General features: G+C 40.7%; 5 protein-coding genes across 12 annotated transcripts in view; all 5 read left to right on the forward strand.

Annotated features, from left to right (window-relative positions):
• Positions 1–8,128, forward strand: part of nav1a (neuron navigator 1a) — a 109,254-nt gene extending 101,126 nt beyond the window's left edge. Inside the window, 6 exon segments of the mRNA XM_043224092.1 lie at positions 55–209; positions 683–754; positions 877–1,073; positions 1,200–1,318; positions 3,446–3,655; positions 3,744–8,128. Coding sequence (XP_043080027.1) covers positions 55–209; positions 683–754; positions 877–1,073; positions 1,200–1,318; positions 3,446–3,655; positions 3,744–3,827 — 837 coding nt within the window. The 3' untranslated portion in view covers positions 3,828–8,128.
• Positions 8,129–12,698: 4,570 nt separating this feature from the next.
• LOC122329177 (Fc receptor-like protein 3) lies at positions 12,699–19,500 on the forward strand. Its single transcript, XM_043225374.1, has 7 exons — positions 12,699–12,761; positions 13,941–14,072; positions 14,250–14,382; positions 14,767–14,808; positions 14,917–15,177; positions 15,378–15,656; positions 19,346–19,500. The coding sequence occupies exons 3-7, from the start codon at positions 14,352–14,354 to the stop codon at positions 19,498–19,500; spliced, it is 768 nt and encodes a 255-aa protein (XP_043081309.1). The 5' UTR covers positions 12,699–12,761; positions 13,941–14,072; positions 14,250–14,351.
• On the forward strand, positions 19,466–30,954 carry LOC122328783 (titin). The gene is made up of 16 exons (XM_043224720.1): positions 19,466–19,622; positions 23,302–23,580; positions 23,685–23,975; positions 24,134–24,412; positions 24,517–24,807; positions 25,420–25,698; positions 26,024–26,290; positions 26,377–26,667; positions 27,459–27,713; positions 28,743–29,006; positions 29,248–29,349; positions 29,474–29,530; positions 29,678–29,731; positions 29,896–29,964; positions 30,196–30,243; positions 30,774–30,954. The coding sequence occupies exons 2-16, from the start codon at positions 23,406–23,408 to the stop codon at positions 30,779–30,781; spliced, it is 2,730 nt and encodes a 909-aa protein (XP_043080655.1). The 5' UTR covers positions 19,466–19,622; positions 23,302–23,405; the 3' UTR covers positions 30,782–30,954.
• A 9-nt stretch (positions 30,955–30,963) lies between these two features.
• mybpha (myosin binding protein Ha) lies at positions 30,964–51,469 on the forward strand. Of its 7 annotated transcripts, none has more exons than XM_043224721.1 (14): positions 30,965–32,123; positions 33,851–33,895; positions 34,105–34,176; positions 35,334–35,465; positions 36,239–36,406; positions 39,313–39,401; positions 39,482–39,677; positions 39,871–40,010; positions 42,097–42,256; positions 45,688–45,857; positions 48,182–48,368; positions 48,699–48,744; positions 50,957–51,000; positions 51,209–51,469. In XM_043224721.1, the coding sequence occupies exons 1-12, from the start codon at positions 31,922–31,924 to the stop codon at positions 48,731–48,733; spliced, it is 1,596 nt and encodes a 531-aa protein (XP_043080656.1). In that variant the 5' UTR covers positions 30,965–31,921; the 3' UTR covers positions 48,734–48,744; positions 50,957–51,000; positions 51,209–51,469. The 7 variants fall into 7 exon arrangements, with proteins under 7 accessions (XP_043080662.1, XP_043080656.1, XP_043080657.1 ...); XM_043224723.1 differs by having other exon boundaries at positions 30,966–32,123; positions 45,721–45,857; XM_043224728.1 differs by lacking the exon at positions 30,965–32,123 and adding an exon at positions 33,165–33,658.
• Positions 51,470–54,548: 3,079 nt separating this feature from the next.
• Positions 54,549–70,724, forward strand: part of LOC122328782 (Fc receptor-like protein 3) — a 16,195-nt gene continuing 19 nt past the window's right edge. The window contains exons 1-18 of one of the 2 annotated variants that reach the window (XM_043224718.1): positions 54,549–54,664; positions 54,932–55,003; positions 55,105–55,146; positions 55,255–55,515; positions 55,670–55,933; positions 57,148–57,426; positions 58,988–59,242; positions 59,331–59,606; positions 59,794–60,048; positions 60,341–60,619; positions 61,000–61,254; positions 65,611–65,874; positions 66,138–66,239; positions 68,121–68,177; positions 68,317–68,370; positions 68,561–68,629; positions 69,051–69,098; positions 70,306–70,724. The exon at positions 70,306–70,724 is cut by the window's right edge and continues 19 nt beyond it. In XM_043224718.1, coding sequence (XP_043080653.1) covers positions 54,973–55,003; positions 55,105–55,146; positions 55,255–55,515; positions 55,670–55,933; positions 57,148–57,426; positions 58,988–59,242; positions 59,331–59,606; positions 59,794–60,048; positions 60,341–60,619; positions 61,000–61,254; positions 65,611–65,874; positions 66,138–66,239; positions 68,121–68,177; positions 68,317–68,370; positions 68,561–68,629; positions 69,051–69,098; positions 70,306–70,313 — 2,799 coding nt within the window. In that variant the 5' untranslated portion in view covers positions 54,549–54,664; positions 54,932–54,972 and the 3' untranslated portion in view covers positions 70,314–70,724. The remainder of the gene's footprint in view (positions 54,665–54,931; positions 55,004–55,104; positions 55,147–55,254; positions 55,516–55,669; positions 55,934–57,147; positions 57,427–58,987; positions 59,243–59,330; positions 59,607–59,793; positions 60,049–60,340; positions 60,620–60,999; positions 61,255–65,610; positions 65,875–66,137; positions 66,240–68,120; positions 68,178–68,316; positions 68,371–68,560; positions 68,630–69,050; positions 69,099–70,305) is intronic. The other variant, XM_043224719.1, reaches the window with a different exon arrangement.

Consider the following 70,724-nt stretch of genomic DNA (forward strand, 5'->3'; position numbering starts at 1 on the left):
TGGTTTGGTGTGACCAGCTGCTGTAAAGCCTCACTTTGCTCTTGTCTCTCTCAGGACCTCCAGCTGTACCTGTCTAATCTGGCCAATCAGATTGACCGAGATTGTGGCACTGAGGACATTCCACTGGTCATAGTCTTGGACGATATCAGTGAAGCGTCTTCCATCACCGACCTGGTCAATAGTGCACTGACCTGCAAATATCACAAATGGTGAGAAAGCTCCTATGCCAATCATATCGTATTATATGTTGTGTCACTTCAAAAAAGTCACAATCAGATTTTAAGGTAAAATAATATGTACATTATTAATATGTAAAATTATGCAACTTTAATATTAAGATTTATTTAAGAAAATTTCTGCCCAAAGTCTCATTTATGTAATGTGAAACATAATGCAAATCACATTTAAATTAAAACCTGGATAAATTACAAGAAATTATATTTGGTAACATTTTATTTTACAGTTACAACTATTAGTTGCTCATTACCGTGCATATTAGTGTTAAATTAAGCACATATTGATTTATTCTACATGACCTTATTTTACAACCCTAAACCTACCCAATACTCAAACTTAACTAAAATTAAGAATTTATTGAGGGAAAAGTCATAGTTAATAGTTAACAAGTGTTATTTATTCTGAAGTGTTACCTTATATTTTATACCTTGGTTATTTGTTTCAGTCCTTACATCATTGGAACCACCAATCAGTCTGTTAAGATGTCATCCAACCATGGCCTGCATCTCAGCTTCAGGTAAATTCCTCATTTCTATAGCACTGTTTCATTCCAGTTTGTAGATTGTGCTAAAACAACATAAAATCTGAAAAATCCCATATCAATATTCCAACTATTAATAACTTTCTGTCTGCCTGAAGAATGGTCACCTTCTCCAACAACGTGGAGCCTGCAAATGGTTTCCTGGTGCGTTACTTGCACAGGAAGTTGATTGAAACGGAGGATGAAAGCACAGTTCACAGCGCTGAGGTGTTGAAGGTTCTGGACTGGGTGCCTAAACTCTGGTATCATCTCCATGCCTTCCTGGAGAAACACAGCACATCAGACTTCCTCATAGGTACAGATATTTAGAACAACATAAAGCAGTATTGAACAGTGCTCTTCAGAAGAAAAATATTAATCAGCCGTTCGAAGGTTGGATTATAACCTGCAGTAACTTATGTTTATGCTGCTGTCTTTGCAGGTCCCTGCTTCTTCTTGTCTTGTCCAGTATCATTAGGAGAGTTTCAGTCCTGGTTTATTGACCTCTGGAACCAGTCCATTATTCCTTATCTTCAGGAGGGAGCTAAGGATGGTGCGAAGGTAAGATGCTCGTAGGCATCTGATTACTGAAGCAGGGATGTCTAACCCTGCTCGTGGACGGCCACTAGGGTTGTAGCGATTTACGTATTGTGTATCGTATGATTCATGAGTCATTTTCCAAATAATAGTGATCATCCATATCCCTTTTCAATGGAGACTTGAGTGAACAGAGCATGTGCGTGTCATTATTTAGTCGTTTAGAACGCACTTGTCAAAGGGAGCGATATAATTTCCTCATTATCTTTAGCTGGAATGTTCCCATGACAACGAACACAGTTCAGCAATGTCGATGTTTTAATGTAAATTAATAAATGTCTTTTTATTGTTGTTAGCATAAATGTTGCAAATTAACATACATTTTATATTTGTAATGTTTTTAAATGTCTGTATGAAATGTCATTTTATACAATGCATCCGTCTCGAATCTAACGTTAACGAATCTGCTGATACACACCTGCTGTGTTCGTTGTCATGGGAACATCCCAGCTGAAGGTAATGAGGAAATTACATCGCTCATTTTGACAAGTGCTTTCCAAACGACTAAATAATGACACGCACATGCTCTGCTCACTCAAGCCTCCACTAACAAGGGGATAGGGATGAGGACTTTGATGATTTGGAAAATGACCATGAATCGTACGATACACGATATGCGAATCATTACACCCCTAATGGCCACCATCCAGCAGAGTACAGCTACAACAGTAACTAAGCACTTCAGGCTCTTCTGGATCACTAGAAACTGTATGTGTTTTGGAGCTAGATTATGTACTAATAATGTAGTCCTCCTCATAAGTGGCCAAATTGAAACACACTTTATAAGGAGTAACTCTCTTGATGGTTACTATTGTGCACCATACAAAAAGTGCAAAGAGACTACACTTAGTTGATTTCAACAGCTTCTAAGCTCACAACTTTTTTATCCATCTACATCTTGGTTTTCTAAGATTTCTCTGTCTTTACTGAGATCATGTCCTTGGTGAAAATACTGTTTAAACTACTTTGCAGGTCAAGCACTATGGGACTAGTTTTTGGGTGTATTTAACAAATTGGCTCACATCAGGATTTTGCCATGTCATTCAGAACTCTGATTGGATGTTTACTTCAACGAAGGAGTCCATGCATGAGAACTAACGCAAAAAAGAGATGAAAGTGTAATGTAGTGTGCTGTAATGTTACGTTGTCTTACCTGGGAATTGTATTTTTTTATGTATTTTCAACAACATAAGCTGTTTGGTTTCTCCTTTGAATGAAGAAAAGCGGCTGATATAGACAGTGAACTCCTTACATTTAGGTGTAGTCTGTGCAGTGTGTTCAAAGCACAGCTTGGTCCAGACGTAGATATGTAGGGCTGGGAATCAGTTTCAAAAAGATTTGTTGCTAAAGCATTGGGGAACTGACTCGTCATTCAGAGCCTTTTTCAGTTTAATAAAGCTTATCTATGGATGCTTTTAAAATGTAAGGCTGCGTCCTATGAAGGCTGCAGAAAGAAAATGAGTGAAATCATCTGAAAATAGTATTTTTAAAAAAACTGTTATATCAGGGAATCATAATTCTAAAAGAAAACTTTACAAGCACATATCAGTAGTCAAGAGCACATCTAACAGCTGATCTTTACACATTTATTTGAGACAATTCATGTCTTGTACAGTTTATGGGATAAACACAGGTCCCCGCCGAGCTGTGGGCTATGATTAATTTCACAGGCAAAGCAGAAAAATTTTAATTTATATATTGATATTTTTTTGCAAATAAAGCTTCTTAATATGAGAAGGATACTTTCTACAACCTTCATATCCTGCAGTCATGGCGTGATTAGGTTCCTTCAATCTAAAAAAACAAGAATAGAAAAAGAACTAAAAACAACGCTGAGGAATCATTCTTGGAATCAAATCTTATAAATTTCAGAACTGAAACTGGAATCTGACTTGATTCTAAAACTTCCGTAATCGAATAGCCTTTTGGATGTGAAGCGACAAAACATCATTATGTCTTGGTTGTAATCGGCTTGGTATGTCATGGCCTTTACATTTTGGCCAAAATGAGGCAAGAGCTCATCTGTTACAAAAAGAGTTGCATTTTGTCCCTTGTCCCTTGAAGCTCAAGATCTGCATTGATATATCTCAGGTCCATGGTCAGAAAGCAGCATGGGAGGATCCGGTGGAGTGGGTGAGGGATACGCTGCCCTGGCCTTCAGCTCAACAGGACCAGGCCAAACTCTTTCACCTCCCTCCACCAACCACCGGCCCCAATTCTACTCCTGCGCAGCAGCCCAGTGAAGACAAGGACACACCCAACAAAGACATGTCTCTGTCCACAATGGAGTCCGATCCATTGGTGAGTGACTAGCTCAACTACGCCTAAATCTTTGTCAACAAGTCTGCATGTGTTGTGACAAGTTGTCCTTGTTTTGTCCCTCATTCAGATGGCGATGCTGCTGAAACTCCAGGAATCTGCCAACTACATCGAATCACCCGAACGGGACATTTCTGGCAACCCCACTTTCTAGGCTGAGCTAAAAGACTCGAGAGCTTACTAATGGCTAGTGCTGTTACAAAACACTGTTCTGTACAGCTAATTTGCACCTCCCGTCTCCTTTGAAAGGCTTCTGAGTCGAGAAGAGGAACTCCATGTCACGGCAGACAAAGCTCTAAGTCTGAGAGAATCTTTTTTGCACTGTCTTAACCAGTCCTTCCTTTGCTTATTTAACCTGCAAGTGGCATGGCAATACTTGCAACTATGGGTTGTGAAGAATGGACGATTGTGAAGATGAAATGTTCTTGTCTACCATACTGGGAGCAATATATGCTCCACGGTTATTTTATATTACTTTTGCTTTGAGTAATATCTGACCACATGGACCAAAAATCTATTTATTCTTGTTTGCAAAAGTACCAACACTCCATCCTCAAGATCAAGTCGCCTGAACCCTGTACTCAAAGGTGCGGTTACATTTAGACCAACTCGCATGGATGCAAAACGTAATGTACAAGATGGTGCTTAGAATTCAGCCTTAAATGATGTCCCTCCATATATCATAAAATCAGTTCCATAGCAATCAGAATATTACCTCACGGTTTGCATAGTGATGCAGTTTTAAGGTGCAGTACAAACCCATAACCAGGTTCATTCATTCCTTTCAAACACGCAGACATCAGACAGATGTAGACTGTAGATCTCTGAGAGCATGCACTTTGAGTTGTAACTCAATCAAGAGCACTGACTGGTTGTTCAAGATTTGTAGGTTGTTTGCTCCAATGGTGAGTTGAAGCAGCAAAATTACCAGAATTTGAGGCGACATGAGCAATAGAGACTGTTGGCGATGGATGAATTTCAATTATATGCAAATGTATACCAATGGGAGAAAAAATAATGAAGCTCATGTGACATTGTTGAAAAAAGTTGCTGGATTAAGGTGGCACTTGGAGAAGCAACAAAGCTGGGAATGACTGTAGTAGGGTTCATGTGATCTACCGCCTGATACAGTCAGAGGGCGACATCAGGCGAATAAATAACTGTCAGTTATAACAAAGGTGCTGTTACCGGTGCACAGTATGCAACACCTTATTTTCAGTAATCGTTTATGTGCGTCCAGTGTTTTTGACCTGAAAGTACAGATATACTTCATTTTCCATGTTTTGCTCTATCTCAAACACACCATTGAGCATTCAAGCCCTTCTAAGTAAACTTGAGTGTTGTGACCCTGAGCATGTCGTAGTGGGCCTTCAAGCTGTCGAACCTCTTGAGGAATCACTGCTGTCCATGCACAAGTCCATGACATTCAGAGGCAAAAAAGGGGAGCACACGGATGTTGTGCATAGACAAGAATTGCATAAAAATGGACAGTGCGAGCCGCAGCAGAACATGGACGAGGGAAGTATACTTTCAGCTTTAGTTCCAGTACTCAAGGTGCTCATAGATCAAGGCTTTGCTCTCACTGACATACCGAACTTAATTTACTTGGCTTTGTGCTGATGTAGCAACAAATGTAGGCCCTGCTTCCACCTGGTATTAATGTGGTTGAAATTCATCTCTTGTGATCTCTTTTTTGGATTTTGTTGTTATTTTGGGACACTCAGCATCTCTTTTTCAAGAGTGCCAAGTGAGACAAACAAATACTATTGAATGAAGGAAACCATTGTGCAAAGTTTATGAACAGGAATGAAAGCAAATGAAAAAGATACAGATTGCAGATTATTTTGGTGTCTCGAAACAATCAAGTGTTAGTTGAGCGGGTGATAAAAAAATTATGATTCAAGTTCTGAGCTTATCCAGGACAAACAAGGATTCCTATTATTAATGTGATGTGGTCACATGCATTTTTGACTACCTCTGTATGGGATTTTAGTGATCCCATCGCAGTTTTAGACCATGTTTACGCCTGCATTTAGTGCCTAACATTTATGATCGGAACACCAAAAATTAATACAAGGTGGAAACAAGGCTGTAAATATCCTGGAAACTGGCTCCACTGCCTGAACAAATGATGCCAATTTGAGCTCCTGCCGAATAAGATGTAGTTCAATTTTGGTTTTGAAAACAATTCAGGATCGTTTGCAGTGTGAACAAAGCCAAACTGCTTTAAACAATTTTATTATGTCTGGAGGATATTTAGTAATTTATGTTTGCCCTTTGTTATGTCTAGAGCTTCGAAGCTAAATCGCATCAGTGTCAGCTCACGATTTTACACGCACTTATGTCCTTCGGTCTTCTGTAACAATGTAGCCAGTTTTAGAAATAATGTAATGGAATTTTTTATTTCTCGTCATTTTAAGTCACAGGACGGCCCCACATCGGGGTCTTTTACAAACTCTCAAATCATTCCAGTAACAGTTGGAACAGAAAATCTTGCGACTCAACACACCCTAAAAAAATACAAATGGTGGATCGTAACTTATGAATGCATTTGCTATTGGCTGATTAGAGGTGCTCCTGGACTGTATGTGCATGAAAGCTTTAACTGAGGAAAATTCTAGCTAAAAAAGGCACCTTATCATGAGACATGAGGATGTGTTGGCAACCAGTCCACAATAGCAAAGTGATCTTTTTCATAAAGTACCAAATTGAAACTGAATTTTACATGCACTAACCAGTTAGCACTATAGCAATGTCAGATGAAATGCAATCTGAGAATGTAAATTGGATCAAAACTTCAGTTTGCCAACACACCTAGTGCTCTTGATGATGCTTGCTGACTTTTGTGCTCGTGTTTACGTGTCCTGTTACCGTCAGACGTAGCTTTCCAAATGAATAACCAGAGCATTTTTTAAAGGTCTTTTTTGTATGTTTTCTTTTTTACTAAAGGATCCGAGTCTGACATTTGTAAATAGATTTTCAAAAAAAAAAAAAGTTACCAAAAAAATGCAAACAAAAAAGGTCTATGGTAGAAGAAACAGAGCAAGGATAAAATATAACAACTACTGTATAAACTGAATGTGTCTGGTTAGATATTATACATTACAGCGAGGATCGCAGTCATCTCTCACTTATCGCCTTTCCTGTAGAGGCAAGTTAACTGCCACAAAGTAACTAGATCATGTTGCCTATGTACGTTGTTCAATATAAAAGTGTCCTCTGTATTCTCTTCCGGATCGTACAAGGTATTGACTGGCTTTTTACGATTGAGTTGGCCATAACAACCCATAAAAAAACAGTAAAAAAAAAAAAAGTGGCAGCGGTGCTTCAAATCACACAAGTACCTCAAAATCTGTCTTAACAGCTCATCGTATGATCATGAACTTCCCTTAATTGCTTAAGGATAGTTTGAGGCTTTGGGGAAGATTCCCCAGTGTTTGTCATGAAAATGTGCCTAATATAAGCCAACTCGTTGGACATTGCAATACCTAAACTACTATGTTTTGCAAGGGATTGTTTGCTGTGGAGGATAAGAATGCGAGCGAACGTGTTATCCTTTTCTACGCTAGCTTATATAATAACTTTGAGATTTGAGCTCGCCGGTAGTCTCGTTTCCAGATGTGCTGGAAGTCGAGGCTGCTTTGCCAGCTAGCACAAACTAAAGCCATTTCCCACCGTCTCTTCTCGTCTCACAGATATATTTGCCATCCTAGTACAGTGTGCTTTATCATATCTGCTGTCTTGCATATGAACTGATACAGTTTGGACACGCTAAAATGGAGTGTCTACGTTTTAATTAATTTATTCATTATTTTAACTGTGTTACGACTAACAACGCTGAATGTTCAAGCAGGCACAATAATAATACAAAACCTGTGCTTTGTAAACTTGTGTTTTTTCCCCACTTGTTTTAGATTAAACGGGTTTAATATTGTTTAATCGAAACCGATTGATTTGTCACTATGCAGCGTTGGAATAACATTGTAGAGTTGAGTTTTTAGTACCAATGACAGATAACAATGGTTTATGTAATAAGCTAATGTGCAGGTTTGATGGTGTTTTTAATGTTGATGTGTATCGCCATTGTTTGTCTGGAAAAACACGTTGGACCTATCTGTCCCACTGGGATTTTAAACAAAACTATGTTTTTCTTCCTCTTCTTCTTCCTCTTCTTTTCTTGCTTTCTTTAAGAAATCTTTCTATTTTGTATAGAACATTGCAATTGTAAACATTGTAAATAGTAAACTCATCTGCGACCACAATCACAGTAAAATATGAAAAGATACGGCCCTATGATGAGACACCTTTTCTTATTGTTGGTTATTATTTTATTTTATTTTTTATTTTTTGGCAAACTGTCTGCTGGAAAGGGGTTATTATAGGCATGTGCTGATCTGAGAGAATTTCTTCCATCAAATATTCACTCATGTTTCCAATAAACCCGTGCCATCCCTACACTGGTCATGCGCATTTATCAAACAATTTTTTTAATGCTGTTTGACAATTATTACATAAATATAACAGAAAATGACAGCTAATCACCAAACTTCTCAACTTAGGCTTTTTTTTGTTTGTTTCCCTCTACTTTCTGAATTTTGTAACAGCAGATTGGACCACACTTTGCATTAGCAATTTTAGGCAAAAGAGGGCACCAAATTTAAATAAAAGACATTAAAAAGTGATATGAAATTTATAAAAAATTAAATACTAAAATGATTCCATTGCATAAGTATTCATACCCTTAGAGTGAGGTGAACATGTGGCAAATTTAATTGAATGGGTATGATTTGTAAAGGCACACACATTAATAAAAGGTCTATCAGCTGAAAATGCATATCAGAGCAAAAATCTGTGGAAGCTTAATGGAAGAAGTTTGATCCTTGATCTAGCCTCCTGACCAAACTGTGGAAGTGATGGAGAAGAGCTTTAGTTAGAGGAGTGACCAAGAACCTGACGGTCACTCTAGAAGAGCTTCATGATCATAAGTGGAGATAGAAGAAATCTACAGAAGAACAGAAGATCACCGCAACACTTCATTAATTGGGCTTTATGGCAGTGTGATAAGACTCAATCCTCTCCTCAGTTAAGACACATTGGAATTTGCAAAAAAGCACCTAAAGGATCCTCAGGCTCTGAGACATAAGAGTCTCTGGTCTGATGAACCTCGATTCTAAGCATCATGTTTGAAGGAAACCAGTTCTGCTCATCACCTGCAGAGTACCATCTCAAAAGTGAAGTGTGCTGGAGACAGCCTCATGCTGTGGGGAGGTTTTTCAGCCGCGGGGACTGAGAGACTCATCAGAGTAGAAGGAACACTCAGTAAAATATAGAGATACTTTTAAAGGAAACCCAGTCCAGAAACTCAGACTGGGCAGAAGGTTCACCTTCCAACAGGACAATGACCCTAAACACAGCAAGAGTGGCTTATAGACAACTCTTTCAAAGTCCTTGAGTGGTCCAGACACAGAGTGGGATTGAACCCAAACAAATATTCCTGGAGAAACCTCAACATGTGCATCTGAAAAGAAGAGTGGCAGATCATTGACAAAGTGCTGATGAGCAAAGCCCATCAAACAAAAAAGACTTGAGAATGTAAAGATACTTCAGCTAAATATTCATCTTAATATAAGTTTAATATTCAGTTAAATACTAGTATGCAAAGTACAATTTTTTTTTTTTTTTTTTTTTAATTTACAAAACAAATACATTTTTGCTGTACAGTTATGGTGTAAGAAGTGTAGAAGTAGAAAAAAAAAGTAATTTAAAGCAGTTTAACATAAGGCAGCAACATAACAAAATGTGAAAAAAATGGAGTGTGAATACTTTCGCTAGGCACTGTAGCTTTCATGAAGGTTTCACTGCTTCACCACTCTGTGAAAGGCATGAGCATCATCACGTCTGAATGACAGTAAATGTTTCCAACAACAAACAGAAGACAAACTGACACATTAACCTCAGTGACTATTTTTAGTCCTTAAATAGATTTATTCTTGGTCCATTTGCAACATGCAAATATACCAAACTTGCATATTTAATGTCACGTGTAATACTCTTCAACAGACAAAATACAACAACCTGACGTTGGGAACCCACATAAAACGACCTGGTGACTGTGCATCTGCAAATGAGTTTCTAACGTGCGACTGTGGCCTTGTAGAGAGCCGTGAACGGAAAGCAACACATCACCACGACCTCAGATAAAAACACACTGCTGGACAACACCTTGACACTTCATGCTGGGTTTCCAAGCAAGAAAGATTTGTGTTTGTTTAACATACACGCAACACCTAAACCTATAGGAGCTGTAAAAACTAAGAAAAATACAGGTTTATACCATCTTTTTAATTTGACAACACGTTTCACAAAGTATTTTAAATTTACATTAACAATTAAATGAATTAACAATTTTATAACTTGCATGCAGTCATATACTGTGTCAAGCATGTTATTTAGTGACCTTGATGCTGATGCCCTGTCTTGGAAGGCCTTTTCCTAAAGAAGACTGGGAAAAGAAGCACTCTGCAAAACCTTGAGTGTTAAAAGTGTATAGAGCGGCTGGGAATGTCACCTGAAGCCATACCTGAATGTTTTGCTTTTTCAACCAGACTGAGTTTAAACTACCAAGACATAAGAAATGACTTATGTCTTGGGAGTTCGATTTCTCAAGAAAACCATCACCCATTTTTTGGGTGAACTGTTCCTTTAAGTGAGACAGGCTGTGTTGAAAGGACTTTTTTATTGTATTTAAAAATAAGAAAGTCATATACACCTAACAGGCCTTAAAAAGTAACCAAATCATAAGTTAATTTGAATTTTGGGTTGAACTATCCCTTTGTCACGTCTTTGGATCCTTTGTTGTTGTTTTGGTCTTGTGCCATGTGCTCTGTGTTCCCTACCTTTGTTCGTGTTAATTGTGTCATTGTCTTCACCTGTGTCTAGTTAAGTTAGTGATTTCCTTGTGTATTTAAGTCCTGTGTGTTTGTGTTCAGTTTGTCCGAGCGTCGAGGTTAATACGTGTGGTTTTTGTTCTGTTTGTCTGCCTGCCTGCATATTATTGTTTTGTCTGTTTGAGGAGGATTAAAGCTGTTTAGGTTCAGTTATTTTAGTTGAGTGCTCCTTCACGCTAAACCACACCGTGACACCCTTTAAACTGCTAAATATAAGTAGTTTTATTTTTTTTTTCGGAGTGTTTTGGATCCAGTCTGCAATCTCGTGTTATTCAGTTTTAAAGTCATATTAGACAAATTCGCTTTAAAAGTGTATGTATTTCCTCGTCGTTCATGTAAAAGGATTTTTACCAGACATTGTATTTCATTTCAAATTCAAAAATTGTAATTTTACATTTAATTTACTTTGTCACTGACTTCATTTGTTGATTCATAAGACAAGCATTTGTTTCTATATTAGTAAGTAAGGGGCAAACACTGAACCCTAAGTCTATTTCTCTGTCACTGTTAAACATAAAATGAATTACTTGAAAATGACTTAACCAGGTTCCACGTTTAAGGACAGGTTCAAATATGTAATGTGTGGCTTTAGCTGGTGCTTTCCACAAACATACTAACAGCACTGATGACAAGATGCACCATTAGTCATAGACAACTGATAGTGTGCTATTTAACGGATATTACAGAATGTTTCAGACGTGAGCTTTGCATCAGCTTCCTGTCAGTGTAACTACAGCGACACAGCAGCGGCAGACTCGTATTCACACTGGACAGCGGCACAGCAGTGGCCCCAAAAATTTTACAAATACAGCTATAAAATAATTTGAAAAAATTGCTTAGTTATAAAGTTTTAAGTCTTAAAGTTTAGAAACATGGAGATTTGCATGTTAACGCAGGGATTTGTGTGTAAATGTTAAACAACAAAAACAGCTCCAAATGTGTTGTTTTGATAGGCAACATGCTGTTTAGTCACATTTATGATTCGTTTTTCTTTGTGACACTCCAGTGGTTGGTACTAGAGCTCTTGGCCTGAGTTTTGAAGCATAGTTTCTTGTTAGTAAGACAAATGAGCTTAAATAGATATGCCTTTGGGCAAAATAAGCAAGCTAACATGCAATACAATGTCTATATTCCATCCATCCATCCATCCATTCGCTACCGCTTATCCGGGGGTGAGTCGCGGGGACAACAGTCTAAGCAGGGACGCCCAGACTTCCCTCTCCCCAGACACATCCTCCAGCTCTTCTGGGGGAACACATAGGCGCTCACAGGCCAGCCGAGAGACATAGTCGCTCCAGCGTGTCCTAGGTCTTCCCCGGGGCCTCCTCCTCCTCCGGTTGGGGGACAAATGAGCTTAAATAGATATGCCTTTGGGCAAAATTAGCAAGCTAACATGCAATACAATCTCTATATTCCATTCTATCTAAATGTAAATGCATTTAAAGCTATGTATTTTTGTGCTTCCTCAATAAAAGCTATTTCTGAGGAGTGCGCATGTGCATTAAAAACTAGGGGGAACCCGACCATGGCATGAGAGGGAAATAACAAATAAAAAAAAAACTTGCCTCAGTCAGGCTGCAGTTCCTCTTTTGCCGGACGAAGCAACATGCTGTGGTTTACATCACATGGAGAATGAGTCAGTATGCAGCTCTAGCAGTTTAAGGCATCATCTACAGTGCATAACATCATCAAAAGATTTAGAGAAACTAAAGGCACAAGGTCTTAGTTGACCTTAGTTGCACAAGAAGACAAGAAGACCTTACACAAGAAGACCTTAATTGGCTGCACGTGGTCTTCGGGCCCTCAGGCCACACAGCATCACTCATCAACATGATTCTGTCACTAACATACTAAATGGACCCAGAAATATTTCCAAAAACCGCTGTCTTTAAACACAATCCACCGAGCCATCTGCAGATCACTAAAGCTCTTTCACGCAAAAAGAGACACAGTCTAAATGCTACAATGCAAGTCTGAATGCTACAATATCTTGGTGAAAGAGAGCAGCTAGCAGACAGTCGGTTAGCAAGTGTGTCTGTTTCCTGACCTGGGCCCTAGTTAGAGAAGTACCAACCCTAAGCCTATGTCATATTTCTAGAGAGAAGAGGGGAGGAAGGAAGGAAGACGATCATCTAATTCAGGTCAGTTCTGCCTCAAACATTTGTGTGACTTTGACATTTAGCTCTGTATCTCTTTACCACGGAAAGCAGGGAGGGGATCAGAGCACACTGCAATGTCCGACATCGTACTTGCAAGTTACACGCATTATTGTTAGTGAAAGTTAGACATCACTAGCAGCAGTGTGCATAACAATCTTATAGTATTTGCCTTTAGCCTTAGCCCACACTTTTGCACTGGCTCTCAGGAACCAACAGACCAGTAGAAACGCTAAGTGTTTCTTACTGTAATGTAAGAACTACAGTAGGAGTTGCTGGTTGACATTAAACGCTGGGCTAAAACCACCAGAAATTTTTTTGCTGACAACTACTCGGAAGACAGCAAACTACCACCCTGTTCAAAACAACAGCATATGCTAGTTAGATGTTTTGAAGCATAGCAGCTGGTTTGAGCTGGTTAAAGGTGGTCCTTAGTTGGTCATGAGCTGCAGTTTAGGCTGGTCCTCAGCAGGAGCTAGTTTCTTAGGACCAGCAGACGATGTTCTCTTATTTTAAACCATCTCAAACCAGCTGCCATCCTTCAAATAACCAGCATACGTGATCCACGCTTTCAAAATGAGCCGGGAATATCAGGCAAATCGTCAGCTACAGGCAAAAAACAAAGTGAAATCTAAATGATTATTGGTAGAATTTGAAGTTTTCAAAAAAACTACTTAACTAAAGGAATTAAAAATCAGACAAAAAAGAAAATGACTCTGACTCGACATATAATGTAAGCCGCATTCGTAGAGTAAGCTCAGAAAGGAATCGGCGAATGAGAGTGAAGCAATACTAAGTAACAAATTAAATGAGAAGTAACAAAAAAAATCTCAAAAGGTTTGACTATAAGAATGAATTCGGCCTGCGGCATACGTCAAGTCAGAGGTCAAGCAAAAAGCTGGAACTCAACTAAGATGTCATGTAAACCTAAGATGGCTTGGGGGTGAGTAAAATATGGGGTAAATTTTATTTTTGGGTGAACTTGGGTGATTCCAATGCTCCAGATAGCAATTACACATACAAGCCTGTCTTTATTTGTGCATTTTCTGAAAGGAGTACCGCTGACTGACATTCGAAGCGTGCACATTGACATCATTTCTGTGCTGTCTTTTGCATTTGTAGCAGCTCCACCTTCAGCCTGATTGTTAAAGCGTTTGTTCACAGGATGTCGGTTCACCACATTTCAGATCGGGAAGCTTCCAACTTTAACTGCTAAAACTGTCAGATGCAGCATAACAACTTCGGTCTAAATTTTGTTTCAAACTGAGGAAATTTGTGACAGATGTCGCTTTTTTGGTGAGAAAATACATTTTATTCTATCTGTTATCTCCTTCACACATTTAAGGTTCATTTGGTTCAAACTGAAAGTGAGCATCTCATAATTTATATTTATATAATTTATATATATATATCACATTGCTAGCTGTGAAATTATGATACACTCAATTTTATAAATCTTTTTTTTTGCTGCAGTTTTGAACGTCTAATCTAACAGGGCTACTGACAATAAGGTTTGAGGAACAAGGAAGTCCAAAAGCTTTGTTCGTGCTGGCTCTGCTTTGACTACAGCTACAAATGGAAAGGTTCAAAATCTTAGTTTTGACAGGTAAGATGTGTTATTTTTGATAAAAGGGCTTTGCTATTTTGTGATAACAACCATTGGATGCACATTATTCCGTTTACTGGTTGCAACAAAAGTTAATAATTAGACAAGGAACATTGATCTGAATCAGTGACAGCCGAGTGAAACATTTATCACTACAAACAGTCATGATGACTCGTAGTGATCCTGTGTAATTAGTTTTACTGGTTGTTTTTGAGAAATAACACACCGCTGAATGTCATAATTGAGATATAATCAGAATCAAGTATTCCAAAAAGTCTAGTAACGGTTACTATTAGTTTAATGGGAACCAATAAAACCAAAACTCTCACTGTACTGTAATGCCTTTTCACTCTGAGATCTCTGAATCTTTGTGTTAATTCATAGTGGCAGTGTGTGCGCAAGCAATGTCTCAAGACAGCACTACTGGTGAGATTCAGATTGGGATTTTTATTGTATTTTCAAGTTTCAAGTCAAATTTTTCACACAGCTGTGTAATTAGCTTCTCTAATCTATTATCTATTATTCATCCTCTAGAATCTCCAGTTCAGATTTCCAAGCCCAAGATAACTGTGAATCCAGATCATGGGGTGCTGTACAATACTGAGAGCGTCACTCTGAGCTGTGAGATCTCTGAAGGACCCCCGGGGTTACAGTATGACTGGTACAAGGACTCAAAAGATCTTGGTCAACATCAGCGCAGCATCACTGTGAACGAGAACGGAAAATATGAATGCAAAGGAAAAAGAAGAGAGACTCGGTCTGAAAAAAGTGATGTTTACACTTTAACTCTGAAAGGTAAATGAATATCACATTTGTGTCTACAATTTTTTTCTTATTTACTATGATTCTGGTATGAAATAAGTCAATAAGCGATTTAGGAGTCTAAACAATATTGGCCTGATCTTTGTGATTTTTTGTATAGTGTAATAGGCTCTGTATTAACTGTCGGACCTTATTTATGTAAAAGTTTGGTTTATTTTCCTCTCTTGTTTTAGCTCTACCTAAACCACAAATCCAGTCTGCATGGACAGAAGCATTTACTGGTGAAGAAGTCTCTTTGCAGTGTTTGATTCCAAACGATTCTGAAAACTGGACTTATATGTGGTTCAGGGGCTCAGACAAGATTGTCTCCGGTGCTGAATCAAACATGAAAGGAAACAGTCTCACACTCTCAGTTCAGTCCAGTCATGACGGGGAGTATGTGTGTCAAGCTGAGCTGCACCACAGAAAGGTGACGACTGAAAAAAGTGCACCGCATTCGTTAACGGTTAAAGGTACGAATCTTTAATCAGTTTATTTAAAAGCAGTATATTGTGGTTAAATTGCAATCGCTTACAGTATGTTATGAAATACAGACATTTTAGAAAAAGGTTTCTTTTAATTAAACAGTTAATTGAATTTTGCACGTTAATAACCTTAATGTTTAATTCCAACTCTATTGGAGTTTTTGTAAGTAATTCACTTTGTTGATTTGAATGATTACTAGTAGGTTACCATTATCTTCACTTTAGAAAAGGGATCCAAATAATTAGTACTTTCTTCAGAAGGATGTAGGGTCATTACTATCCAAAACCTTACATACATCTCAAAAGCTTACAATGAAGTCAGCTGATATTAGTGAGATGATTTCACTTCAGAATACTGATCCGAGTAATTTATAGTTTTTTTTAGAAAGATTTGGTAATACTTGAATCATTAATAGTGTGATAATATCATCTTCATTTTGAAATAAATTATTTATTATGCATAATAACATTAAATATTGTGACGGGGTGAAGAGACACACAGCAAGGAGTGCTCAAATCAAAACCCCGGAGGGTGGATTTATTTAACAGAAAGTCAAAAATACGAGTGAGGGTGAAAGTCTGCGTGCTCAGTGGTGCTGGAGTGCTCTCTCTCTTCCTTTCCTTTCTCCTGGTGCAGTGTGTCCGTGTCGTGGGGTGCAGGCTGATCGGTTAAAAGGTGCTTTCTACAGGGGACAAGAGAAGAGGTGTTAATGTCAGCAATCATGGAGGTGAATGCTCCTGGTCAGCATGCCGCATGGCTTTTTTATGCCACTTCGCTGACTGGGAACAGCTGGGACCAATCAGCCTGTGATGGGCGGGTGTAAGCGTTTTCCTGGTCCTGTAACAAAATGTGCGGTTAGGGAAAAATCCTGACAGACCTGTGAAAGCCGCCCAGATCCAAGAGAGGCCATTCCAGCTCGGTGACGCACAACAATGTGGAAGTCCTGGAGCGCTAGGAACCACCGGGTCACCCTCGCGTTGGTTTCTTTGGCCCAGGCCATCCCCGGCGTGATCGGTGAGGAGGGTAAATTTCCGGCCGAGAAGGTAATATTGCAGTACCGCAGCATAGTTTCTCTCGGTCGGGGACAGCTTTCAGCTGACAAGATTGGATGCTTCTCTCCTCATGGATCTGGAAGAGAACTGCTCCCAATCCCATATCGGATCTCACCGGCATCCGTCTGCAACAGAAAGGGGCAGCTGAAATCTGGCTCTCAGAGGACCGGTTCTGACGTTAGTGCCACCTTGATCTTCTGGAAGGCCTCTTCCATAACAGGGGTCCAATTTACCTTTTTGGGCTGCCCCTTCCTGGTCAGGTCCATCAAGGAGGCAGCTAAAGAGGGGAAGTTGGGGATAAAGCAACTGTAGTAGCCCGCCAACCCCAGGAAGCTGGGTTTTGGTTATGGGCCTAGGGGCATTCTGCACGGCTTCCACCTTCTTCTCCTGGGGCCGGATAAGACCCCTCCTGACATGGAAACCGAGGTACTTTACTTCGAACAGCGCCAGGTGACATTTCCTGGGGTTGGCTGTGAGCCCAGTCCTCCGGAGTTCAGACAGCACCCTCCGCAGGCACTCCAGGTGGTCCTCCCAGATTTCCAAGTTAGTGATGAAATCGGCAAGATAGGCCGCGTAGGTCTGGTGGGGTCACAGGACGACGTCCATCCTGTGCTGGAAGGTTGCTGGGGCTCCGTGAAGAACGAAGGGAAGGGTCCGGTACTGCCGCAGTAAAACGCAGTTTTAGGTTTAGAGGTTTTTGAGAGGGGTACCTGTCAGTAGCCTTTGGTTAAGTCCAGAGTGGAGATACACCGGACCCTTCCCAGACAGTCCAGCAACTCGTCTACGTAGGTTGGCTGCGGCGGCCGGGCTGGTGCAGTCTGTATGTGACCGGGCCGATTCTCTCCATCACAGTGTAGGGTCCCTGCCAGGTCGCTAGGAACTTGCACGCAGCCGTAGGAATGAGGATCATGACCTTGTCACCGTGCTAGAACTCCCGTGGTTGGGCTACCCAGTTGTAGTGCCGCTGTTGGGCCTGCTGAGCTTTGCACAGGTGGTCCCAGACTAGTGGCATGACACGGTCTATCCTATCCTTTCCCTCATCTCCTTAACATGCTCCACGACGGTGCAATGCGCAGCCGCTCGTCGTTGACAGTTCCCTCTGGGGCAGGCCAGCTTAGTGGCGGTGGCAAGCAAGTGGTCAAAACCCGGCCAGTCATTTCCCAGCAGTACTGGTACTGGGAGGTCTTCGACAACCCAGACTTCTACTGGCCAGGCCCCCGCCTTGGCTGAGAGATGGACCCGCAAAGGCAGAACTTGCAGGGTGTCCCCGTGTACACAGGTGATTGGGATATACACCTTCTTCTCCAAACACGGGGCCAGGATGTTTGTGCGCACCAGGGTGACCGTGCTGCCTGAGTCCAGTAGGGCCGGAAGGGTTTGCCGTTCACCTTAACCTCAGCCTCTGGGGCTCCCTTGGGCGGGTCGTGGTGGACGATGCACCTGGCCAGCCATGCACATGCAGGAGGTGCCGGATCCTCCATAGACATTGGCTCATCGAGAGCAGAGGGAACCGCTGGCCTGTTGACTGGTCATGGCGTGCCCTCCGGCGTGCAACGCTCCTGGACCAACCTCCGGGGAAAAGGCAGCACTCGTTCCCCAGGCTCCTGGTGTTGGGCCGTGTTCGCCAGTGAGTGGGAAAGGGCTCGCAGGAACCGTTTGACTACGACCCATTCCGCCACCTGACCCGCTGTTGGGGTCCCGTCGAGCAGCCAGTGTTGGATGAGGCGTGCGAGCTTGACAGTTTGTGCCCGGGCCTGAAGGTGTGGATTATACTCCCAGCTGTGGAACTGCTGGGCGGTGATTATGGGTGAAAGGCCGAGCCGGGCGAGAATCTCTCGGTGTACTTCCGGATAACTCTCCGCTGCCTAGCGGGAAAGGGAGAAATACGCATGCGCCTCGCCGGTTAGCAGGGGGGCCAGTACTCATGCCCACTCCTCTGGGTGCCATCCTTCAGCGTTGGCAGTCGACTCAAACATTTGTAGGAACACCTCTGGATCGTCATGAGCGGACTTTTTTGGCAGCAAGTTCATCATAGGGTGGCGAGCTCCTGGTGAGATTTTCTTCCGTGTCTCACTACCTCTCGCCTGCCAGTGCAACCTTGTCTGGTGGGGCTCAACACAGCACAGTCTGTGGTTCATAGAAACATGATTGCAAGTCCAAAACCTTGACGAGACAATGCAAATATCGTACATTTAACTAAACTAAACAGAGGTTTAGTGTTAGTTATAGACCCCGTTATAAACGGCGCTGATGGTTTACAGGTGTTTATCTGACTCTGCATAGCTTCATTTTCTGCTTTTTCTGATGGTTCACGATCAAGTCTTTGCATTTTGCCCATGTATGAGTGTATTTATGCCTGTTTGTTCGGTTATGTGAGTTAACGTTTAGTTATTAAAACCTTTGTGCACAAGCTACATGAGTTTCTGGTTCTGCCTTGCAAAGTAACGGCCCTTTACGATTTCAACACTTGCTACATGCATTGACACTGCTGTGCAACTTCATGCTCAGAGTAAAACTACTATATTCTATGTTTTATTCTTATTCCCATGAATGTGTTAGTATTAAGCTCTGTGTTATATACAGCATCTGATCTCATTCAACTCCATTTTCCTCTCTTGTTTTAGCTCTGCCTAAACCGCAAATCCAGTCTGAATGGACAGAAGCGTTTACTGGTGAAGAAGTCTCTTTGCAGTGTTTGATTCCAAACGATTCTGAAAACTGGACTTATATGTGGTTCAGGGCTCAGACAAGATTGTCTCCGGTGCTGAATCAAACATGAAAGGAAACAGTCTCACACTCTCAGTTCAGTCCAGTCATGACGGGGAGTATGTGTGTCAAGCTGAGCTGCACGACAGAAAGGTGACGACTGAAAAAGTGCACCGCATTCGTTAACGGTTAAAGGTACGAATCTTTAATCAGTTTATTTAAAAGCAGTATATTGTGGTTAAATTGCAATCGCTTACAGTATGTTATGAAATACAGACATTTTAGAAAAGGTTTCTTTTAATTAAACAGTTAATTGAATTTTTGTTAATAACCTTAATGTTTAATTCCAACTCTATTGAGTTTTGTAAGTAATTCACTTTGTTGATTTGAATGATTACTAGTAGGTTACCATTATCTTCACTTTAGAAAAGGGATCCAAATAATTAGTACTTTCTTCAGAAGGATGTAGGGTCATTACTATCCAAAACCTTACATACATCTCAAAAGCTTACAATGAAGTCAGCTGATATTAGTGAGATGATTTCACTTCAGAATACTGATCCGAGTAATTTATAGTTTTTTTTAGAAAGATTTGGTAATACTTGAATCATTAATAGTGTGATAATATCATCTTCATTTTGAAATAAATTATTTATTATGCATAATAACATTAAATATTGTGACGGGGTGAAGAGACACACAGCAAGGAGTGCTCAAATCAAAACCCCGGAGGGTGGATTTATTTAACAGAAAGTCAAAAATACGAGTGAGGGTGAAAGTCTGCGTGCTCAGTGGTGCTGGAGTGCTCTCTCTCTTCCTTTCCTTTCTCCTGGTGCAGTGTGTCCGTGTCGTGGGGTGCAGGCTGATCGGTTAAAAGGTGCTTTCTACAGGGGACAAGAGAAGAGGTGTTAATGTCAGCAATCATGGAGGTGAATGCTCCTGGTCAGCATGCCGCATGGCTTTTTTATGCCACTTCGCTGACTGGGAACAGCTGGGACCAATCAGCCTGTGATGGGCGGGTGTAAGCGTTTTCCTGGTCCTGTAACAAAATGTGCGGTTAGGGAAAAAATCCCTGACAGACCTGTGAAAGCCGCCCAGATCCAAGAGAGGCCATTCCAGCTCGGTGACGCACAACAATGTGGAAGTCCTGGAGCGCTAGGAACCACCGGGTCACCCTCGCGTTGGTTTCTTTGGCCCAGGCCATCCCCGGCGTGATCGGTGAGGAGGGTAAATTTCCGGCCGAGAAGGTAATATTGCAGTACCGCAGCATAGTTTCTCTCGGTCGGGGACAGCTTTCAGCTGACAAGATTGGATGCTTCTCTCCCTCATGGATCTGGAAGAGAACTGCTCCCAATCCCATATCGGATCTCACCGGCATCCGTCTGCAACAGAAAGGGGCAGCTGAAATCTGGCTCTCAGAGGACCGGTTCTGACGTTAGTGCCACCTTGATCTTCTGGAAGGCCTCTTCCATAACAGGGGTCCAATTTACCTTTTTGGGCTGCCCCTTCCTGGTCAGGTCCATCAAGGAGGCAGCTAAAGAGGGGAAGTTGGGGATAAAGCAACTGTAGTAGCCCGCCAACCCCAGGAAGCTGGGTTTTGGTTATGGGCCTAGGGGCATTCTGCACGGCTTCCACCTTCTTCTCCTGGGGCCGGATAAGACCCCTCCTGACATGGAAACCGAGGTACTTTACTTCGAACAGCGCCAGGTGACATTTCCTGGGGTTGGCTGTGAGCCCAGTCCTCCGGAGTTCAGACAGCACCCTCCGCAGGCACTCCAGGTGGTCCTCCCAGATTTCCAAGTTAGTGATGAAATCGGCAAGATAGGCCGCGTAGGTCTGGTGGGGTCACAGGACGACGTCCATCCTGTGCTGGAAGGTTGCTGGGGCTCCGTGAAGAACGAAGGGAAGGGTCCGGTACTGCCGCAGTAAAACGCAGTTTTAGGTTTAGAGGTTTTTGAGAGGGGTACCTGTCAGTAGCCTTTGGTTAAGTCCAGAGTGGAGATACACCGGACCCTTCCCAGACAGTCCAGCAACTCGTCTACGTAGGTTGGCTGCGGCGGCCGGGCTGGTGCAGTCTGTATGTGACCGGGCCGATTCTCTCCATCACAGTGTAGGGTCCCTGCCAGGTCGCTAGGAACTTGCACGCAGCCGAGGGAATGAGGATCATGACCTTGTCACCGTGCTAGAACTCCCGTGGTTGGGCTACCCAGTTGTAGTGCCGCTGTTGGGCCTGCTGAGCTTTGCACAGGTGGTCCCAGACTAGTGGCATGACACGGTCTATCCTATCCTTTCCCTCATCTCCTTAACATGCTCCACGACGGTGCAATGCGCAGCCGCTCGTCGTTGACAGTTCCCTCTGGGGCAGGCCAGCTTAGTGGCGGTGGCAAGCAAGTGGTCAAAACCGGCCAGTCATTTCCCAGCAGTACTGGTACTGGGAGGTCTTCGACAACCCAGACTTCTACTGGCCAGGCCCCCGCCTTGGCTGAGAGATGGACCCGCAAAGGCAGAACTTGCAGGGTGTCCCCGTGTACACAGGTGATTGGGATATACACCTTCTTCTCCAAACACGGGGCCAGGATGTTTGTGCGCACCAGGGTGACCGTGCTGCCTGAGTCCAGTAGGGCCGGAAGGGTTTGCCGTTCACCTTAACCTCAGCCTCTGGGGCTCCCTTGGGCGGGTCGTGGTGGACGATGCACCTGGCCAGCCATGCACATGCAGGAGGTGCCGGATCCTCCATAGACATTGGCTCATCGAGAGCAGAGGGAACCGCTGGCCTGTTGACTGGTCATGGCGTGCCCTCCGGCGCAACGCTCCTGGACCAACCTCCGGGAAAAGGCAGCACTGTTCCCCAGGCTCCTGGTGTTGGGCCGTGTTCGCCAGTGAGTGGGAAAGGGCTCGCAGGAACCGTTTGACTCACGACCCATTCCGCCACCTGACCCGCTGTTGGGGTCCCGCCGAGCAGCCAGTGTTGGATGAGGCGTGGCGAGCTTGACAGTTTGTGCCGGGCCTGAAGGTGTGGATTATACTCCCAGCTGTGGAACTGCTGGGCGGTGATTATGGGTGAAAGGCCGAGCCGGGCGAGAATCTCTCGGTGTACTCCGGATAACTCTCCGCTGCCTAGTGGGAAAGGGAGAAATACGCATGCGCCTCGCCGGTTAGCAGGGGGGCCAGTACTCATGCCCACTCCTCTGGGTGCCATCCTTCAGCGTTGGCAGTCGACTCAAACATTTGTAGGAACACCTCTGGATCGTCATGAGCGGACTTTTTGGCAGCAAGTTCATCATAGGGTGGCGAGCTCCTGGTGAGATTTTCTTCCGTGTCTCACTACCTCTCGCCTGCCAGTGCAACCTTGTCTGGTGGGGCTCAACACAGCACAGTCTGTGGTTCATAGAAACATGATTGCAAGTCCAAAACCTTGACGAGACAATGCAAATATCGTACATTTAACTAAACTAAACAGAGGTTTAGTATTAGTTATAGACCCGTTATAAACGGCGCTGATGGTTTACAGGTGTTTATCTGACTCTGCATAGCTTCATTTTCTGCTTTTTCTGATGGTTCACGATCAAGTCTTTGCATTTTGCCCATGTATGAGTGTATTTATGCCTGTTTGTTCGGTTATGTGAGTTAACGTTTAGTTATTAAAACCTTTGTGCACAAGCTACATGAGTTTCTGGTTCTGCCTTGCAAAGTAACGGCCCTTTACGATTTCAACACTTGCTACATGCATTGACACTGCTGTGCAACTTCATGCTCAGAGTAAAACTACTATATTCTATGTTTTATTCTTATTCCCATGAATGTGTTAGTATTAAGCTCTGTGTTATATACAGCATCTGATCTCATTCAACTCCATTTTCCTCTCTTGTTTTAGCTCTGCCTAAACCGCAAATCCAGTCTGAATGGACAGAAGCGTTTACTGGTGAAGAAGTCTCTTTGCAGTGTTTGATTCCAAACGATTCTGAAAACTGGACTTATATGTGGTTCAGGGGCTCAGACAAGATTGTCTCCGGTGCTGAATCAAACATGAAAGGAAACAGTCTCACACTCTCAGTTCAGTCCAGTCATGACGGGGAGTATGTGTGTCAAGCTGAGCTGCACGACAGAAAGGTGACGACTGGAAAAAGTGCACCGCATTCGTTAACAGTTAAAGGTACGAATCTTTAATCAGTTTAGTTATCAGGGTGAATCATAATCATTGAAATTCATTGAAATTGTAATTATGATAGATGCTTAAAAATTTATCTTTGTGTGCAGTGCCACCTAAACCAAAGCTGTCAATCATGTCTAAATGGAAAACATTTTACCAGACTGAAAAACTGTCTCTGAAGTGTTCAGTCAGTGAAGATTCAAATAAATGGGACTATGAATGGTTCAGAAACGGATCTGAGGTTCACAAGGACGAAGACATTTCCTTTTCTGGCGACACACTCTCCATCAGCTCAGCTAAAGCGGCTCATTCAGGACAGTACACCTGCAGAGGAAAACACCAGACGAGGACACCAGTGACTACAGGACAAGCTGACGCTGTGCAACTTCATGTGCAGGGTAAAACTACTTATGATATTCTTTGATTTAGTCTTATTCCCATTGTGCATTCATCTTTTACAACGCTTCAGTAAAGTTACCAAGAAATTCAAGAAGTTGTTAGTATTAAGCGCTGTGTTATATACAGTATTTGATCTCATTTTCCTCTCTTGTTTTAGCTCTGCCAAAACCACAAATCCAGTCTGAATGGACAGAAGCGTTTACTGGTGAAGAAGTCTCTTTGCAGTGTTTGATTCCAAACGATTCTGAAAACTGGACTTATATGTGGTTCAGGGGCTCAGACAAGATTGTCTCCGGTGCTGAATCAAACATGAAAGGAAACAGTCTCACACTCTCAGTTCAGTCCAGTCATGACGGGGAGTATGTGTGTCAAGCTGAGCTGCACGACAGAAAGGTGACGACTGAAAAAAGTGCACCGCATTCGTTAACGGTTAAAGGTACGAATCTTTAATCAGTTTAGTTATCAGGGTGAATCATAATCATTGAAATTCATTGAAATTGTAATTATGATAGATGCTTAAAAATTAATCTTTGTGTGCAGTGCCACCTAAACCAAAGCTGTCAATCACGTCTAAATGGAAAACATTTTACCAGACTGAAAAACTGTCTCTGAAGTGTTCAGTCAGTGAAGATTCAAATAAATGGGACTATGAATGGTTCAGAAACGGATCTGAGGTTCACAAGGACGAGGACATTTCCTTTTCTGGAGACACACTGTCCATCAGCTCAGCTAAAGCGGCTCATTCAGGACAGTACACCTGCAGAGGAAAACACCAGACGAGAACACCAGTGACTACAGGACAAGCTGACGCTGTGCAACTTCATGTTCAGGGTAAAACTACTTATGATATTCTTTGATTAATAAATATCAACAAAAGTGAGAGGCATACATAACACTTCAATGAAGAAGCTGCTAAATGTTTTGAACTGCTTTGAAAGTATGATGTACTGTATAGTTCATATGAAAGACATACTGTCAACGTTTAATACAGTTCAGTAAAGAAACTGTACTGACCTATATCGGTGTACAGATGTTCATGTCAGCATTTACAGTCTCCCGTCTACTCTTCTTTACAGCAGTCAGACACTATTAGCAGCATGAGTCCATTCATTTAATCTTGGATAATAAATAATAAAAAGCACATGAAATTTAAGGCAGTTTTTGCATGAATGTGGTCCACTCTTTCTGATTTTAACCTCTGTGACTCGTAGCTAACAAACCAAAACCAATCATTACAAAACAGCAGTGGTTCGAACCCATCTACACTAATGAGAGAGCCCAGCTTCGTGGTTTCCACTTGGAAATACCGCTGGAATAAAAACTCATAACTTCAGAGCACAAATCCAGAAAATTACCAAGAAATTCATGAACGTGTTAGTATTAAGCTCTGTGTTATATACAGCATCTGATCTCATTCAACTCCATTTTCCTCTCTTGTTTTAGCTCTGCCTAAACTACAAATCCAGTCTGAATGGACAGAAGCATTTCCTAGTGAAAAAGTCTCTTTGCAGTGTTTGATTCAAAACGATTCTGAAAACTGGACTTATATGTGGTTCAGGGGCTCAGACAAGATTGTCTCCGGTGCTGAATCAAACATGAAAGGAAACAGTCTCACACTCTCAGTTCAGTCCAGTCATGACGGGGAGTATGTGTGTCAAGCTGAGCTGCACCACAGAAAGGTGACGACTGAAAAAAGTGCACCGCATTCGTTAAAAGTCCACGGTAAGGATAAGTTATCAGTTTAGTTAAAATCAATGTGAATCATAATCAGCTGCTTTGTGAAGCACAGCCATTTGTAATGTTTCTTATTTCAGAAGATTAAGTTTTTTATAAATCATAACCTCATTTTTATTTGGTAAGTGTATGTTTATAAAATAATGTCAACAATGTTGATGTTGTAACGATTACATTTTGAGTTTTGTGCTGTTGCATAAAAAATGCACAAAAATAAATATTTCTTTGTCTATAAACCATTATATAAAATATACACTGTCAAAATAAAATATTATTTTATAAATAAATGATCACAATTTCTATCATTTTCAAGGATCACAGCCAACAATCCTTCTGCGGCAAGTTCCGCCCTACCCAGAGATCTACACGGGAGAACAAGTCAAACTCACTTGTGGCATTAAAGAGCGAACTTCAAAATGGCAATATCTTTGGGAAAAAAATTCAAAGCAAGTAAACACCGACCTCAGCAATCCCAATTACACTATTCCAAAGGCTTCACTCTCTCAAAAAGGAGAATACACTTGTCAGATAAGAAGGAGAGAGATGACATTCACAAAGTCTACAAATCTGACTATAAAAAGTAAGATATATATTTCTATGAGTTTTTACATGTCCAGGAATAATGTTAGAAAATGTTCAGTTCTGTTATGCTCTTTATCTGTGCAGTGCCACCTAAACCAAAGCTGTCAATCACGTCTAAATGGAAAACATTTTACCAGACTGAAAAACTGTCTCTGAAGTGTTCAGTCAGTGAAGATTCAAATAAATGGGACTATGAATGGTTCAGAAACGGATCTGAGGTTCACAAAAACGAGGACATTTCCTTTTCTGGAGACACACTGTCCATCAGCTCAGCTAAAGCGGCTCATTCAGGACAGTACACCTGCAGAGGAAAACACCAGACGAGGACACCAGTGACTACAGGACAAGCTGACGCTGTGCAACTTCAAATTGATGGCAAGTGTAACTGCTTTTGAAAATATAAAATTCTATGATCTATACATGTACAAAAGCAGCTTCGGTTTAATGATGAAAAGGCATGAATTTGGCAAACAAAAAGTGCATAGCCGAAATCCTTAAGACCTTCTTTAATCTTTAAGATATTGTTGATGAAATCTGAGTGCTCTCTGACCCTCCCAATGGAAAGCAAGGGTACCAAGCAAACTAGAAAAAAACATCACGATCAACAAAGTATTCCATGTGACAACTATGTTTCAGCTGTAATTTTACAAAGCTATGGGAATACTTTTTTTATTTGTGCAAAGAAAACGAAAATAATCATTTATTTCACGTTTTCGTCTCTACTGAATCACCTGTGGATGCGCATTCACAACAGTGCAGTGACGCCAACTTGTGGTGTCATTAAGCTATATGCTAAGCACATGCTAACATGCTTTGACTAGAAATAGACACGCAGTGAAATATGATAACTAACAGAAAAAGATGAGAATGTGCATCATTTCTGAAATGAACATCTTGGGTTGGTATGATAACCCTGATTGCCTGATTGAGGGAACAAAGATACTATGCATATGGTTCCTCACAACTATCATTACTTCTGAATGGGTTGAGATGCCCATAACTCCTCAGAATAAAACAATTGAGCAAATTACAGTATGTGATGGCCTATTTATACGGGGCATGGCCAGCTAATTTCATTGATCTAGGACATTAAACATGCGCAACTCAAGACGTTTTTTTTTCTGAAGGTGATCCGTTTTTTCTCATTTTACCTCTGTTGCTTCTAGACATAACCCCAAACCCAACCATTACAAAACATGAGTGGTTTGAATTGTTCTACACCGAGGAACGACTCCATCTTGACTGTAACATGTCAGGAGTTGGCTGGGTATACCACTGGCATAAAGACTCAAATCATCTGATCACAAATCCAGAGTTGACCATCAAATCAGTATCTCACAGTAACACCGGTGACTATTACTGCAAAGCAAAGAGAGGAGACTTCTCGGTGGACAGTGAGACTCTACAACTGCGAGTTGAAGGTAAGTTGTGTCCATAAACTACCTCATGTGGCCATTTCATTTAGAATATAACCATGGCAGTGCACTAAACAATTTTAAAATGATAAGCTGACAGCTCACAAAAAAAAAACGTTGACAATTCAGTGATCATTTCACACTCATGACTTGTTTAAAATATGACCTTCGTCTTCTGTGGAAAACTACATTTTGATATCAGTTAAAGTGCTGGGTGATGAATGGTTCATATTTTGGTTTTGGGAATCCCCAACAACATGCTGACATACTTGCTAGGTCAAAAAACATGTTTTAAAATATAAGTTTATTTTTACTTTACTTGCTCACGTATTCATTTTTCTAAACCCCTCCTACTGTGGCGATTGGTCTCATTTTCATCTCATAATGCCTGATAAGCAGAGTTTGAATTCATTTGCATTAAATTATGCCAAAAGACAAACAAGTAGGCGGGCGAAGGGAGAAAATCTGCATTGAGGTGCCAGGTTACTGAGGGCTTTATAACAAAATAATAATTTTATTTTAAAATCAATACTGTACTTGAGAGGGAGCCAGTGTGGGGGCATCAAAATAGGAGTAATATAGAAAAGATAGAAGATAGAAAAGCTTAACTTTACGGAGAAGACAAAGTTATCAAAAACTTTGATTTATATCTGCAGTCAGTAAAAAGCGCGTTATATTACAATAATAATGCCTTACATTCTTGCTTGGTCTCCAGTAGCTTAATGGCTTATCATAGAGACTTTAGACCAGCATAGCAAAAAATGTTTTGAACCAAATCACTACCCTGCCTTTAATGCTCCACAGAATAAAGCAAGTCATGCATGTTTGGTACAACGTGAGGATAAGTAAATGATGCCTGAATTACTTTAAAAGTGTTGTTTAGCCTACAGCGTGATATGTTTCGAACATATATGGTAAGTAATAATTTCACAAGAACATTTTGAATGTTAGGGAAAAGTAAAAGCACTAAGGCTTACTGAGTAAAAGCTTCGCAATGAAACATACTTTACCCATAACATATGACTTTGCTCTTAGCTCGTCCGCCTGCACTCCTGAGTCTGGAGACTGAACTGGGTGACATTATGACTGGGTATATGACTCTGAGGTGTAACGTCTCAGACGGCAGAAACTGGAACTACACCTGGTTCATGGACGGACAGCAGCTCAACGCATCCTCAGATGTACTCAGAGTGACAGGAAATGAAGAAAACATCAGAAGGGAATTCAAGTGCAAGGGAATTAACACAGTGAGACCGCTGTACTCCGCTCTGAGTGACGGCTTCATAGCCAATAATATTAGTGAGTCATGGGGATATTTGCTATTAAACCTCTATAGATGTGAATAACTTGTGCATTAGAACAACATTGGAATGTTTAGATTTTTAAAATCACAAGTTTCAGTTTTTATTTTCAGTGAAATTATACATATTCACGATAGCTAAAGCAAAATAACCTACGCTCTTATTTCTATATAAAAAATTTGGAGGAAATGTTTTTTTAACTCTTCTAACTTTATCTAAACGTGTGCGTTTCTTTTCAGTATTCAAGAGAAAAATCCTGCTGGCCATCTCAGGGTGTCTCGTCTGCTGCTTCATCATCCTGATCATTGGATGCATCGTTCTAAAAATCACCCGGAAACCAGGTACATTCAGGAAATTAGAAGAAAATAAAGCACGATTCGTTGGAATCGGATGAAAAACGATACCTGTTTGAAGTTGACGGCGTCAGCATAATGTATTTCTTACAAAAATGTTTCTTATCATCAGAGGTAAAAGACACAGCACAAGAGGACTTGTTCTTCTCAATGACAGACTTCAAGAACCGTAAGTTTTGCACTGTGCATTACTTGTGAGTGATTGTGTGTGTGTGTGTGTGTGTGTGTGTGTGTGTGTGTGTGTGTGTGTGTGTGTGTGTGTGTGTGTAAAAATTCTCTGTATTTACATTTATACGAGTCTTCAATCACTCTACAGAAACTGCTTCCCCCATGAAGGAGTACATGGACAACAGACCATCAGAGCTGGAGGGTATCTGCTTTTAATGGCATTACAATATTTTGCAAACCTTATACAAAGTAAACTAATTCTCTGCCATTTTGTATGCATGTAATATGTGTTTTTAAGCATGATCGTGAGTTTTTAAGCTAGGCTAGAGTGAAAGTAATGGCCACACTGTCTCTGTTATCATTCAGACTGTGAGGAAAAAGAGGAACTGATCACTGACCGAGCTTCAGCCGCTCACGAGGATGCTGTGATTAAAGGCAGGAGACCTATAACAAACTGATATCTACCAATCATATCATAATATTGTAACACAAAGCACCATTTTGTGGTACTGTAAACTGTAAAAAAAATTAATAGGTCACAATATTCTACGACATAGGAAGGAATTGTACTTTTCTGTACTATGAATTGTGTTGCATTGTGTTTTAGGTGTTATATAAGTCTATTACACAATCTAACAAACAACTCCCATAATTTTTCTGTTAAAGACGAAGAAAAACCAGCGTCAGAAGCCAATGGCCTGACATCATTTAAAGGTAAGTTAAATTCGGTGTGATTCTAGTATCGTTGGGAAACTATTATAGCTTGAATTCATATTTTGAATTAGTTTAGATTTTTTTTATATTTTTCTATTTTCTTTCCATTTTTGGTCTTTCTGTTCTCTGTATTATTTTTTACAGTTTGTATTTATTTATTAAAGATTAAGTTTTATTTCCATTTAAAGTTTTAGTTTTTCATGCGACAAAGGTTTGTGGTTTTAGCTGAACTACAATAACCCAAGTTAAACTGCACTTTTGCATTTTAATTGCATTTTCTACTTTTTGTAGCGGTGGGACTGAAAGTTATATTTGGTGTTCTGCCTCAATAATTGCATAAAATTTTATAAAAAATATTTCTACACTTTTCACAGCCATAAAGATATATTACTCATATAAATGATTTCTTTCAGCGGGGTTTATAAGTGAAACCATAAAACGTGGCTACTAACTATTAATTGCAAAAGAATGAGTTTGAGTGAACAGTTTGAAAGCAGATTTTGAGTTCAGTCATATTTCCTCCTCTCCAGGATTCTGAACCATTTTGCCAGGAATCACCATCATGAAGCAGCTCCTACATTTTAAAAGCTAAAAACAGATAAATGTAGAGCTGAACTGCTGTGGAGAGATACAGCCTTAAATAAAGACATTGATTGTAGGAGGAGGTAAATATTACTATATATATATATATATATATATATATATATATATATATATTATAATATTGCAAATATTACAATGCAGGCAGGAAACAAAAAAATATTGATTGTATTATGTTTAATGGATTGTTTTTTTACTGTAATTTATTTGCAAAAGCTTTTATTCATTCAATTGTTTTCTTCCGTTTAAGATGGATTCAAGTGTTTTGTTTTGTGGGTTATATACATTTAAATAAATTACGCCGAATGCTCCAATGATCCTTGTTTTCTAATTGGTACTAATAGTGTGTTCTTTTTGATTAGACACCACTTGCGCTACGTTTTAATGACTCTAGGCTCAGAAAGAAAGAGTCAGAACTAAATTGTGCTTACACACGATGCTAGTCAGTCACACTCTTACATCACAGAGTGGTGCGCTTCACAAGCTGACGTTTTGGGCAGTCTGACAAATATAAGCTGTTTTTAAACTACTGAGAAAGTTCTGGAAGGTACATGATGCTTTTTATAGTGTGGAGACCTCTTATATGTCATGAAAGCTTTAATTTAATATTGCAATGAGACAAATACATAGCTTTTATTGAGTTATTTAATGAACTCAGGCCACTCAGGCTCAGTGGAAAAGCTCATTTCTCCATTTTGCCTCCCTCTACCGCCTGACTGCACGTATGCACATGCTTGCATTCTCAAGTTTAGACAAAAGGGGGCGCCCTGTTGTGACATTAAAGCGTAAGCTGATGGTGATAAAAAAGCGACGGTCTATTAAAAACGAGAAAAGTAAAATTAGAGTCAGAAATATTTAGCCACGAAATAGGCCAAGCTACATGATGAGTTAAGCAATACTGTTAGTTTGAGTGATGAGGTGAGACCCGTTTAGGGTTATTCCTGAGTTGATAAGAACGGATTTATCAAGGCTATTTAAAGAGGAGGAGGAGTTCACGCTCAGGCGGTATAAATTGAACGTCCCGAAAGACTTTGCCATTTCAAAGACCGGCCGTCCTGTTGAGTTTTCCCCAAGCATCATGCCAGCCAAACCAGCACCTATCAAAAAGTCAGCTAAGAAGGCTGCTCCGAAAGAGGAGAAGCCAGCAGAGCCGGCTCCCGCCCCGGTGCCCGAGGCTGCCCCCGCCGAGGAGCCTCCCGCCGAGGCGGCGCCGGTAGAAGCTCCCGCTGAAGCGGCTGTGGAGGAAACCGCTCCCGCTGCCGAGGCACCTGCTCCGGAAGGTACTGCTCGTTATTACTTTAACAACGCGTATAAATATCAAGGCGTGCCTAACCCTAACACCATCTCATTCAAAAGACCTGATAGTCGCTCTTTTAATGGACGTCTGTCAGCTTTAACGAAAGAATAAAAGTAGGCTGTCATCTAATCAACAACACGCCTTACTTCCGCTCACTTAAATCTGTGTTTACCTATCATTTACCACAGTTTTCTGCCTTTAGAGTATTTATTTGTGTGTGTGTGTGTGTGTGTGTGTGTGTGTGTGTGTGTGTGTGTGTGTGTGTGTGTGTGTGTGTGTGTGTGTGTTATATAGGCTATATACTACTTATCTGCTGTAAATGGTAATGAAAAATATATCATGAATAAATGTAATTCTTTTCAGGTAGCTAATAGTAATAGCATATCTGTTAATTTACTTGCTTACTGATTGTGTCTAATAGTATATCAAAATACTTCAGTTTTATTATAGTAGCTTATACTGCTATAACTGTGTTTTTGTAAACTGAATTTTCTAAACAACCATATAATAGTAGAATATAGATTATTGTAAAAAGATAATAGATAACTTTACAATAATTGCTTATATTACTTATTATAAGTAATTATTGTAATGCTAATACAATTGATCTATTATAAGTTAGACTGCACGGTCACAAAACTAAATTATTATAGGTGTGTAGACGTTTCCCTAATATTTGTCTAACTCCAGAGTTTCCTCAGAAGCTAATAATAAAAAAAACAACAGGAAGCAACTGTGATTTGATCCGTGAGCCTTGTCTTACAGCAGCATTGTAATTTATACCTTCCTCTAACATGTACCTAACATCTTCTAACATTTATTTAACACGTAACACTAGCCTCTGCCCCTGCTGCTCCGGGTTAAACTGCTGCCCCTTAAGACGAAACCTCAGCGCAGGCTACGTTACACTTCAGAATTGGAAGCACTTCTTGATTATTAAATACAACATTTTTTCCATATAGAAGGCATTAATATATGCTTAATTAGCACTAATGTATGGCAAATATTCTAGTAATATACATGCTAATAAGAAACTAATAGGTGTAAACGTAAAATAAAGTGTTGCTGAATGACTATTACCTTCTTGAAATTATTTAGGTTTTGCATTTATCATTTCACTTGTAAAATATTTTAATTAAAAAACAAACAAAAAAAAAAACATTAACCCACATCTCAAGATCAAATCAAACTCCTCTCCCCTTCTGCATTTTGTTCGATTTTCTTTTTTGACACCTTAACATTGTTTAGATTTTGACTGATTCATCCAGCAGTCATCTATCAGAGCAATGTTGCACCTTCCGTAAACCGTTGTTCTGCTGAGTGCAAAAACCACCGTCACCAACAATGTGCGCTGTCAGTCGATTCTAGAGAAGGCTGTGGTTGATGAGTGTGTCTCACTGCATGCTTAAATTAAATAGCATGAGTTTTTACCCTGCTTTTCATTACTTTAACATCTTTAGTTGCCGCCAAGGACACCAGCGTGAGCACTGCATGAGGGGGATGTTATGTTAGGTTATGGTGAGTATATATATATATATATCTCCTGAAGTTTGTGCTGTGGAAGAAGGTGCTATTTCTGCAGCTGTTGCTCCATGACGCTAAACTACTATTACTAAAAAAAAGAAAGGAAAGCTTATTCTAAACAGTACTAATCTAGCGATATCTCTAGAGTGGCTCTGCACTAATGGAAGTTTAATGATTTGCTATCAGGCCCTGCTGAGGAAGCTGCTCCCTCTACTGATGCACCAGCTGAGGGTAAATCATTTCGCTTTGGTCATGAGTTTTAATTATTCCATTTCAGTCTTGAACCAGATGCTTAATAATGTGAGATCCACCCTTCAGAAAGAAGACAGTTCATAAAGTTCATTCTCAGTTGCTTTGAATGTGTTGTATTGATTGTATTGACATAGTAGAATAGTTGATGCATGTGAATGAATCCTAATTCCTGCATATTTGTTCATCAGCTGCTCCTGTTCCTGCTGAAGCCGCTCCTGTAGAAGAGCCTCCTAAAGCACCAACACCACCTCCTCCAGCAGGTAAACCATCCACTCCTCCATCCTATACGGCCACCCACCCCCCAATCAACTAGTCATCCACCCAATATATCCATCCTCTCAGTCAATAAGTCATCCACCCAATCTACCCCTCCATTCTATACCCTCATTCATTTATTCATCTGCCCAATTAATTCAGCCATTCATCTCTCCATGCATGAGTCCACCCAATACATCCATCAATGCATCCACAAATTCACTTAATCATCCATCAATGCTCACATCCACCAAATCCACCCAATCAATTCATCCACAAAAAAATCCACCCTCATCTATCCACCCAATCTCATTGACCCATCCATCCATTTACTCATATAACCCAATTTCAAAATTAACTCCACCCAAACATCCACCCACCCCTCCATCCTATTTAGCATCCACCCATTAATTCACCCACACAATCAATCAATCGTCCACCAAAAACCTCCATCCTCTCAATCAATTATCTACCAAATTTATCTACCCATTCATCTATGCATCCATAAATGCACCCAATAAGTTCATCCATTCTATCCATTACTTACCTTCATCCATCCACCTTATCAATCCACCTATCCATGAATCCACCCAGTCATCCATCCATCCATGCACACATCCATATTCATCCAATCCATCCATCCAATTTCACCTACCCATCTATTCATAAACCCAATCAATCCATCTGTTCAATCCATCCACAAAATTGACTCCACCTATTCATCCGCACTTCCATGAATCTACCCAATCATCCGTCCATCCACAAAATTCTTGCAATAAATCCATCCTCCCAATCTCACTTACCCATCCATCCACTCGCCCAATTAATCTATCCACAAAATTGACCCCACCTATTAATTAATTCATCTGTTTTATCAATCACTCTATCCATCCATACATCCATGGAATCTGCACAATCATCCATCCATCTACACAATCTACCCACCTATTCATCCATCCATCAGCCCAAGCAATCCAACCACAAATCCACCCCAATCATCCATTCATCCACTCACCCATCTAACAAATCAACCTCACCTATTCATCCATTCATCTGCTCTATTAATGTTAAGGATGTTACATCCATCCATCCAACATATCCACCTCCAGTACTGTTTTTCTGCTATGAATTCATTGTATACATGTCTCTAATGAATGTGCAGTGGTCACAAGCGCCCCTCAGAACCTCAGTGTGGATGATGTCAATGATACCTCAGTCACTCTGAAGTGGAGATCCCCGGAGAACATTGGCTCTGGGCTGGACGGATATACCGTGGAACACTGCAAGGAAGGATGTGCGTATATTCTCTCGGTATTGCTGATAAGCTCTTTAGGCTGAGAGATAGGGTTTCAATCATCGTGCCTTCTTCTTGAAATTGAACCATGTTGGACTATCAGATGTCATCAGAAAAGTGGGTTATATGACAGTCTGTTATAGCACCTGTCTTTGAGATGTCACCGCAGACTGATTTATAGCTAGCTCCTCTAGGTCTCCCTATTAGGAAGGGATGCTTTCAACCAACTGTCACTGTATCTGCACACCCCGCATTTAGATTTGTGGATGTATACTGACATCACCGCTAGTGTGTTGGGAAATTCATATTTGATGTTTTAATGACGTTTCATGTCAAAGTGCAGTTAAGTATACTATTTATTATGCTTATATTGTCAAAAAGTCCTAATGCACTAATGTATTTAGCATGAGCATATAAAGTATATATATCTTGTTGAAAAATGGTTGCTACCATATAATACCATATTAAATAAAAAACATACATATGTACAAACACATATTTTACTATATGGTGACTTTGTGAATTTATATCTTAGTCTACCCAGAGAACATACAAATGGATAAATTAACGCCTAATGGTTAACATATATCGTAGTGCCACTCTTGAAATAGGGAAAATTTATATTCCACTTCATTTTTGTATGAGGCCAGTCAGTCTATAACCAGTCATATACACAAAGATATAAATATTTATGAGTGTACTTTTGTTCAGATCTCTAGGAGGATTTAAAAACTCGTAGGTTCTCGTCATCTGTCCATTTTTACACTCTCCAGCTTCTGAATGGGTGGCTGCCAATAAAGAGCTCATCACGTCCAGCCGGTTTGTCATCAGCGGCCTGACAACCGGAGACCTCCTTAACATTCGTGTGGTGGCGGTGAATGCCGGAGGCCGCAGCGAGCCCGTCGCTCTGGCACAGCCCGTCACCGTCCGGGAGGTTGTGGGTGAGTGTCCTGCATGTGTGGGGGACAGATGAAAGAGAAGGGACGTCTCCGGTTACCGCACAGGTTCTGCTTACTTCAAACACTGATTACTTCATAGTGTTATACGCTCGGAGTGTATTCTCTGAGCCCTGGCTCATGTGGCTTACTGCCGGAGCTCAGATGACAGTGTGTGTTTCCCCACCGCGAGGCCTACGGCCCGTAGCTCGCCCAGCTCTCCTGCCCTCGATGGCTTCAGCAGCTGTGGGTATATAAATCCCACTGGCTTGTGCCGACAAGAGCTTTCATTAGCATTTAAATTATAAACATAAAGACCTAAGGCTGTCAGTGCAATCTGAGCTCAGGGCTGAGAAACACTGTAAACACATGCTCTACATTTGTCTCCTAAATAGAGCGAAGGTACTTATGCGAATGTGTTTTTTTTTACGATTTTTTATCTAAGGATCGTATGAACCGCTTTCGTTGCTGGTGTGACTTTGGTGACAGGTGCGGTGTGAAGAAGTGTTTATATTCATGGCTTGGTTCTTTGACCTTGCACTTCACCACTTTCATTAGGAAACTTGACCTTGAATCATTTACATTTACTTGCATGTAAAACAGTTATTAACCATGATGAAACATTACTATATGTCAGTATAGTGTTGCATGATCAATATAAAAAGCAAACAATATTTTTGACTTAAAGTATTTAAAGGAGACTTAAGGTATTTAAAACCAAATACATTTTAAGACATATGTCTTTTAAAACCAAACAGTTTTGGTCACCATTGACTTCAGATCTTTTAGATAATATAAACTATTCTGTTCCATAAAATAAATGATGACAGAACAATCTCTTATGTTCATGTAGTTAAATCTTCACATATAATTTTATGTTTTCAATATATATTTTATTATTTTATGTTATTAAATATAAACAATTAATCAGAATTAATTACATCCCAAAATTTTTTTACATCCCAAAAAATATATGAGTTTTTACTATATATATATATATATATATATATATATATATATATATATATATATATATATATATATATATATACAATACACATGTATATACATTTGCATGTATATATATTTAAAAAAAGTGTAATTAATCAGGATTAATAATTTGATAATTAATCAAACTTTTATGTAAATATTTGAAATATATAATAAAGGATTATAAATAAGGAAGGGAGGGAAAAAGGAAAAAAAATATTAAAGACAGTAAATTATGTAAATGATCTGAAACAATCTAAATAGGTTTTTTGAAAGGGGTAGGTTGGGTTTATGGGAGAGAAAATATTGTTTGGTGTGTGCGTGTGCACTTGTACAGCTGTCTTTGTGAGGGAGTGTTGAGTTTTAAATCATAGGAATGAGGACGATTTTGAAAAATGAGGATATTTTGGCCGGTCCACATTTTAAAGGCCTTTTTGAGGGTCTAGACTTGATTTTAGGGTACATGTTACAGGTTTGGGGTAAGGAGCTGGAGATTGCATTGTGCCAGTGTATGTCCTCACAAAGATAGCTATAAGGTGTAGGTAGGTGAAGGGCAATAGCACATGCAGCCTGTACAGTATGAAAAACCATTACATCTATGGAAAGTCCCCACTTTTCACAAAAGCAAATGCACGAGTGTGTGTGTGCAGATTTGTTTATATGTTTTCCTGGTAAACACGCCCCCTTGTGGCCATTGTGCAACTACAGGCCACTGTAATCCTAGGACCATTTTAACCAAACATCATTTCTAATCTTAATAATAATAACCCAAATAAGATCCCGGAATCAAGTCATTCGTATGTTATGTAATGCTATTATTAGTTCAAACAAGCCTGGCTGTTTGCTTAGAGACTCAAAGAGAACAGACTGTTCATCCATTCGGGGTTTAGCAGGTGAATGTTGTGGTGGATGGCAGCGATTCAAGACGTCACGCAGGATTACACATGAGAACGGTGACTGTAAAAAGGGTTTGAAGAACAAGGATGAGCTTTTTCACACATACAAGCACAGGCTTTGGGGTAATTAGGTCAGGTATTGTAAGGTAAGCTGAAGGTGAGCTGAATGTGAACCTTCAAAGCCAGCCACGGCTCGGAGTCCATCAAGCAGTGGGTCAGCAGGTCAGCAGCTGCTCTGGATCAGCAATGTGTGTCACTCCACAGGTGTCAATTGTTTCCTGTCATAATTGATGAACTTGTTACACTGGAGTCCTGGGAAGTGAGGATTAGAGGTCTGTAGGGCTAGCTTTGGGAAGCTGTTCTTTGATAGTAACAGATGTGACAGCCAATGGAGATTTAGATCAGAGGTCAATGCACAGCGCTGGCTGAAGCATGGTTCAGAAAGAGAAAGTGAACAAAGAAAATTAAACTAAAAATGAAAACTATTATATACTATTACATACACACACACACACAATGCATTTATTTACTCATCTAAAAAGGATAAGTTAATAAATAAATAATGGAGAAATCGCTTGGCAACAACACAACAAAAAGTCCCATAAGACAAAGAAAGAGGGACCTAGACAACATCTAGGGACCAAAATATCAGACTCAATAACAAAAATTCATATTGCAACTACAGAAATGAAAAACCTCTCAGAATATCTTAGCAGGGCAAAAAGCATACTTCAGATAATATTAATAAACAAAACTTTTATAAATGTAAAAAAGCACTAAAAAGCTAACATGTAGGCTATAAATAAACACCACATTCACATGACTTCACTGTTAACAAAATCAGGCTTTTTATAACCGTCTTAATTAACAATAACAGCAACAAAAATCCAAATTATACTTTTAAACAATTACTTTTTAAACAATTTTTGCTGAACATATGGTTCAAAATACACATGTTCTGTGAGCAATTTAGAATAAACCTAAAGTTTTGGCATTTCAAAGTTTTTCAAAGTTTTTTTCCCCTAGATCGGCCCAAAATCCGCCTGCCACGTGCCCTGAGATCAAGATACGTCAAGCATGTTGGGGAACAGATCAATCTTGTCATCCCGTTCATTGTAAGTTTCTGTTTTTCCTTGTCAAACAGCTCTGTTCTTTCACTGCAGGCTCTAATGTCTCATAATTCTCTGTATCGAAGGGCAAACCTAAACCTGTGATATCATGGACCAAGGATGGCCAGCCTTTGGATACGAAGAAGGTGAACATCCGCAACAGCGACAAGGATAGCATTCTGTTCATCCGCAAGTCTGAGAGAGAAGACTCCGGCAGCTATGAGATGACCTTGAAGGTCGACAGCTTCGAGGACAAGGCTAACCTCGTAATTCAGATCGTCGGTGAGACGCGCTGTGATCTAGAGACCTTTCGTTTCATTGCTCTTCTTGGACCTTGTCTATTTGTGTTCCTACTTGCATTTTCATTCTTAGTTCATACCTTGACACCTCTGTTCACCGAGTAAGACCTCACAGTGTAAAATGATCCGTACTAAGCACGCTAAATCATTTTTAATGCTCGGCTGTGTCTGTGTAGATCTGCCCGGTCCTCCTGCCTCTGTCAAGCTAGTGGACTCTTGGGGTTTCAATGCAGCTCTGGAATGGACCGCTCCCAAAAACAACGGCAACACTGAGATAACTGGATACACTATTCAGAAGGCCGACAAGAAAACTGGAGTAAGCATCACCATACTTTCACACTAATGCTACTAGTAACAAGAAATACATGTCAGCACTTCATCTACTGTATTAGTTTCTCAGAAAATGAACAGTACTTCCCTTTTTATTTAAGGAACAGTTTATTTACATACATGTGAACTGAAACTAATATGTTTGCATTCCTGCCCCCAAATAGAGATTATAGTGTGTCGCATTGCTAAGGTCTCCTCAGCTGCATCAAACAATTACAATGTATTTGTTGTTTAGTAATTGAATTATTTAGAATATTAGATCATATAAATGATCTAACAGGCCCTACAATTCACTACACATTCATTTTAATTTTTGTGGTCTGTATTGTAATTCTACTGTACAGTTTTAATATGAATCCACAGGTATTTCAAGTGAGAATGTCCCATACATAATACATATTACCCATATTGTTACATAACAAAGTATTACTTAACGGTATCCCACATTGAAAAAACAAATTAATCTAAAATGTCGCTAGTAATTTGCAGGGTTGCATAGAAAATAAATGCCTTTAAGAAGGCTAATCACTGACACTGACCATTTGTTAAAAAACTGACTCCTGGATGCTTTAAACAAATGTGTCCTCCTTCTGGGACCTTAAATCACGTCTTAAAGGGATACCTTATAGGCATAGTTCAACCAAAAATTAAAATTCTGTCATTAATTAGTCACCCTCATGTCATACCCAACCTGTATGTTCAGACCACAAATTAAGATAGACAACAATGACAAATTCTGACAAATTCAAGGCCAATAAAGATAGTAAGGACATCATTAAAATAGTCCATGTGACATCATTGGTTCAATTGTAATTGTAAATTGTACGCTATGATGATAATGTTTATTAAATCAAACATTTCACATTGTGTAATGTCACACACACCCAGGCCCCTCCCACGATAGTTGATTGACAAGGCTGTCTTGCCTTCGACCCTCCCTGAGTGAGCTGCCATTAGTCCTCCATTGCTTCGATGCCAGAGCAGGTTGAGACAAGAATGTCTCTGATTAAGCAATTAAGGTTTTTTGTGATTGATGTCATTATGAATATAGCAGTCATCATTTACTCATGATATCTGAGCCACTGAGGACACAGTGGATTACTTTTGCTTTTTCAGGGCATGCGCTGATCCACGATCTACATTAATGCGTATGTTGAATGGGTTTTTTTTGTGAATTTAATAATAACCTAATAATATGCTAGTTAGCAAGTTTTCTGATTAAATTAAGCCAAATGAGGCTAAAAGTAAACAGAACAGCTAGTCACCCCGCACAATAAAGGAGCGGGGTGAGCAGAGCTCATTAACATTTAATGAGGAAAATGCAACAAAACGGTTTGCTTTGAAAAGAGCTGATTTTAACAAAGTAAAAATAATGTTTTTTATACTACAGTTGAGACAAATTAATGACAAAAGTTTCTGAGTGAACTATCACTTTAACACTTATCAATGCGATTAAGTGACATCAAGCAGAGGTTGATATGATGCTCTAGGCTGTTTTTCCTTTTTTTTTACATGTTGTCATACTTCAGCGAAGCTGAATTTAGCCACCTGTCAGGCCTGTAAATCTAAATGAAGGATCTTGAGACACTGTATATGGACATGACGTGTCTATCTATAAGTTTGTATCTGGGTGTTCAAGGCATGGGTCAGATGACTTCTTGGCGGGAGATCATCAAATTGGGAAGGTGTAAAGTGCTGACAGATAGAGAGAGAGCCGCATGATGACATCTCATAACTCTCACTGTCATGATGCGAATCATGATACTAAACAGCTAGCTTGATGTGAATACAAGATGTGCAGAGATCATGAAGTACAGAAACACTTAATCTAAAAGCACTTTAGGCAAAACCACAACTGCTTCTTGTTGATATTTAACACTGTAATGAAACTCTTCTTGTTTACGATCTATTTATTGGATGAAACCCACAGGGAAATATTTTCAGTCTAGTTCACAATTTATTAATAGTCAGCATTCTATCCTGTCACTATCCTATCATTCTGTCTTCTCCATCTAAATGCATACAGTATATCTGCTTAAAGCTAATGCTATGAGTATTGCTGTTTTTGGCAGGACTGGTTCACGGTTCTGGAGCACTTCCACAGGCTAAACGCTACAGTCTCTGACCTTGTGATGGGAAATACATACACCTTCAGAGTTTTTGCAGAAAACAAGGTTGGAAGGAGTGAGAGTGCTGCTGTAACAAAAGATGCTGCTTGTATTCAGAAAACAGGTAAGCTCACAACATCTCATTGTTTTAACTGCAAAACACTTCAGACTTTTTTCATTAAAGGGATACTCCACCCCAAAATTACATTTTGGGACACTTAAAGTGTCCCTTTAAGTGTTATTAACTAGCACAGCAGCTGGTTATAAGCTGGTTTTGAGATGGTTTAAACTGGTGCTGATGTGGAGCTCACTGCTTATGGGCCAACACATGACCATTTAAAGCCATCTCAAAACCAGCTTAAAACCAGCTGCCATGCTTCAAAACATACCAAACCAACATAAGCTGTTCTTTTTTTTTTCAACAGGGTGGTACATGGTGCATCCGATTGATCAATGTTATAATCAGTTTTACAGAAATGTTCTTTTGACCTAATTAATCAAAGAATCCTTAAAATAAGCATCAAGTTTACAATGTTGATAATAAATGTTTGTTAAGCAGCAAATTAGAATGATTTCCAAAGGATTGTGCTTTGAAATTTCTTTCTAGGGATAAAATCCACACCAATACATTTTATGTTAGTAATGAATGCATATACACTTGCGAATACTTTGCATATACATATAAACTTCATGCATGCACCTGTAGAGACTAGTTTATACATATACATTTGATCCCTTTGTCAAGGACGCAGATGGTAACTGGAGTTAGAATCAATTTAGCTTACAGGACTGCAATAAAACTGCTCAGGCTCCTATGGAAGCATTCACATCCACAATGAATGGTTTTTCAGGATCAGGATGCACAAGAATGGGAGCATTTCCATTTATCTGAAATGCTTGGATGGGCTCTGAGCTCCAGAACAGAGATTGGGCTTGTGGCTCAATCAGTTAGAGGGCCAGTGATGGTACTGTATCCCTGTAGCAGGCAAGCACTGACCTGGTTCCATGAGTAAATCAGAATGTCTTCACTGTACAGGGTCCTGAACCTGTGCAGGAACTCCTGGAGCACCTCATGCATGAAGTCTTAGAATATGTTGACAACCCCATAAGGCATGACCTAATATTCATAGTGCCCAGTTGGGGTCACGAAGGCAGTCTTCCACTCGTCCCTCTCACATATCTGAATGAGGTTGTAAGCACTGCAGAGGTCCAACTTGGGGAATACAATGGTGCCAAAGCTGCTCCAAGGACGCGGTAGAATCAGGAAATACTCAGAACAGCATTGCTGGCCCCATTTCAGGTTCTCACCTGTCCTCCAGGACACAATGGCATTGTGCTACATGAACCACAGGGCACCCTAAGATTACCTCTGCAGTGGAACTCTCCAGAACCAACAGACGTTTATCCTCTTGATGTAGTTGGCCCACCTGAATCTGAACGGGACACTGTAGCGAACAAGCCTCCTGCTCAGGGGGGCTACTGGTTATTGACTGGACTTGGTAGATGGTTTTAGCTTTAGAAATTTGAGTTGGTGGAAATTCCCGAGATGAAAAAGAATTACGAATGGAGTACATGAGTGTAAGAATTACATATTAATAAGTGCTGATATTGTAACAGCCCTGTAATCCCTGACGAGACTCAAGTCCTCATTCTAACCATTGGCAGCAGCCACAGTCCTGAACTTGAGCACATATTCAGAAACAGAAATAGTACCTTGGTGTAAGTGGTATAATTGCTTACCAACTGCAGAATCACCCTCAGATCTGCCGCACACCTCTTGAAAGTGGTGGAAGAAGTCATGTACACTTTGTACAGTGGGACCCATTTGTCCCCAAATGGACTCTGCCCATTGCGGTGCCAGTCCAGTTAGCAGAGAAATGACATACGGTATTTTAGCTCTTTCAGGAAAAGATGAGGTTGCATTTCTAATGCCAGTGAGCACAGAAGTATGAAGCCCTTGCACTTTTACACCAGGTCAAAAAGGGTGCCGGATGGGCAATAGGACAGGCTAGGACAGGAGGTGGGAGAAACATGACGGGTGAAGCGGGTTATGGCAACTTGACAGAGCAAGTTAATCAGTTCCTTCATTGTGTCCGATCCGCTCATCCTGTCTTATGGTGTTGGTTGGAGCTTCTGTTATGGAAGTAAATGGAAACTGGAGTTAGAAGCATGCAGAAAGTATTTCAAGTAGGATGAGGCACTAGGCACAGTCTTTCAGAATAAACTAATCTGTAATGCAGGATCGCTGGAGAACTGGGAGACCAGAGAAACAGGAGTACGGGCAATGGAGAAGCACACGCCACAGTGAGCACACTAACAGGGACAGAAAATAGAAGTCAGATTAAAAGTCAGCAAAGTTTAAGCCTTCAAGAATATGATCAGGCAGCATGTCTGCTTCATACAAATGAGCTCAGACAAACTAAAGAGCTGTTTGCTTTATGCGGTGAGTCTGTCAGTTAAGTACAAAGAAAGACACAAACCAATGCTAACTAATGAACAAACCTAGAACAGATGTAGTAACGTAGTTCTGACTCCAGAAGGCACATAAAAGCACACATGACCTGACAGTCAATAATAAATATGGCAAGTTGTTACACTGCATAGCAACTGCAAACAGCTTACAAATAAACTTAACAATAATTTATATAATTGGTATTAATAAATTATACTAAGTGAACTGTAAACACATGAGGCCATTTTTTGGCAGCAACCGCTGACAGCACATAAGTGTTCTCACTGTGTGAAGACTTGGCTCTGCCTTGAGTGCTAATGACAGTCCTCATTCCTCACATCAGAGCTACATAGGATCTGCGTAACAACATGGATTATGCTGCAGTGTCGCAAAACTCACAATAATTTAGCAACATGCATCAGACAGCTCTAGACATGTGTTTATATAAGATCAGTTAACTGTCACACATGAAGCAGCTGACACTGAATTGTGACATTTCTTAAACTTTCTATTAATTTCAAAAGCATTGCGAACACAAGGCCTTTTACTATGCACTGTCTTTATTTCATATAAATTCTAATGATTGATGGACATTTTGCCCACTATACTTTTACATCACTATTTGATGGAACTGCCATTTGTAGTGGTGTCCATAGACATTATCGAGTGCACTAATTCATTCCCATAAAGCACCTAAGCAATGGGAGTGTACAATGAACTCTCAACGGCTAGATGCATGTAAGATTAAGCATTTTCAGCACGTCTCCTTTCATTCAGTCCTTCAAGTCTACTTTATCAAGTGCAAATCATGTATGTAGAGTGATACAACCAATGTCTTTAGGAACACTAGAAACGTTTAGGCATGTGTGTTGGAGCTTATCTTGCAAGATGGTTGCCCTCCAGAAGCACAATTGGACACCTTTGCCTTAAATTCACATCTACAAATACCTACAAATACAAACATTCAGACGGAGATCTCTATTACGCAAGCCTGACTGGGACTCTATTTTGCAGACTGGGAACCCACCAACCGCTTTTCAAAACTTGTAGTTTTGTGCATTCCTAATTTCATGTAACAGCTATACCCTCTGTACAACTGTCAGTCCCGGCTGAGGTTGTTGTCTCCTGTCCTGTAGGTATTGTCTACAAACCACTGGAGTACAAGGAGCATGATTTCAGCGAGGCTCCCAAGTTCACAGCGCCTCTCAGCGACAGAGCTGCCACTGTGGGCTACACCACGAAACTACTGTGCGCCGTGCGAGGCAGTCCAAAGGTATAGATCATCTCTTTCTGCTAATTTGGTATAGTCCTCCTCATCCTTCTTCCTCATTGTCTACCATGGCTAGATGTTTGTAGCCAAGAATTAGCATATGTGTTACTACAAATATACTTCTGAAGGAGTATCGTTGTAATTCAACAACAGCTGTTAATAATATGGTATCAACATATCCAAACGTCCTTGCGTTCAACCTCAATAAATAGCTTAATTATACCCATAGCTGTAGTCATAACGCACAAAAAGCACACTGCTGGCTGTTCCTGCTGACCAAGGAGGCCAGCTGCTAGACAGTCATGTGGGGACTGTGTTAGCTTGTCATTCCCAAGGAGGGGGATGGAGAATCAAGTTTCCAGAACAGCTGAGATGGATGCAAAATCTGGCCTAAATGCAAATCCTGGTAAGTTAGCCTTCTAGGACAGTCCAAAGTTCTTGTTCATTAAATCTAGTTGCGATGGGACCTGCTTTCTATTTCATGCTAACAAAGTTCCAGAGATGTCCGAGCTGTCTAGGGCATGTTGGATGCAACTGAATGCAGTTGGATGGAAATGTAAAACCAAACTACAATAGAACATGATATGTTTCACAGAAAAACAACTGAGTAATGGCTTCCTTAAGAGTAAGGATACAGTATTTATAACATGCTCCAAGTTATACAGTAGCAGAGTTTGAGTTGGCAGTCAGGCACTCATAAAGGACACTCAAAAGTCCTTGCTCTGGTTTGTTGTGCTGGGGCCCAATTTCCATTTGGCACCAACAGAGTGGACCTGAACTTGAACCTGTCTTGAAGGGTGTCTTGGATGAAGTTGGAAACTTAAAACCTCCAAAATCATAAAGCACCCCATGATGTAATTCCTAGAAAGGTACCATAGATAATTTTTTTCCCACATTCTGTCCCATGTTTATCCATGTCAGTTAACACCATTACACGTTCTTTTTGTGCTGAAAAATCAGGATATGTCTGAGACACAAGAGCTCTTGAGAGTGTGATAATGTACAGTAAGTAAACACTAGAATAAGCCAGCTCCTGTACTGTACTACACTACAAAACCATCATTGCACCATTATTCTCACATGGGAAGCCAGGTACTTTTGGGCTGGTTTATCCAGGTTGTAATCATATCGTGCCAAACCAAGCTCAAGTGCAAATGCACTTGGAACTGTTCCTCAGTTAATTGAATGATGCTCATATTTTGGTCTGCATTAATGACTTGGATAATCTAATTTTGATTGGCTTTTTTGGAAAGTCCACAAGTTCACTGTAAAGGAGAGTCCTTAAAGTACACGTCCTAGAAGTACTTGGTTTTAGCAGCGTCCTGTTTCTGTCTGTTGTGTATTGTCATGTCTAATAACTAAGGATCTGTTTTTAACATCAATTATACACAAAAGTATATCTAGCAGTAGATCATATTGTTTTAGCTTAGCTACTCTAACTACATTAGGCTGCTTCCTGTACATGTTTAGTATTAGCATAAACAAGGATAAACTAGCTTTCAACTGGTCAAAGGTGATTTAAAAAAAAAATCACTGTGGAGAAGAGATATGGGCAGGATTGGAAGGGTCCTCAAATTGAGATTCAAACTGAGGATGTCTTTAGCACAAAGGTGTTGTATATTAGCGCACTGCTGACAACAAGGCTAATGGTGCTGACACATAACATGTTTAATTAATGAAGAAAAGTATTCCCCTTTTAAAAAAAAGCATATAATTAGGTATGTTTTAAAGCTGGGCTGCTGGTTTATGCTGGTCCTTTGCTGGTTTATGATGGTCTTTTGCTGGTTTATGCTGGATTAAGATGGTCCTTTGCTCAAAAGCACCTTTGCATTAGCATTTGTTATTGCATCTTGATGAATGAAGCAATTTAGTATATTACGGACACCATTTTTGTGTGAAACTGAAGGCATTAGATCAGCTTCTGGAAAGTCACCCAAGGGTCATGTATACCAACTTGACCCATGAGGTGCAGTAACATGCTGTTCCAGCTGAACCTCGAGTAGGCAGAAATTCGGCGAATGAGACGTGTGACATTTTATATAAGAACCATGACACCTCTAAGTGTGTGTGAGGGATAAAATTAATTATGCCACTGGAGCATTAGCGCTGCAGTTGGGAATAGCTTCAGTTACAGCAGTTGACAGCATTGCTGTGGATTAATAAATGCCTCCTGGTCTGATGTCCTCATATTAATTACACCTTATTAAGAATGATTTTATTTAATTGAGGGAGTGTTTAAATGTTAATGTGTTAAATGGGCCAGTTGCGAATGATTTGTTAATGGTGGTTGTGGTCACGTCAGTTGAATTGACATATTTTGTTTGCAGCCTAAGATCGAGTGGCTGAAGAATCAGATGCTCATAGGAGATGATCCCAAATACAGGCAGATCAACAACCAGGGAGTGTGCTCACTTGAAATTCGCAAACCATCCAGCTTTGACGGTGGCGTCTACACTTGCAGGGCCAAGAATTCCCTTGGTGAGGCTACGGTTGCCTGTAAGCTAGAGGTCAGACGTAAGTACAGGATCATTTGCAGTTTCCTTGACATGTTAATGCTACAAGGTGTATTTCCAGCTGATTAGAGTGATATGGATCCTTTAAGGTGTTTATCCAGGAGAGGAATGGCAAGCAAGCATTTTTTTGTGCTGACTATGATTAATTTGAGTTGGTTTTAAGTAGGGTGACCATACGTGCCATGTTGCCAGGATTTCTATATGATCTAGGTTTTGGCTTTGTTTGCATGCAGGCCTATTCTGAGCATGCATTAATGTAATAATGTGTGTGTGTGTGTGTGTGTGTGTGTGATGGGAACACTGTTGTTCATCTGCTTTTTTTTTTCACCAGAGGTGATCATCCCAGATGAAAAAGACAGGAAATAAAATGTGCACAGGTCAGTAAATAAAAATGTGTATATATATATTTATTTATTTACAATTTCCTTAAATTAATTTTGATTATTCTTACCTAAGTTAAAATATTTAAAATTCAATCTTAAAATTTAAGTATAAACATTAGTACATCAGTATATGATGTAGTATATTTTTTTTCATGACTGAAGGCGAGTATCTTTGACACCAACACAACTGATGTCTCTAGGAAATTGTTATTTCTAACCACATTTTAACTGCAGCTGTAAATAAAGAAATAGCACTAAAAAAATGCAGTAATAAAATGACTTTAGGTAATTTAGGTGCATACTTAAATAACTCTGAACGGGCTGATCCCACAATTCTAGATGTGCAGCAAGGCATGCCTGTTATGTAGTAACACTGTTTTTAAAGGTCTGTAAATCCTGTTGAATGCACACTAAGCTTTCGTGAAGGTTTCACTGTTTCAGCAGCATCAGGTTTTAATGGCAGTAAATAGTCCATGTTTTAAACACCAGGCAGGAGACAGAAACTTTGTGTGTGTGTGTGTGTGTGTCTTTATAGGCTTTAGGCTTTGTTCATTTGCAACATGCATTTATGCCAAACTCACATATTTAATCTCACACATAATACTCTTCAACTGACAAACTACAGCAACCTGTGGTGGAACCCTATATAAAACAACCTGACGACATCTGTTTGTACACTTTGTCAGTGTGACTGCAGCTGCTCCCCCCGTGAGACACCCTTACATGGTGGAGCCAGCAAACTGTGAGAATGTAACCGCTCCCACAGAGGCCTGGGTGTCTGTTAGTGGCTGTGTGGGCTAAAAATGAAACTTTGACCTTGCAGAGAGCAGAGACCAGAACACAGCACATCACTACGACTTCTCACAGAAACACCGCGCTGGACGACATCTGACATGTTTGGTTTCCAAGCACGAAAGACCGGTTTACATGCAACACCTAAACCCTAGGAGCTGCAAGAATAAAAAAAAATGAGAAAAAATGCAGTATTATACCCTTTTTTTGACTAAAGGGTAGATGCACTAAATTTCACAAAATATCTTAAAACCATGTACAATGTAAGTTAAAAATGTATTTTAAGTTACATACAGTCGAGCCCAAAACATGAATTTTGAAGTTGTTAAATGAGAAAGACTTGTAAAGTGCATGTAAAACCCACATCCTTGTGGTTGTTAAAGGAACAGCTCACCCAAAAATGAATTTGCTGAATATTTGCGTGCCTTCAGTCCATTTAAGATGTAGATAAGTTTGTTTCTTCATCAGCTTTGGAGAAATGTAGCATCACATCACTTGCTTACCAGTGGATGCTCTGCAGTGAATGGGTGCCGTCAGAATGAAAGTCCAAACAGCTGATAAAAACATCACAATAATACACAAGTAATTCACACCACTCCATTAAATCATCGTCTTGTGAAGTGAAAAACTGTATGCATGTAAGAAACAATTCCATCAAGACATTTTATACTTCAAATTGTTTAATTTGACAATAAATGTATTGACGTAATTTGCCGTAAAGCCCTACATATATTTCAGTTTTGATGCAAACCCTTAACGCAAGCAACCTGAACAACAAGCTTTTGAAAGTATACTCCACTAACTAAAGTATGCACAGTTAAAAAAAATTGGGTTACACACACAGGCTACAGATTTAACCATGCTATGCTAATCCTAAAATTTGTCACATGCAGCTTACAATACCCTGGTGTACACAAAAAAATGTAAATATACTTTGGGCTTAATTAGTTTGCCCACAAAGAAACTGACAAGGTGAAAAAACATCGTCATACTTAAAGGGTTAGTTCACTCAAAAATGAAAATGATCCTGTCTTTAACTCACCTTTGAAGCATGCTATGTGCATGTGACATATCTTCTGTCAGACGAATCCCATCGGAGTTCTGTTAAAAATTGAAATTCAGGAATGGGGGACTGCATGATTTTTAATAGAACTGGCAGAAGAAAGTCACAAACATCTAGGATGCTTCAAAGGTGGGTAAAAACAGGATCATTGTCATTTTGTGGATGGAGTACTGAAAGATGTATACACTAAGCCTTTGCATTAAAAGTAAAGCATGCTCAGGTCAAAAGAGCCATTTTAAATTGGCTATAGGAAGACATCACATCAAAGAGCTCTACTTTTAGTGTTGAAAATGGCAGAAATACTTGTAACGATTGATGCAATGATCTCAAATCAGTCTTTGTCTTTTGCAGTTCTCCTGTTGAGGAGCAGGACATAAGTCTGTAGAATGACAATGGTGAGAAAACGAGTATCTGTTTATCTGCTTTACAAGTATCTGATGTTGAATACTATAAAAGCATGCCTTTATCTATCAGTAATGACAGTATGTGGTATGACCGCTAGTGCCAGACCTATTCAGGGCATGTGGTGTAGTTGAACAGCCCGGTTGTGGGTAGTGGCGTTTCCTGGTATCTGACGCACTTTCTTCTCTCTTCCTGCTGCAGATGTTTACAGTGGTGCGGGAGGATGAGCTGAAGTGTGCGCAGTAACGAAGGCTCCGACGTGCTTCTGTCATTAATTATTTCAACAAAATCTAAGAAACTTTGGACAGTTTCTCATTTTGCTTCAAAGTATCGACACCACATCAGTGAGCTAAAAAGACAATTTTTAGTTTTATATTGTTGCATGTATTTCAGGTGTCACTGTAGTTTGTTCCTGAAATCCCTCGTTCTAATTGAGTGTTTCCAATAAAAGAATAAACTTGCTATATTTTTGCAATGATATATAATAGTGTCAATGATAAAGGATATTGTGCCGTTTTTGATTTTCTCATTGGATATAACTCTGCAGTGAACCCGAATCTTATTTTGTATTATTAATATTAAATTATTCAGGTTTCCCCCTATTTTGGATAATGAAAGGTTCATATTTTGGTTATGGGAGTCCTTTGCTTGAAGCTAATCTGCAGGGATTGGTTTGATTGGCTAAAGCCTTGTTTGTGAGCGCTTTGTGTACAGCGTTACCGGGGAAACCGCTATTTTCACTCTCCAAAAGCACCATCTAGTGGTGAAGAATGAACTTACATTTTCATTCAGACCAACACGAAAAGACAAGAGTGGGCGAACAATACGCTAATGTTTCATATTGTCTTCATTCATTCATTCATTCATTCATTCATTCATTCATGCATAAAAAGCTCATTTTTAAAAATAAATAAATAAATAATAATAATAATATGGGCAGAAGTGTTTTAAAAAGTCCTAAGGTCTGCATCATATGCTGTTGTCATTGGTCTGATGTTTTATCTTTTTTTATCGTTTTAAATAGATTTTTTTCAACAATCGTTTACTGATATTCTTAACAAAACAATTTTTTTGCTTTTTTTAAAATATGTGAAATTACCTATTTCACATACTGTATATCAATTTGAAACTTGACAAAAATTCTGTGTTTAATAATTTAATATGACAACAAGTACGGCAGTTCATACATATTTTACGAGGTGACGCCAATCGTACAAATTAATACGATTATTTTATGATTCGCCAATTCGTATGAATTTGTACGAGTGACCTACACCTAACCCCGCCCCTAAACCTACACATCACTTGGGTTTTAGGCAAATCGTACGAGTAAGGTCGTACAAATCTATACGCATTAGCCACAGATTTGCCGACTTGCAAAACACGTATAAATATGGCGACTGAATCAAAGCTGACATCAAGACCTGTACAGAGGACTGGCTCTCACGGTCACTAAGGGTCTGTGCCGATGGCTATCATGTGGATGAGGTCTTCACAAGGGCTTGTCATTGTCTACCACCCACAGCTGATTTTGATATTCTAGGTATTATCAGACTTTGAGAGCATCTAGATCTTTTAAGATGGAAAATGTGGTTTTACAAATGCTAGAGATGTGACTTCATAAATGAAAGATTGCACAAAATAGCACACAAATTCCTAATTGATAGCGAACACTTGACAGAGCAGACGGAGCCAAAACTCTGAAGAGACCAGATGCTACCGAAGGATCTGGGTGGAAGCGTCATCAGCAAAACAGACCAGTGGAGTGGGACGAAAAATTCAGATGGGACCGGAAGATCTAAACAGTGGGATGGGACCAGCAGGAAGGAGGCTGCTGAAGGACAGAAGGTAACTGGCAGTGAAGTTAATTAGCTAGTTTAGACTTTGTCAAGGTGTTAGGTCAGCTTTCCAGGTAGTGAGAGAAGTAAGCCATAGAGGGAAGAACTGTTTAGAGGTCATTCCTGGTTAATTTACCAATAATTTGAAAATGATGTGTGAGTGGTGTTTTTGCAAAGATGGAACATTGTTGCCTTTGTGAGCAGTGCATTTAAGTTGTTCCAGTAATTTTACAGAAACGTACTGGTATTAGAGCGGGAAAGGGGCTATTAATTAAACTATTACCCTTAAATAGATTTGGAAGGTATTTGGTCATTTAAGGCCCTAGTCCTAGTCTCAATCTTACAATATCTAGGTTAAAGAGTCTCTTTGTGTTTAAGAATTAAAGATCACCCCAAAACTGAAAATTCTGCCATTACTCACCTTCATGTCTTTCCAAACATATAAGGCTTTCGTTCATCTTTGTAACAAAAAGATATGTCTGATGAAATCCGGGAGTACTCTGAAAATAACAGCTTTATTCAATGATTTCTTCTCGCATACATTGTGGCACGCTTGATAATGGCCGTGAGCTACCCAGGGGGAGAAGAAATGATTGAATATAATCGAAGTCCTTCGTTTAGTTTTCTTTGTGCACAAAATGCATTCTCACAGTTGAACCACTAATGTTGGTGCATGAGCTACCCAGTGGGGAGAAGAAATGATTGAATATGAATCGGGTATAAGTAAAATCCTTCCGTTTTTTTTTTTTAGACTGGGTAGCACAAAATGCATTCTCACAGTTGAACCACTCAATGGTGTGAGGACTCCAGAGTGATTTTGCCAGGTCTGGATGAGTACAGTTCATGGAGAGTGTTGAGAATTATGCATTATTATTATTTACAAGTTAATTCTTATGCGCTAGGTGCTGTTTGGTCTAATAATGTAACTGTTGTTGGTAGGCGTTTCATTAACCACTAGTCTACAACCACACAAAAAAAACTCCAAATGTGTCAGTGTGCTCACGTAATGAAAAAAAAAAAGACCCACCTAGCACAGGATGTTGGTTGGCCACACGCCTGATCGAGAGGTGGTCTCAATCATGCATAAAAAGAATGTCACAGGTCACGATCTCACACGGTTCTGAACCTGGATGTCCTGTACAGAGCACGTTCAGGGCTTTACTGAGATACCAGATGTTTGGAAGATTCACCATGACAACACCTTCTCCGGGGTCTTTAAAGAACAATATTTTAATATTAGATGTTATTATGAACACTCTGGCCGATTTTTACTCCCATTATGATCATTTTGTTTTTCAACATGCTGACCTAACAGTACGTTATGTAAATTAAACACAGTGTATGGATACAATTGTGTTTAATGGGAAAACAAGTGTAGGGAAATGTAACATAGTTGAGAATTTTTTTTTTTTTTTTTTTTTTGTAGTCCTATTGTTCTCTACAGATGACAGAAATAAAATATGAATAAAATATAATTTTTTAATTTTTTCATCCTCTAAACAATGTAATAACATAAAACAACACTTAATTAAAAAAAAAAATTCTGGGTCTCAGGAGAATATTTCATATTTATTAATCCTCAAAACATTTCCTTCTGTCTATTATTGCTGTGCACACATTTTATGTTTCTCTGGTTCACACTAATTTCTTGTGTTCTTTTGCTGCGGTCTCGAATGCCTGTAAAAACCCATCAGGGCTAATGACTCTGGAGGAACAAAGATGACATCAAACTCATTCATCAACATTTTTTGAAGCGATGCACTGAAGCTCACCCACAACAATTCAAACAGAAACCAGAACAAAAAACAAAACTCGACAAGTAAGTAATTTAAATGCAGTTATTTATTTTTTTTAAAACACACTCGTGTATCTACAACACGTTTAATGCATAATATTGCATTTTTTATTACGCAATAGTTTCTTACTTCCCACACACGAACACGCACTTTAATAAAGACACGATCCTTTCATGTATTTATTCAGTTTATAGGTTAAATAGAAGTAGACATGACTACTGACATCATGATTTCCTGTCACATTTTCATTATAAGTGGTCATAACGGGAAGCTTTTCTTACTCATGCCAGGTCTGTCTTCGCTGACTGCTCTGTTTTGACTGCAGCTGCAAATGGAAAGGTTCAAAATCTTGCTTTTGACAGGTAGGATGCCATGTTTGGTGTTTCAGCTATGATTTCAAATTGAAAAACTAAAACCATCACTTTTCACCCTGAGATCTCTGAATCTTTGTGTTAATTCATAGTGGCAGTGTTGGCGCAAGCAATGTCTCAAAACAGCACTACTGGTGAGATTCAGATTGGGATTTTTATTGTATTTTCAAGTTTCAAGTCAAATTTTTCACACAGCTGTGTAATTAGCTTCTCTAATCTATTATCTATTATTCATCCTCTAGAATCTCCAGTTCAGATTTCCAAGCCCAAGATAACTGTGAATCCAGATCATGGGGTGCTGTACAATACTGAGAGCGTCACTCTGAGCTGTGAGATCTCTGAAGGACCCCCGGGGTTACAGTATGACTGGTACAAGGACTCAAAAGATCTTGGTCAACATCAGCGCAGCATCACTGTGAACGAGAACGGAAAATATGAATGCAAAGGAAAAAGAAGAGAGACTCGGTCTGAAAAAAGTGATGTTTACACTTTAACTCTGAAAGGTAAATGAATATCGCAATGTTTATGATAAATAAATTAGGCTCTTTACATTTCCCTCTATTCCCAGCACCAATGCCGATTCTGTGGAAGTAGGTTGAAAGGTCAGGGTGTGATTATGGAGTGAATAATATTTGCCTGTTTTTTTTTTCCGTATAGATCCTCCTAAAGCGCAGCTCACGGTGAATCCTGAATGGACAGAATATTTTGTGACTGAAAAAATCAATCTGCGGTGTAAGATTGAAGACGGTTCTTCGGGCTGGATCTTCGAGTGGATAAAAGATAGCTGGACTTCAGAAAAAGACGACGTCCAAACATTGAATGTAAAACACTCTGATTCTGGAGAATATTCTTGTAGAGGAAAACTCAGTAACAGACAAGTAACTACTCAACAAAGTAATACATTTCAACTGAAAGTCAAAGGTAAACAAATGATTCTGATGAAGTCGTCAGAGCAGAACCAATGCTTAGCTGTTGTTGTTTCTGAGAAATGCTCACTGGTTTTAGCACTGGTTAGATCACCGCAATTCTAATGAAGTGGGCATAGTGCTCAGGGTTTTATATGGGCTTATATGGACTTATTGGTGTAAACGCTTGAGCATGTACAGTCTTTAAAACACAGTTTTATGAGCTATGATGTTTGCCATCGAACACTTGGCAACGGCGTCTCTGAGTAGGCCTACTTCGGACATAACATACCTGTATATGTGCAGCTCACGAATTAAGCCTGAGGAACATATAATCCTATACCTATGATAAAGCATGTTACATGAAGTTAGGTTTTATTGTGTATCACAATATACAAAGCAAAAATATGCATTAAAACTGTGCAGTTTTTGAGCTCAGCGATATAAAATAATATATATATATATATATATATATATATATATATATATATATATATATATATATATATATATTTTATTTTTTTTTTTTTTTTTTATTTTATATATATTATATAGATTATATTATATTATATTATATTATATTATTAGGCCAATATTAGAATCATTGGATACAAACTTATGATGATAAATAGCTGTAGTTCAATAAAACATCGGACAAACCTTTTAAATTTTTTTATAGATTTATTTTTATATTTTTTATTACACAAGAATAATTTAATATACATCGACGCATCAAAGATGTACCAAAGGCAAATTGTGACATCACCACAATGTATATTTGAATCCCAGAAAATGAAAATAGCACAAAAAAAATTATTAAATTCACAGGTTTTCTCCAACAAATTATCCAACGATCCCCTTTAACAAAACTGATTTGGATAAGGTTCAAATAGTATTGGTCAGTTATATATATTCATAGCATATATATTATTATAGCGTGCATATTTTAGAATATAATGCATTTCTGTTTTTGGCAAAGCTGAATATTCAGCATCATTACTCTCTAGTGCCACCTGATCTTCTGATATACTTAGCTCAGTAAACATGATTTATTATTATCAATATATTCAGTTGAATGTATCCTCTAAGTACTAATTTCATTATAAAATTCATAAAATAGGGATAATTTTGAACATTAGTGTATATTAGGTTGAGTATGTGGCTGTGTGTTATTTGTTTGTATTAACACATTTACCTTACAGTTTGATTTATTTTTATTTTTTTCTTCAGAAATGCCTCAATCACAAGTTCAGTCTGACTGGACAGAAGCGTTTCCTGGTGAAAAAGTCACTTTGAAGTGTAAGATGCAAGATGCACTCAAAAATTGTAACTATATGTGGTTCAAGGGCCAAACCAAGATTGTCTCCAGCGGTGAAACAAATATAAAAGGAAACAGTCTCACACTCTCAGTTCAGTCCAGTCATGACGGGGAGTATGTGTGTCAAGCTGAGCTGCACCACAGAAAGGTGACGACTGAAAAAAGTGCACCGCATTCGTTAAAAGTTCATGGTAAGTCTGTCAAGGTCAAAAAACCATGTCATGGTTGAATCTGTTTTAAAAAACAGACATTTTTAGTTTATTTCAAGTTTATTATTTCAGAGTATTGAATTCTGCGTAGTTCATGACATCATGCTTGTGAAAGAAATGTAATGTTCAGTTTCTTAAACTTAAGTTCTCGTATCAAAAGCTACTCTTGATGACCTTCTGTATGTGACCTCATTTTATTACGTTCACCTGACGTTTATAAATAGACGTGACCATCTTCAGGTCTTTTCGTGTGTGTGTTAAAATGAATGAGAATGTGAAAATGAAAGGTAAAGTTTAGTCATGTCAAGTTAATCCACCTAGAGATGCATGCCTTCTTGTTTAGGGCTCATCTCTGATTAGGACTCGCATGAGTTTTGTTTGGAGTATGAGGGGGAAGAGCATGCTGCTCTCGCGTTCATCTCAGTGTCTTTTACTAAGAATGAGCCAGTGCACCCTCAATATCACACTTTGACCTGGCTGAGGCTCAAGATGAAGGTCCTCCCCCTTCTCTCATGCTCTCACCAAATCAGGAACTGCATCCAAAGCATGTCTCATAGTTTCTTTAGATTGGAATGGAATGGCCACAGGAGCAAAAGACCCCCAGATCCTCCAAACTAGATGACAGTTTTCTGCCAGGTGGCACGGAAAAGGACCTCAGCTATGGTGTTTCCCCTTCTTCTCCTTCATGCACGGAAAATGGTCATTTCGACCAAACGGGGTGCATGTCCCCTCGGGATTGCCGCGGGTGCAGAGATGCAGACTTGGATGACCATCCAGCCCAAGGGATCTGGAGAGGTCATCTTGTTCGGCACATCAATTGCCTCAAAATTATGGCTATAAATTATGGCTTAAATACATCCTCCACCATTGGCTACCATGTCTATAATAGAAATCGCTCTCAGGCACATATGGTATATATTCATGACACTGGAGCAAAAAAGACTTACTGTGTCCAGTATTGTGTCCATACTGTGTCTTCAGATTTGCTTCCACTACACTAACCAGTGGTGTAAATCAGAGCAGCTTTTCATATGCTATAGATGCCACTGGACAAACAGTGTCACACTGGGTGAGGAATGCTATCACCCTGGCATGCAGTCATGCTTTATCTCTAGTTAAACCAAGCGGGTTTCTTCCTATCCTAAGATTGTGGCTGGAGGTGTCCACACACATTTGTCAGATTCTCAGCTTGGATGTCCATGCTACTCTGGGGCTTTCATGTCCTTGAGCCAACATCCCAGAGTCATGTCTGAGACATCTTTTAATGCTTGTGTGCACACACTACACCATCCTGGGGGGTCCAGAAACTTTCAGTGTGGCGGTGTTGGTTTTCTCATTTCCATTAGTGTTACTGAATGCTGCATTAAAAGTAGCTTTTGACAAGAGAACATCTCGGGTTACTTGCAGCATCTAGTTCCCACTTTTTCAGGTAACAGGGTTACAGTCAAGTAACCCAAGTTTCTTGGTCTTTCATTGAAACCATGAAGTAAATCTGCGTGAACGTAATCGTATTCAGATTTAAAGGATTTGAATAATTATACAGGATCAAAACCAACACTCCATCTGCAGCAAGATCCATCATACTCTGAGATCTACACAGGAGAACAAGTCAAACTCACTTGTAACATTCAAGAGCAGACGTCACAATGGGAATATCAATGGAAAAAAGATTCTACACAAGAAAATAGTCACATTTACATCATCCCCAGTGCTGAACTCTCTCATGATGGGTCATACACTTGTCAAGTAGGAAGGAGGGGGACCACATTTTCACAGTCTATAAAACTGACCATAAGAGGTAGGAGTCATCATTTCTATACATTCAGACATAATACAATGTGTCAAAAATGTTCAGTTCTGTAATATTATTCTTGTTTTTTGTGCAGAACCGCCTCAGCCAAACTTGTCAGTAGCGCCTCTGTGGAAACCATTTTACCCAACTGAAAAAGTAACCCTGAAGTGTTCAATCGGTAAAGATTCAAATGAATGGGGCTTTGAATGGTTTAGAAATGAAGCTCTGCTTAGAAGGGATAAGGACACCTCTGAAGACACACTCTCAGCTAAAGCAAAACATTCAGGAGAATACACCTGCAGAGGAAAACATAAGACGAGAACACCAGTGACTACAGGACGAGCAAAAGCTTTGCCACTTCAAATTTACAGTAAATATACCTATAATATAGTTTGATGAAGTTTCCTGTCTACTTTTCTTTACAGTGGTCAGACTAAGCCATTAGTAGCATGAGTTAATTTAGTCTTGGATTATAAAAAATAAAAACACATGCAATTCAAAGCAATTATTGTATGAAGTGAGCTCATTATTTTAAATTCAACTACTGTGACTTTTAGATAAAACACCAAGACCAAGCATCAATAAGCATCAGTGGTTTGAACCCTTCTATACTAATGAGCGAGTCCAGCTTCATTGTCACATGTCCGGTAATAGCTGGGAATACCAGTGGTATAAAAACTTAAGTGCTCTAAACACGAATGAAGAATTGACCCTTGACTCGCTATCTGTCACTGACACTGGAGACTATCACTGCAAAGCAAAGAGAGGAGACTTTTCTGTGGACAGTATGACTCTACGAGTGCAAGTCCAAAGTGAGTCCACAATTTACCGCTTTATAATATTTTTTTGTGTTTATAGTGCCTGACTAAATACAAGCCTGTACACTGCACAGAGTTTAAATCACTTGGATACCAAATGTTAAATGTTAAAATGTTAATGAAATGGCACAATCAAGAGAGACAAGTAATTTAGACTAAATGTTTACATAAACAAGAAACTTTTAAGCTACACGTAACATCATTTTGATTAAATATTTGTCTCAATATTAAGTCTGGTGTTACCTCATTTATCTAACAGTCCGGTCCTTTTTCTCTCTACCTTTAGAACTGCCTGAACTACAAATCCAGTCTGAATGGACAGAAGCATTTCCTGGTGAACAAGTGTCTTTGCATTGTGTGAATGAACATGTTTCTAACAACTGGACTTATATGTGGTTCAGGGGCTCAGACAAGATTGTCTCCGGTGCTGAATCAAACATGAAAGGAGACAGTCTCACACTCTCAGTTCAGTCCAGTCATAACGGGGAGTATGTGTGTCAAGCTGAGCTGCACCACAGAAAGGTGACGACTGAAAAAAGTGCACCGCATTCGTTAAAAGTTTATGGTAAGTCTGTCACATGGATAAATCTGTTACATTATGAAACACAGCCATGTTTATTTGAGACCATAGTTCAACAATCCAGCAGAGCTGAAGACTCAATAGTGTCTCAGCAGAGCTGAAGACTGATCACGTCCATTCACTCCTCACTGATGCTGGAGTTTGTGCTAAAGGAGCCCAGGCCAAGTATTGAGTGCAGAAATGAACATACTTTGAAGAACTTGAAGTTTTCTGTTTTGAAAATCCTTTATTTTTTTTATTTATTGAGGCATTGAGCTTAGGAAATATTGTAATATTTTGAGATACTGCATTTTTTTAATTTCATGAGCTATAGGCTACAATCATCAAAAAAACCAACCTTTTTTTATTTTTAAACAAACATAAAGGATCAAAACCAACACTCAATCTGCAGCAAGATCCATCATACTCTGAGATCTACACAGGAGAACAAGTCAAACTCACTTGTAACATTCAAGAGCAGACGTCACAATGGGAATATCAATGGAAAAAAGATTCTACTCAAGAAAATAGTCACATTTACATCATCCCCAGTGCTGAACTCTCTCATGATGGGTCATACACTTGTCAAGTAGGAAGGAGGGGGACCACATTTTCACAGTCTATAAAACTGACCATAAGAGGTAGGAGTCATCTTTTTTATACATCCACACATAGGTATGCCAAAAATAATGATTTTGTAAATAAAATAGAATAGTTAAAACCTTATTGTATTATTGTCACGTATGAAGGGTCTGAGGCGTGCGGATCCATGTGCAGGCTTTTATTAAAGCGAAGGCATGGTCATAACAGGCAGGCGTCGAACAGGGCTAACAGATATATAGGAGGCAAGACAATAGCAAAATCCAGAGACAGGCGGTGGTCAGGTCAGGCAGCAAACAATCACGGAATCAGAAGACAGGCAGGGTCAAAACCAGATAAACCAGAGACAATAATCCACGGGCGATCTAACAACGAAACAGGCGAAACAATGCAACCTGCAGTTGAGTGGCTTGCTGCAGTATTTATAGTCCTCTGACAGGAAGTAGCAGCAGAGGAGTGATCGCAGATCACCCAGAGGTAAGAGCTCCCTCTGCTGGCTTGGTGACATAGCCCCTCCTAGGAGCGACTCCTGGCGCTCCACAAAACAAACAAAACAAAACATAACTGGGAGCTTGGGAGGGGTTCCGGGGGAGAGTCAGCAAGCTGAGACCAGGAGGAAGAGGCGGTGGGAGGAGCCAGGAGAAGACGGGAGGAGTAAGGAGGCGGGAGGCGATGCCGAGCCCAGCCATGATGGTCAGTGGTGGAGCCGACGGAGGGAGGAGCCATAGAGAGGGAGCGGTCATCAACCCCATGGAGCCGACCGGACGGCGGTGGAGCAGGTGGTCGAGGAGACTGAGGCGAAGCGGAGAGCAGAAGAGCCAGGGTGATGCAGAGGCGCTGGAGGTCCCAGGCGACACCGCAGGCTTTGGCGACTGATGCGGAGACGGGGCGAAGGGCGCGGCGGAGCCAGAGCGACAGAGGACTGAGGTAGAGCCGGGGAAGGAGGAGCCTGACAGAGCCGGAGGGACGGAGGGACGAGGCGAAGCTGGAGGAGAGGAATCCTGAGGCGACGGATGGTCGACGACCGACCAGGGCGTAGCCGGAGAGACGATGGAGCCTGGTGAAGCTGGTGGATTGACGGAGCACGGTGGAGAGGAGGGAGCTAGGAGCCTAGGGGAAGCCGACGGGTCTACAAGCCGAGCTGGAGTCCGGGGCTCGGAGGCGGGACGATGAAGCGAGGATCCTTCACCCACGGCGGCAATGGAGACTGGCAGACCCGTGGCGAGCTCCAGGTGGAGGCAGAGGATGAGTGCAGGGGCTGCTGGGATCCATCGTCGGCGTGTGGTAAGGGTGGGAGGGTGGGTTGAGGAGGCGCACGCGGCGCGGGCACTGGGCAGGCGCACGAGCGCGGGTACTGGGCAGGCGCGCAGCGCGGGCACTGGGCGGCGCCGCAGGCGCGGGCACTGGACGGAGCGCACGCAGGCGCGGGCACTGGGCGGAGGCGCCGCAGCGCGCGGGCACTGGGCGAGGCGCCACGAGGCGCGGGCACTGGACGGGCGCCGCGAGGCGCGGGCACTGGGCGGGCGCACGAGGCGCGGGCACTGGAGGCTTGGCACGCAGGCGCGGGCACTGGAGGCTTGGCACGAGGCGGGCACTGGAGGCAGCACGAGGCGCGGGCACTGGAGGCAGCACAGGCGCGGGCACTGGAGGCTTGGCACGAGGCGCGGGCACTGGAGGCTTAGCACGCGGCGCGCGGGCACTGGAGGCTTGGCACGAGACGCGGGCACTGGAGGCTTGGCACGCAGGCGCGGGCACTGGAGGCTTGGCACGAGGCGCGGGCACTGGAGGCTTAGCACGAGGCGCGGGCACTGGAGGCTTGGCACAGGCGCTGGCACTGGAGGCTTGCACGAGGCACGGGCACTGGAGGCTTGGCACGAGGCACGGGCACTGGAGAGGCAGCACGAGGCACGGGCACTGGAGGCTTGGCACGAGGCACGGGCACTGGAGGCTTTGCGGCAGGCGGCCATGTTGGAAGCGGCGCAGGGCAGGCGGCCATGTTGGAAAGCGGCTCTGGGCAGGCGGCGACCATCTTGGGAAGCGGCTCTGGGCAGGCGGCGACCATCTTGGGAAGCGGCTCTGGGCAGGCGGCGACCACCTTGGGAAGCGGCTCTGGGCAGGCGGCGACCATCTTGGGAAGCGGCTCTGGGCAGGCGGCGACCATCTTGGGAAGCGGCTCTGGGCAGGCGGCGACCATCTTGGGAAGCGGCTCTGGGCAGGCGGCGGCCATCTTGGGAAGCGGCTCTGGGCAGGCGGCGACCATCTTGGGAAGCGGCTCTGGGCAGGCGGCGGCCATCTTGGGAAGCGGCTCTGGGCAGGCGGCGGCCATCTTGGGAAGCGGCTCTGGGCAGGCGGCGACCATCTTGGGAAGCGGCTCTGGGCAGGCGGCGACCATCTTGGGAAGCGGCTCTGGGCAGGCGGCGACCATCTTGGGAAGCGGCTCTGGGCAGGCGGCGGCCATCTTGGGAAGCGGCTCTGGGCAGGCGGCGGCCATCTTGGGAAGCGGCTCTGGGCAGGCGGCGGCCATCTTGGGAAGCGGCTCTGGGCAGGCGGCGGCCATCTTGGGAAGCGGCTCTGGGCAGGCGGCGGCCATCTTGGGAAGCGGCTCTGGGCAGGCGGCAGCCATCTTGAGAGCGGCTCTGGGCAGGCGGCAGCCATCTTGGGAAGCGGCTCTGGGCAGGCGGCAGCCATCTTGGGAAGCGGCTCTGGGCAGGCGGCAGCCATCTTGGGAAGCGGCTCTGGGCAGGCGGCAGCCATCTTGGGAAGCGGCTCTGGGCAGGCGGCAGCCATCTTGGGAAGCGGCTCTGGGCAGGCGGCAGCCATCTTGGGAAGCGGCTCTGGGCAGGCGGCAGCCATCTTGGGAAGCGGTTCTGGGCAGGCGGCAGCCATCTTGGGCAGCGGCTCGGGGAAGGCGGCCATCTTGGGAATAAATGCAGTGTCTTCTTCCTCCATAATACCCAACGTGAGAGCTGACCCCACAGTCACTAAACCAAACTCAATAAAGTGTGCCAGTGATTCACGTGGACCCTCTCGAACAAGTTGTGTTTTGAGTGGCTGATTTATTCCCTCGTGAAAAAATTCAATTAGCAAACAGTCCGGTAAATCAGAGAAGTAAGCCAGGTCCAGAAATTCCTGAGTATAATCCTCAAGTGATCGGGTGCCCTGCTTGAGGTTAGCAAAGACATTGCAAGGTGCATACCTGGCCATGGTTCGGGTGAAAAGCCGCTGGATCCTGGTGTGAGGTTGCATTCTGTCACGTATGAAGGGTCTGAGGCGTGCGGATCCATGTGCAGGCTTTTATTAAACGAAGGCATGGTCATAACAGGCAGGCGTCGAACAGGGCTAACAGATATATAGGAGGCAAGACAATAGCAAAATCCAGAGACAGGCGGTGGTCAGGTCAGGCAGCAAACAATCACGGAATCAGAAGACAGGCAGGGTCAAAACCAGATAAACCAGAGACAATAATCCACGGGCGATCTAACAACGAAACAGGCGAAACAATGCAACCTGCAGTTGAGTGGCTTGCTGCAGTATTTATAGTCCTCTGACAGGAAGTAGCAGCAGAGGGAGTGATCGTGAGATCACCCAGAGGTAACTCCCTCTGCTGGCTTGGTGACAATTATGGTGGTATGTTTTTATTTTTTATTATTTTTTTGGTAGGACTGGTTTGGTTTCTTTACAGTCTAAGAGAAATGTGTTCATTGTACTATAATGTAGTTAGTGTATAGTTTATATGTACTATAGTTTTTTAATTTTTGCATTGCATTCTATTGCAGTGTGCAGTATAGTTAATGCAAATGTCTATAATTGCAACTGTGTGTATAACTGGCAATTTTCTGCCAAGACATTATCTGTTTTTCTACACATTTCTTTCTTGTTTTTACAGAATGTAAAGTGTTAGCATTTGCATCTTTACTATGTTCAAAATGATTTTCAGTGGGCAGTTCAGTTATTTAGTCTCTGGTTACAAAGCAGGTACTGTTTGAAGGTCCACTGTTTCTAATTTTAACTCCTTTTTGCTCATAGCCGCATCAAAAACAGACTTTAGAAGAGTCCAGCTTCATTGTAACATGCCAGGAGCTGGTTGGGAATACCACTGGTATACTCTATATAAAAGCATCTTGTTACAGTTTAATTTATAGAATATACAACCATGGCAGTGCACTCAGAGGGTATGCATTGACGTCCCTTTTTTCCGAAAACACTCCCACTCAGACTATATGACTTGTAGCTTTACATGACTTAATAGGGAAGCTGCGAAAATGCAAGTAAAACAAACTTAAAAATTAGGGTTTGGCTTATAGGGTTAGTTGCATGTACACAGTACACACACATGTACAAAATGTTTATTTTGGATGCGATTAATCGAGATTATAACTGTATTACTTTGCTCTTAGCTCGTCCGCCTGCACTCCTGAGTCTGGAGACTGAACTGGGTGACATTATGACTGGGTATATGACTCTGAGGTGTAACGTCTCAGACGGCAGAAACTGGAACTACACCTGGTTCATGGACGGACAGCAGCTCAACGCATCCTCAGATGTACTCAGAGTGACAGGAAATGAAGAAAACATCAGAAGGGAATTCAAGTGCAAGGGAATTAACACAGTGAGACCGCTGTACTCCGCTCTGAGTGACGGCTTCATAGCCAATAATATTAGTGAGTCATGGGGATATTTGCTATTAAACCTCTATAGATGTGAATAACTTGTGCATTAGAACAATAGGTCATCTTCATGATCTTCAAGCTTTAGATTAAAAATAAGAAATAGCATTTTTAGTTTTTTGATTTATATTATTAGTGGGATAATACAGATTATATTTCCCCAGAAAACCTTCATTTATATAATATATTATATAATTATATGTTAATTTATCTTCTCTAACTTTATCTACATGTGTGCATTTCTCTTATTATTACAGTATTCAAGAGAAAAATCCTGCTGGCCATCTCAGGGTGTCTCGTCTGTTGTATTGTCATCCTGATCATTGGATGCATCATTCTAAAAGTTACCCGTAAACCAGGTACAATTAGATATTAATACATATAATGTTATGCTGTTGCTTGTAGTGTGTATTCACACCAAAAATGTCTTGGTTACTTGTGTAAACCTCTTTCCCTGATTGAGGGAAGGGAGACATTACATCGACTGACGTAATGGGGTCCCACCTGGCAACTCAATCACTTCTGAACTTAAGACAGAAAGGGCAGTGTGTACTGGAGAGTGGAATTTGCATGCCAAGCCACTCCCCCATACATACAGTAATATAAGATGATGGCATGCAACCACTCATTCAGGTTTATGCTGAGGAGCGGGTTCACAACATGACAATTCAGCACAGTTCAAGATTGTGGAAAGAGGGATGTAACATCTCCTTTCTTCAGGGAATACGGGTATACACAAGTAACTGAAATGTTCCCTTTCAGTCAGTCAATATGACATTACGTCGACTGACATCATGGTTCCTTATGGAAAATGAGGGTACCCAGTGTTCACAAGGGGAACAACTGGGAAAAGGGCACACGGATACCTAGGGAATGGTGCTGCAAGTTGACACCCACAGGCATGAAAAAAGGCCTCAATTTCTAGGGTGCACAGCTCACCTTGGGACTGGTATGCCAAGGTGAAGACATCCCCCATCCCATGAGCCAACACTCAGTTTCTAAAACTCTGGGTGCATTCCACATAAAAGCCCAGAGCATGAAAGGGACACAGCAACGCAATAGCCGGGTCTGCCTCCTCAGTGGGAACTACCTAATTCAGAAAGGGAGTGTTGGGAACCTTGGGCACATAACCAGGCCAGGGTCTCAAGGTAACATGAGAATCAGACAGACCGACAGATAAGGCATGACTCATTGAATGAATATTCATGCAGGTCCCCCATCCTAGACATAGAAGTGAGACCAGGAGCAAAGTTTTAAAAGACCAATACTTCAGCTCAACTGAGTCAAGCAGCTCAAATGGATCCCCCTGTCTTGAAAAGATGAAGGAAAAGATTTCAGAGGATTTTACCTTGTCTCACCTCTGAGGAACCTGACAATCACGTGATGCCTCCCCGTGGTGAGCTGCGTTAGCAGTGCCTTGGACTTTCAAAGTGGAGGGGGACATTATCCACTTATCCTGCAGGAATGAATGAAAGAAGCATTTATGTAGCCCTTTGTTGTGTATTGCTGTACGCTCAAATCATGTAGGGGGTCTCTTCTCAACCAAGACCAGTGTGCAGCATCCACCTAGTTTTCTCAGGAGGACTCCAATCCAAGTGCTGACCAGGCCCAGCCCTGCTTCAGTTGGGCAGCGGGGTAATATATCTATTGACGTGTAGAAAAGGAAAGCACCATGCTGACTGAGCATCTCTGGGAGTCCTGAACAGACCCCACTTTAGGGCAGCATAGAGGGGGCCCTAGCCTGAGGTAGGTATCTACCATCTCCTGGTGAAGGTCACAGAGGTCTACCACGTCCCGTGCAGGTTCCACAGGTCAGGGCACGAGTGCTGCATCACCAGATCCCTGTGCTCGCGCAACAGACTTTACAAGTAAGCTAATATAAGCCAGTCATCAAGAATAAGTTAAGGATCCGGAGCAGCCAGGGGAAGAAGGGTGACCATCTGACCTTCATACCTGTTCCTCCTGGTCCCACAGTGGCGATATTATATTTCCACTGTGAGATCAGGAGTGTGAGGAAGCAGTGCGTCACACACACACTGCACTCTGCGCATAAGGCCCAGAGATGTAGCAAATTGCTCTTTTATTGAAGGGGTTGGTATCTTCAGCGGTTTATATGTTTATCTGCCTTTAGCGGTTTATACCTTGTTTATAGTGTGTAATGCAAATCTTATTGACCCCAAATGTTAAAACAGTATAACTAAAAAACACAACGATCATCATCTTTCGATTCTTATCATCAGAGGTAAAAGAAACAGCACAAGAGGACTTGTTCTTCTCAATGACAGACTTCAAGAACCGTAAGTTTTGCACTGTGCATTACTTGTGTGTGTGTGTGTGTGTGTGTGTGTGTGTGTGTGTGTGTGTGTGTGTGTGTGTGTGTGTGTGTGTAAAAATTCTCTGTATTTACATTTATACGAGTCTTCAATCACTCTACAGAAACTGCTTCCCCCATGAAGGAGTACATGGACAACAGACCATCAGAGCTGGAGGGTATCTGCTTTTAATGGCATTACAATCTAAGCAGTTTACTATTTTGCAAACCTTACTTTGTAATAGTATTAAGTGACAAACTATTAGTGACTCAACAAGTAAAACAAATTCTCTGGCATTTTGCTTTGCTTACAGCCTGATGTTATGATGTTGTATATTTAAATGTAACACTGTCTCTGTTATCATTCAGATTGTGAGGAAAAAGAGGAACTGATCACTGGTCGAGCTTCAGCCGCTCACGAGGATGCTGTGATTAAAGGTACAGTAATAGACCTGCTAAAGGTATATACATCATGTCTCTACCAATATCGGACTCATCTGAAACGTCATACCCTTGATATTACCCAATAATTTAAAGTAAATATGTTAGAAAACTGCGCTTTCAAGGACAGATGTTTAATACAAATGATAACTTAATACGGACAGACAAAGTTTGTGATGAAAGATGTAGGCTACATAATCCTCCAGCCTAAAATAAAGTCTTTATGAACATTAACAATAATTTGGGACAAATATAATGTGATATTATGGCTCTTTGGTCCCCACTAATATCAGAAGCAAACCTATGCCCTTGAATCATAATATTGTAACAGAAAGCAGGTTTTATGCTTATAGTACATACAGGTTAACAAAAAAAATAGCACAAAATTTTTAAAATTTTCACAATTTTTGTTTTAAAGATGAAGACACACCAGCTTCAGAAACCAATGGCATGACATCATTTAAAGGTAAATTGAAATTCTGTGTTATTTTAGTATCATTCAGAAATTATAGCTTTATAGTCTTTATTTTTATATTTTGTGTTTTTATTTTATTTTTTTACATTTGAATAATGTTTTTTGTGTGCATATATGTATATGTGTCCATATAGTGTTTTTAAGCATCAGGTTAAACTAAACCTTATTTTATTTCTCTTATTTAGAATAGCCTTGATTAAATGGCACTTTTTATGGTATTTTGTAGTCATAGTTATTTTATGAAAATATAATGTTTCTCTGCTAACCTCCAGTGCACTCCAAGATGTAGGTGACTGTTTCTTCAGTAGATCACTAAGATTTTTAACACAAACTGTGTTCTACTGAATAAACAAAGTCACCTACATCTCGGATGCCCTGGGGGCAAGCATCTAATTTTCATTTTTAGGTGAACTGTCCCATAAGTTAAGATATCAAAGCATGTTAACTAAATTAAAAGTTAACTTTATTACTAGGCAGCACTGGTGCTCCCAGCATTAAAAGGTTAGCAGCCACCAAAAATGAATGAGCAACACAACTACAATTGATATATTAACAGATTTCATCTTTATTTACAATTCCATGCAGATTTTGGATTGGTTAATATTAGCTGTGTGAATTAATATTCTGTGTGGTTCACAGCGGATATAGAAATTAAATGCATTTAGCCTACGGTTGCACATGTAACATAAAACATTGAATACTGATATTTCAAAATATTAAAGAAAAATGAAGATGTGAAGTTAAAACTGCTAATAAGTGAGTCACTGTGACTGAACCGAGTCATTTAAATGTTGATTCGTTCAGGAACGAAACACTGTGTTGTTCAGAGACACAAAACAGTGCTGTGGCTGGAGTCTCTTTATATCAAATTCTTCATAAAGATATCTTGAATTGTGTGACTGAATCATAAGGAGCCACTCGAAACCTGTTTTCATTCATCGCCTTCATTAGCACGTTATTTATAACTTTGGTTTACAATCGAAATATGATATTTTCTCTCTTCTTTAGACATTTCCTGGGTGATTGACAGCTAATATTTACCAATCTAAAATCAGTGTGAAATCTCAAAAGACTAATGTTCACTTTTAATTGCTAACATAGCTAAAGAATGAGCTTAAAGTACGAGATAAACCTTTTGAAGCGTGATGCACCCATGAAGCCAGATGTTGAGTTTTCTGTCATGTTTCCTCCTCTCCAGGACTCTGAACTGTTTTTTCAGCAATCCCCATCATGAGTTTCTGTATTCTCTGAGACACAGATAAACGGTATGTGCTTGTTTCAAAACTGCATTAGCATGGCACTTCGTCTAGTAGCTCTTTCAAAAGCTAAAAACCAGCTTGTTACGTTTTTTCTTTTTCAAATTGTCGAACCGAACTGCAGTAAATAAAGAGAGTAAATCAGGAGAATAAAATATTTCTGTATTTTATTATATAATGAAATATTTATATATCATATTATTAAACATCTCTGTAGCCTATATATCTGTACATACACGAATCTGTTCATATTGTAAACATTGTAACACGCCACCACTGAAAACAAAAACTGTAATCCAGTGGATTATTTTGTTATTGTGAGTTATGTGCATATTAAAATTATTATTTTTTGGTTATTGCT

This window comes from Puntigrus tetrazona, chromosome 23 (assembly GCF_018831695.1).
Source record: "Puntigrus tetrazona isolate hp1 chromosome 23, ASM1883169v1, whole genome shotgun sequence".
Taxonomy (NCBI): Eukaryota; Metazoa; Chordata; class Actinopteri; order Cypriniformes; family Cyprinidae; genus Puntigrus; species Puntigrus tetrazona.

Excerpts from the sequence above, each read along its gene's own strand:
- LOC122329177 (XM_043225374.1), top strand. The coding sequence starts at position 14,352 with ATGGAAAGGTTCAAAATCTTAGTTTTGACAG. Across the intron at positions 14,383-14,766 it reads CAAAATCTTAGTTTTGACAG|TGGCAGTGTGTGCGCAAGCA; the intron begins GTAAGATGTGTT and ends GTTAATTCATAG. Across the intron at positions 15,178-15,377 it reads TTACACTTTAACTCTGAAAG|CTCTACCTAAACCACAAATC; the intron begins GTAAATGAATAT and ends CTCTTGTTTTAG.
- mybpha (XM_043224721.1), top strand. The coding sequence starts at position 31,922 with ATGCCAGCCAAACCAGCACCTATCAAAAAGTCAGCTAAGAAGGCTGCT. Across the intron at positions 39,402-39,481 it reads ATCTTGTCATCCCGTTCATT|GGCAAACCTAAACCTGTGAT; the intron begins GTAAGTTTCTGT and ends TCTGTATCGAAG. Across the intron at positions 39,678-39,870 it reads CCTCGTAATTCAGATCGTCG|ATCTGCCCGGTCCTCCTGCC; the intron begins GTGAGACGCGCT and ends GTGTCTGTGTAG.
- LOC122328783 (XM_043224720.1), top strand. The coding sequence starts at position 23,406 with ATGTGGTTCAGGGGCTCAGACAAGATTGTCTCCGGTGCTGAATCAAAC. Across the intron at positions 24,413-24,516 it reads GCATTCGTTAACGGTTAAAG|TGCCACCTAAACCAAAGCTG; the intron begins GTACGAATCTTT and ends CTTTGTGTGCAG. Across the intron at positions 29,732-29,895 it reads CAGACCATCAGAGCTGGAGG|ACTGTGAGGAAAAAGAGGAA; the intron begins GTATCTGCTTTT and ends GTTATCATTCAG.